Here is a 72,089-nt window from a genome sequence, read left to right on the forward strand (position 1 = left end):
TATAATTAGGAATTAGTTCTGGCCAACCACGAACGAGTAACAGTTATCAAGACCGCCCGGTTAGCCGTGCGGTCTAATGCACGGCTTTCCGGATTGGGAAGGAGCGCCTGGTCCCCGGCACGAATCCACGCGGCGGACTTGTGTCGAGGTCCGGTGAGATGGGCAGTCTGTGGAAGGTTTTTAGGCGGTTTTCCATATGACTTGGCGAATGCGGGCTGATTCCCCTTATTCCGCCTCACCTACACTATGTCGGCGATCCTCGGGCATGGGTGTGTGCGTTTGTCCTTAGGATAATTTAGGTTATGTAGTGTGTAATCTTAGGGACTGATGAGCTTAGCAGCTAAGTTCCATAAGATTTCACACACATTTGAACATATGTCGGCGATCGCTGCGCAAACAAGTTCTCCACGTACGTGTACACCACCATTACCCTACCACGCAAAAATAGGCGTTACATTCGTCTGGTGTGAGACGTTCCCTGGGAGGGGGGGGGGGGGGGGGGGGGCGTCCACCGGGGGCCGAACCGCACAATAACCTTGAAAGAGTGGTTCTGTGTGGGGCGGCGGAAGGGTGAAGTGGACTGCGGTAGTCGTCGTGGGGTTCTGGACCACTGCGGCTGCGGCGGGGACGGAGCCTCTCCGTCGTTTCTAGGCCCGTGGTTAACATACAATACAATGCAATATAACAGTTATCAAATGTTAAATGCAAACGGTTATTTTCATTGAAGAATTTTTTGAATTTTACAATTTGTGGTAGGTTATTCGGAAATCGCCTTGCTATCTACAGACGTATGTACGACTCTCAGGTATGATCTACTGCAGTGCAGCAGTGAACGGTTGCAGCCTATGTACCGTCGTAAGGTGAATAATATAAACTGCCGTCCCCTGTTTTCACATTAGTGAATATACATTGACGGGAAAAATCACAATACCAAAAAATAATTAATGCAGAGTAATGAAATTTCGGGAATACATTTTTTTGAGTAATCTGGGTAACATATTTAAGTGATTAACATTGCAAATCAACTTCGATTCCATAAGGAACCATTGTACACTGCGACTATAGTTTGCAAGGAAGGAGAGGCATACAGCAGTCAGCCGCAATCCCATTAGTTTTTATTATGCTTGCAAATCTAGGTTTCGGCTATACATACTCATCTTCAGTGCATTTTCGTTCAATTCAACAGACTCGCAGTAGTTCATGTCACCATATGTTCTTACAGGTGTATAGGCAGAAGAATGCTGGCCTCTTTCTAGGTAACACACGACAATCCGTCGCAGAGGCAGAACAAGCTTTCATCAGAAAACACAACAGACCTCCACCCTGCCATCCAATGAGCGCTCGTCTGAAACCGCTGAAGTCGCAAATGGTGGTGGTTTGGGGTCAGTGGAATGCACGCCACAAGGCGTTGGCTCGGAGCTGTCTGTGAAGTAACCTATTTGTAACAGTCCGTTGTGCCAGTGCGGTGCCAACTGCTGCTCAGATTGCTGCTGCAGGTGCAGTACAACGCTGAACACGATGGTACTTCGTCTCGGCAGTGCAACGTGGCCGTCCGGAGTCCGATCTTCTTGCGGCCGTACATCCAAGTGAGCACTTTAGCTACATTTCTTTCAAATCTTTCTGAAATATCGCAGAAGGAACATCCAGCTTTTCGTAGCCATACTACACGATCTCGTTCAAACTCAACGATGTGTTGATAATGGCGTCTTTGTCACCTTAAAAGCATTCTTAACTAACATGAGCTCACCATTTTCAATCTCAAAAGTAGCTAATAGCGCCGTGGTTATGCGACTGGCGCGAAATCTGAAGAGATGTCATCTTCCAGATACAGAAACACGCCAACCAACTTTCGTTTATGTCGCACAACTTCTTCTTAGTATTGAATTTCTTTTCCGTCGATGTAGAAAAGCACCACGCACGTTTCATTCCGCAATGCGTCACTTACAGCTGTAGGCAACGCTGCCGGATATCACGTAATGACCGAATCATCGAGGACAGTTTCAAAAACAAAAACATCTAGGTTTGAAAACCAGCAGCAAGTCTTGTAACTTAGATGGAGACATACGAGTACAGTGCCAGTCGCTTTCGCCATTTCAGTGTGTGGTCATACGCGTTAAGCAACCGGTACTTTCATGCTCGTTGATTGCGATTTGGACGCCAAAGGTGACACAGTCGTGCAACATCTCTCAGCAGATAGGTCGAAATGCAGTATATAGTGACCACCAATCAACAAGCAGGACAGAATTCCCGCCAGCAACAAAGTTCGATTGCGACGTACTTCAACCAGCGCCTCGGATGAATACCAGCCGACATCGGAAAGTATGTCAGTGTGAATTCTGATACTCAGGCTTGTACACGAAAAAGGAAAACGTGCCTGTGTGTACCTTCTAGTAACCCTACCACAACAAAGGTCAAAAATTAATTATGATTGTAGTGTTGCTCACGCTGCTAAATATTGCATTTTCGGGCAACAACAAAGTTATACACTCCTGGAAATGGAAAAAAGAACACATTGACACCGGTGTGTCAGACCCACCATACTTGCTCCGGACACTGCGAGAGGGCTGTACAAGCAATGATCACACGCACGGCACAGCGGACACACCAGGAACCGCGATGTTGGCCGTCGAATGGCGCTAGCTGCGCAGCAATTGTGCACCGCCGCCGTCAGTGTCAGCCAGTTTGCCGTGGCATACGGAGCTCCATCGCAGTCTTTAACACTGGTAGCGTGCCGCGATAGCTTGGACGTGAACCGTATGTGAAGTTGACGGACTTTGAGCGAGGGCGTATAGTGGGCATGCGGGAGGCCGGGTGGACGTACCGCCGAATTGCTCAACACGTGGGGCGTGAGGTCTCCACAGTACATCGATGTTGTCGCCAGTGGTCGGTGGAAGGTGCACGTGCCCGTCGACCTGGGACCGGACCGCAGCGACGCACGGATGCACGCCAAGACCGTAGGATCCTACGCAGTGCCGTTGGGGACCGCACCGCCACTTCCCAGCAAATTAGGGACACTGTTGCTCCTGGGGTATCGGCGAAGACCATTCGCAACCGTCTCCATGAAGCTGGGCTACGGTCCCGCACACCGTTAGGCCGTCTTCCGCTCACGCCCCAACATCGTGCAGCCCGCCTCCAGTGGTGTCGCGACAGGCGTGAATGGAGGGACGAATGGAGACGTGTCGTCTTCAGCGATGAGAGTCGCTTCTGCCTTGGTGCCAATGATGGTCGTATGCGTGTTTGGCGCCGTGCAGGTGAGCGCCACAATCAGGACTGCATACGACCGAGGCACACAGGGCCAACACCCGGCATCATGGTGTGGGGAGCGATCTCCTACACTGGCCGTACACCACTGGTGATCGTCGAGGGGACACTGAATAGTGCACGGTACATCCAAACCGTCATCGAACCCATCGTTCTACCATTCCTACACCGGCAAGGGAACTTGCTGTTCCAACAGGACAATGCACGTCCGCATGTATCCCGTGCCACCCAACGTGCTCTAGAAGGTGTAAGTCAACTACCCTGGCCAGCAAGATCTCCGGATCTGTCCCCCATTGAGCATGTTTCGGACTGGATGAAGCGTCGTCTCACGCGGTCTGCACGTCCAGCACGAACGCTGGTCCAACTGAGCCGCCAGGTGGAAATGGCATGGCAAGCCGTTCCACAGGACTACATCCAGCATCTCTACGATCGTCTCCATGGGAGAATAGCAGCCTGAATTGCTGCGAAAGGTGGATATACACTGTACTAGTGCCGACATTGTGCATGCTCTGTTGCCTGTGTCTATGTGCCTGTGGTTCTGTCAGTGTGATCATGTGATGTATCTGACCCCAGGAATGTGTCAATAAAGTTTCCCCTTCCTGGGACAATGAATTCACGGTGTTCTTATTTAAATTTCCAGGAGTGTATTATGTGGCAGGTGTCATTAGAGCGCAGTTATTAAAGCCATTTCTTGAAATAATGGATAAACAAGGCACTCATCTTTTCGTGTTTCCCACGCTGGTCTCGTTGTGAACTCATGGCTCAATCGTCGAAAATCTAGGTAGTGATGATTCCAAGCTCTGATGCAAAGAGGCCTAGGTGTTATTCGGCGATATTCAAAAGTTTTATAAATGTGTTTCATAAACCATTCTTGAAGATTAAACTTTTGCAAGTTAGGACAATGGTGATGTAAAAAAGTAATCAGCACTCCCAATTTAAGTTACACTTCTTTTTTATTACTTTTGTTGCAACATCACTTCACAATATAAAACGTACTTGAAAATATCTTCCTCACTGTTAAAGTTCACATTTCATAAACTGACTACAATTTGCGTCTTTTCAACATGACGACCAGGACTTGACTCTCTAATAACCGCTTACGCGCCCAAAAATCGGAGTTACAAGTACGTCAAAGATCATAGTCACAAAACAAAGAATACACATAAGAATAATATCATTGCAATATAAACATATCGACGTATCAAAGTACCTCTACATTAATGAAATCAAATCTGAATGTTGTCACAGAAATATGTTAACTATTTCACAGAAACACAGTAGAATATTGCTGGTATTGAGAGGTTGAGGTGAGGTGCCGTAATGGTTACGTAATTCAAGTACCATTACAACCTCTAGACTATGAATAATGATTTCCTTTGCGTGTTTGCCCATATGTATTTCTAGCTGTTTGTCGTTTCCGTTGTGACGCGTAACTGAGCCTAAGCGTCCGTTTTTAAAGCACCAACTGGCTCCTTTCATGATTCGAGGTCTGGAATACCATTGTTAGACGTTACTGTGTGCACCCTATTCCTAATAGAGTGTTAAGCCGTTGTGGCCATTTATTCTACCAAGGTTACAAGCCTCGCCTGTGTTTTACACATACGTTAAGGGGGCCTTAAGGATTCAAGTCATAAAGCAGTTTCTGCGACCTTCGGCATGTTCATGTAAGTACGTGAAGGAACATTAATAGCAGACCAAAAGGCAATTCAGAGCGTCATTTCCATATTGACATAGTATAGACCTCCTTAGCCAAACACCCGAGTCACTTTGTACTGTCCCTAATCACAGAGATCTGAAAAATTTTAGCTAGTCTTTCCTTCCTATACAGGCTGTTACAAAAAGGTACGGCCAAACTTTCAGAAAACATTCCTCACACACAAAGAAAGAAAATATGTTATGTGGACATGTGTCCTTAAACGCTTACTTTCCATGTTAGAGCTCATTTTATTACTTCTCTTCAAATCACATTAATCATGGAATGGAAACACACAGCAACAGAACGTACCAGCGTGACTTCAAACACTCTGTTACAGGAAATGTTCGAAATGTCCTCCGTTAGCGAGGATACATGCATCCACCCTCCGTCGCATGGAATCCCTGATGCGCTGATGCAGCCCTGGCGAATGGCGTATTGTATCACAGCCGTCCACAATACGGGCACGAAGAGTCTCGACATTTGGTACCGGGGTTGCGTAGACAAGAGCTTTCAAATGCCCCCATAAATGAAAGTCAAGAGGTTGAGGTCAGGAGAGCGTGGAGGCCATGGAATTGGTCCGCCTCTATCAATCCATCGGTCACCGACTCTGTTGTTGAGAAGCGTACGAACACTTCGACTGAAATGTGCAGGAGCTCCATCGTGCATGAACCAGATGTTGTGTCGTACTTGTAAAGGCACATGTTCTAGCAGCACAGGTAGAGTATCCCGTATGAAATCATGATAACGTGCTCCATTGAGCGTAGGTGGAAGAACATGGGGCCCAATCAAGACATCACCAACAATGCCTGCCCAAACGTTCACAGAAAATCTGTATTGATGACGTGATTGCACAATTGCGTGCTGATTCTCGCAGGCCCACACATGTTCATTGTAAATTTGATCACGTTGGAATGAAGCTTCATCCGTAAAGAGAACATTTGCACTGAAATGAGGATTGACACATTGTTGGATGAACCATTCACAGAAGTATACCCGTGGAGGCCAATCAGCTGCTGCTAGTGCCTGCACACGCTGTACATGGTACGGAAACAACTGGTTCCCTCGTAGCACTCTCCATACAGCGACGTGATCAACGTACTGATGTGCTTGATGCTAGTACTATAGAGCAATGAGTCTCATGTCAACACAAGCACTGAAGTCAACATTACTTTCCTCCAATTGGGCCAACTGGCGGTGAATCGAGGAAGTACAGTACTTACGGACGAAACTAAAATGAGCTCTAACATGGAAATTAAGCGTTTCGGACACAGGTCCACAATAATATCTTTCCTTTATTTGTGTGTGAGGAATGTTTCCTGAAAGTTTGGCCGTACCTTTTTGTAACACCCTGTATACTCGTTCTTCCATGTTACAAAGGTCGGCAGGCGCGCGGCTGTAGCGAACGGTACTCACCGGCGATGGTGCTGCCTTCTGGCGGCGGCTGGGCGCTGTCTTCTCCTTCGGCGGCCGAGGGCAGCGCGTCGGCACCTACTGCCTTCTCTCCGCACTCCGCTTCCCATTCCTCCTCTCCTGCAACAGGAGGCGGCCAAGAAGTGAGTCGGCCAGCGGCTAACTGCACGCTGTTCTCATTCCACACACACACACACACACACACACACACACACACACACACACACACACACCTCATGTTTGGCGGCAATTAGTTACTATTTTTACGAAGTTTCTAGGCCCTGTATGGCTTCTGCAAAAACCAACGCCTACGTACAATCAGTTGCAAACAAAACAATTGCTATTCGTTTACTACTCCGAGGGCACAATTCCAGAGATAATAGTAATACAGTCGTGTTAGTGTTGCACATAGTTGCGCGGGTAAAACTTTAAAACTGAGATTAATAAAATACCGTCTAAGAGTTGTGATGAACGTTCACAATTTGGTATTATATGATGTTTAATTCGTTGCGAGTGGTGTGAGTGCAAGGCCATTCAATTCAGCTGCAATTTTCATGAAAGTGCTGTGAAACGAAGCGGCCATTTTGATGCACTGTGTAAATTTCTGATATCTTGACCACACTTTTTTATTATTTCTAAAATCACCTTACGCATTTCGACATTCCTTCATTTTCAAAGGCAATTTTTTGTCACTCATATGAAATTGTTCGTTAGGTATACTGTATCTCAACATTCTCAATCACAAAACAAGTGCAAACGCGATTTTGGAAATAATAAAGAGTGTGGTCAAGACGTCAGAAGGTTATTAAAGTGCATTCAATTCAGATTTTTAAAAAATGGTTTTGTTCACATGATGCAAGTTATGTTGGCAGAAGAGCCAACACCGTGTTACTAGTGGAGGCCGAAATGCGCGCGTTTTAGCTCACGCAGGCTGGCGTGAGGAGGGAAGAACTATGCTGACGTGAGGTCTGGAACATGACAAGGAATTACAGTTCAGAAAGCGGATGTAATTAGTTTGATACTTAACTTTAATCCATTAATGATGAACGTCGCCCTTGACGGTACATGATTCACAATATTATCTGTTCAGAATACATTCATAGTAACTGAATATGGCGCCTTGCTAGGTCATAGCAAATGACGTAGCTGAAGGTTATGCTAAACTGTCGTCTCTGCAAGTGAGAGCGTATGTAGCCAGTGAACCATCGCTAGCAAAGTAGGCTGTACAACTGGGGAGAGTGCTAGGGAGTGTGGCGGCGCTCGGTCTACAATCACTGATAGTGGCGACACGCGGGTCCGACGTATACTAACGGACCGCGGCCGATTTATAGGCTACCACCTAGCAAGTGTGGTGTCTGACGGTGACACCACAGTGCATATTTCTTTAACTTAATGTTATTAATACTGTTCTCGGGCTTAGTCGAAAGCTCAAAGATAAAACCGTAAGATAAGATTACCTTTCATTTTATATATGTAAAAAATAAATTAGAGAAAAATACTATTTAAGTTTGAATAACAACTACACCGTTTTTGTTCAACTGATATTTGTTTGTTTCTAACTAGTTTTCGACTTATTGGACCATCTTCAGGTAGCAACTGACTACCGTCTGCAAGGGACTTTTAATTCTTAGGTAGCCAAACTTTATAAGCAAAGATATAATCCACTTGCATAAAATGTTGTGCATCAAACTTGTTTTTTAACGTCGAAATTACACTTTATGCAATGCACAATGTTAAGTGCAATTAATAATTAAAGTACATAATATTACAGTAACCAAAGTCTGCAAAGGCGTAGCACCTGAATATGAAGCTAAGTATTTCATCATAATGAACCCAGTGGCTCCTAAACCGCGTGATCTTCCTAAACTACACAAGGAAGATCCACATACAGACCTCTTCGGCCAACCTACATCACATCAGACTACAAAATTATGAAAGAATTAAATTTCTGTATCAAAACCGAGACAAAATTTAAATCTAAGTTTGGAATTATAAATTCAATTGACCTCGTTAGCAACGTTAAAGACCGCCCTATTCCACATAGTGCAAAACTAGTATCTTTTGATATTAGCAGCTTAATTACAAATATACCAGTAAAAAGAATGCCTCGATATTTTGACACAACTACTATACAGAGCAGATGTCATACCTGTACAAGTGGAAGACATAAAACTGGCCATCCAGACATCTTTACAACAAAATTAATCTAATTTGGAGGAACTCTATGCAAACAGCTACATGGTTTGGCAATGGGGTCTCCCCCCAGTCCTCTTTTAGCATAAATCTTCATGGATCATTTCGAAAACCAGTTTCTATACAATAATCCTCTCAATGACAATATCAAAAATTGGTACAGATATGTAGATGTAGTGTGTCTGTGGACTGGTACCAGAAGACAATTGAACACATTCCTAGAACATCTAAGGTCACAACACAAAAACATCCAGTTCGCCATGGAGATTAGTGACAAATCCATTAACTTCGTAGACTTCAACACAGATATCACAACAAATACACACAGTTTCTAAATTTACAGAAAACCCACAATGACAGATTCGGTAATACCCTCATGTTAACAACAGCCAATAACATACAAACATGCTGCCTTTCATTCCATAGTGCATCGCCTTACCGATGTCCAAACAGACTTTTCAGAAAGACACCATTAAATGTATTGCATCTAACAACGCCTATACTCCTGACTTAACTGACAACATTCCACACAAGAAACAAAGAAGAAAAATGTTTCCTTCCCTCTGCAGCAATAATCGTATCTAAAACCAAACTAGTATCCCATATTTAGGAAATCTGTCTTACAAATTAGCCAAAATTCTCAAATTCTGCAATTTTACGTAAGAAGCACTACAGCTCATATCTTATTCAACAGCAAGGACAAAACAGATTTATTACGTAACTGTGATATTTACAAAATTACATGCAGTGACTGCAAAAAACTGTGTATTGGTCAACAGGTAGGGGTGTAGCAATTAGGCTGATTGAACACGAACGCAGCTAGAGAGTACGTAAGTCATAAATCACCTTTACCGAAAGTATGTTGAAGGAACACACAGATATCAAGTCCACATAGAAGTACTACATATAGCCAACAAAGGAAAAAACTAAGTCTGTTAAATGCACTTGAGATAAGCGAATATTTAGATAAAAATCCCCAGCTGGTTCTAAACGATCTTTTATAGCTGAGCACATCCCCATTTTTAAGCTTCAATTGGTACAATCAAACTGCTGCATACCCACAAACCGTCATAATGTCAAGTACTGCTACATAAAATGAAAACAATAGAATGTCATCATATGACAAAATTGCAATAGAATTTCATATTCCTTATCTCTCAGACTTCAATATTATAACAAGTTTAACTTGTAATAGTGTAATATTATGTTTTTAATCACGTACTATGTTTAACATTGCCCACTGCATAAACTGTAATTTACAATGTAAAACATGTTTGTTGCACAACATCAGTGACTAGTATTCAGTTGGACATTTCTCAACCCATGTCACGACCTTAGAACCATGCAACCTGTAATACTGTGTATTTTGATTATAGTATTGAGTGTTGTTCATTGCGTAAAGTGCAATATGCAACGTTAAAAAACATGTTAGGTGCGCAATATGAATGAAGAGTGCTCAGTTAGACAGCCAGTGTCAACGCTCACAAACTTCAGGATTACAACCATATAACCTGCAACAATGTTTTTTTCCTGAATATGGCCCAATTAGACGAAAATTAGAAATAAATGTCTGTAGAACATAAACAGTGCACTTGCTATTCAACCCCAAACACAGAATTGTTCTACCACGAAGTAACGAAAGACTCGATTACTATTTCATTAAGTTACACTATTTCACTCGAGAAAGCTTTGATAACAATGGTGCATTAATTGCATTATATTATTATTTGAGGTCAGGCATTAGTGTTAATAATTTGGCTGATGGCCATTGAACGAGCAAATTCAACAACTAACAACTTGTCAGGCAGTGATTTATAAAGGCCTCCGATATGGACCCATTAGAGAGATGAGGTGCAGATAAAACAGCGAGCCTCATTCTGTAGAATCTTGCTTCTCGCCTGTTGCTACTTGAGTTCACAGTGGCGGTCAACACACGCACACGGATAGGTTCTGACCTGAAAAGCATTGACGACGAGGAGCTCAGGAACTAGCTGCGTTTAATAACATGGACTTCAGGGAGGGCTGAACATTACTCGTATGGTGGCCATCGCTTACGTCACAGAGGGACAACGTTTCTATCCTGAGCCAGTAGCATCTGTTCAAACAAACAGTAGCGCGCCAGATCACCAAAGCAATTTTTCCCCTCGCTTCCCGCGACAAGCACACAAGGTTGTCAGCGTGCAAATGGAATCGGTGCTAAATGTGTGGATGTGCCTCTTCAGACAAACATTGCTCACCGGCCTTACCGGCGGAAAGCGGAAGTAAGTGAACATCGTAATGTAGATGAGTGGTCTCACAAGGGAACCTCCCCGTCGCACCCCCCTCAGATTTAGTTATAAGTTGGCACAGTGGATAGGCCTTAAAAAACTGAACACAGATCAATCGAGATAACAGGAAGAAGTTGTGTGGAACTATGAAAAAATAAGCAAAATATACATACTGAGTGGTCCATGTTGAAGATAGGCAACATCAAGGACAATTTGAACTTAGCAGTGCCGTGGTCACGTGGTTAGCTTGAGCTACTACGGAGCGAAAGGTCCTTGGTTCAAGCCTTACCTCGATTGAAAAATTTAATTTTTTTATTTTCAATTTATGTCACACACTCTTATGTTTTCATCACTTTTTTGGGAGTGATTATCACATCCACAAGGAAACCTAACCAGGGCAAGGTAGAAGAATATTTTTACCCATTCGCCAAGTGTACAAGTTAGGTGGGTCGACAACATATTCCTGTCATGTGACGCACATGCCGTCACCAGTGTCGTATAGAATATATCAGACGTGTTTTCCTCTGGAGTAATCGGTTGACTATGGCCTTGCGATCAACTGTTTTCGGTTCCCATTGGAGAGGCACGTCCTTTCGTCTACTAATCGCATGGTTTTGCGGTGCGGTCGCAAAACACAGGCACTAAACTTATTACAGTGAACAGAGACGTCAGTGAACGAACGGACAGATCACAACTTTGCGAAAATAAAGAAAATAATTTTTTCGCTCGAGGGAAGACTTGAACCAAGGACCTCTTGTTCTCCATCTGCTCTCGCTAACCACGGGACCACGGCACTGCTCAACTTACAGTGCCCTTGATGTTGCCTATCTTGCAGATGGACTACTCAGTTTGTATATTTTGCTTATTTTTCCATAGTTCCACACAACTTCTTCCTGTTTTCTCGATCGATCTGTGTTCAGTTTTTCAAGCCCTATCCACTGTGCCAACTCATAACTAAATCTGAGGGGGGTGCGATGGGGAGGCTCCCTTGTCAGTACCGAAACCTGTTACTCTCCACGCAACATGAAGTCACTCCTGTACGTCAGAAGCGCTAAATGCCTGGTGCTCATAGGGTAACAACTTCGCGAATACCAAATCAGCGACAGCCTCTATTTATCAATGTATTCATCGATAAGATAAAAAAATCTTATAGACGTTGTCATTCAGAATATGCGACGGAACATTTTATGAACGATAACAACATCAGGCTTCTCGTAAGTGGTACTTTAATTCTCTTCCAGCCTAAATTATAAGTCCCATAAAAGTAATGCAGTGAAACGTAAGATCGGCTAACTTCAATAGAGAACGCTCAGTAAGAGAACTATTCATCAGTCAGTCTGATATATGGTTCAAATCTCAGCAGACTGCTCGCTTTAAAAATTATTTCGTAATAACGGAGGACCATCTTGATGGAAAATGAGGCGTTCCTATAGTAGTAAAAAATGCGAAGGAGCTTAAAAAAATCCCCCTCAATGCAAGAAACAATGAAATCGAATTAGTTGCTGTGCAAATACAATTTACCCACAAAACTTTTGTAGTAGTATCTGTGTACAAAGCTTCTCGCTATAGTATCGTGGAAGATGACTTGAGACTCCTCATAAGCCAGCTTTTGCCTTCATTTATAATAGGTCGATGCCTGAATTGCAGTCACGTTGCATGGGGAAGCTACATGACAGACAGGAACGGCAGTGCTTTGATCGATGTTATCGAAGACAATAACCTACTTATAGTCAATGACGTAGCTCGCACTATCTTGTCTACTCCCTTCCGTAGAAGTTCTGCAATAGATATAACGTTTTGCGCCTCCTGTTTCACCGAACTTTCTAACTGGTACGTTAAAACTGACTCATTGAGATCAAATTATCTCCCAATAGAATTATTCTTTAACGTAAACTTTGATATTAAACAAATTTTTATGCTAATAGTAAGCGGAAAATTTCAGAAACCAACTGGGACAAATATAAGGACACAGTCTGTAGAAAAATCGAAACTATAGAGAGTAACTTACAGGAAAAAGAAGCATTCCAAACTTTAACAAATGCTATGGAACCCGCAGCGGATATCAGCATTTAGAAGAAAAAAGCGTTTACTATTATGAAGCAGCTTTCCCCACCTTGGTGGAATCCCGAATGCTCTAGAGAAGTTGCAAAACGGCAACTTACTCTAAAAACCTATCTCCACAATTCTAACTTGGATAACTTCTTGGATGTGAGAAGAGTAAATGTGTAAACAAATTTCTGAGAAAAACAGAAAGGGAAACTGTATTAAATTTTGCTCTTCAGTCAGTATGACGAATATTCGGAATAAAATAACGGCTTTCAGAAACAGCCGTTTGCCATGTATGCTTCCTGCTACAACATCCTGGATAGAGGGATTTATAGACACGCTCGCTCTGCCCACGGTCCCATTCCAACATTATGCACCTTCAATTCAAGATGGCTGTCTCCATACCTTGCTGTTTTCATTCTCTAGAGAACAATTAAATGATGCCATTAAATCATCGTGTGACAACTGTTCCGGTATTGATTCCATACTTCATTCTATGCTTGAGAATCTGTCCATGGAATCAAAAGATTTACACTTGCTCATATTTAAGCAGTAATGAATGAAACAGGACCTATTGGAAACTTGGAAGATGCAGGTTCTGAAAATGTAAAAATCCAAAAATCACCTCTAACTATCGCTCATCACGTCGTCGTCTTGTGTAATAAAAACACTGGAGCGAATGGTTAAAATGAAATAGGAATAGTGGCTTCAAAAGTCTAATTTACTGCCTAGGTACGGCAAAGAACGTATAGATAATTTGAATTCGCTTGTTATGAAGATTACCTCAACTTTTCAAACGAAAAAAAGTTCGTCGCCAGTTTTCTTGACGTTAAAGGAGCTTATGATCACATGCGGATCCGGATCTTTTGAACAAACTGACGGATCTTTGTATTCCTTCGAGGATTATATGTGGCATCAGTTGCCAGGTCACTCATAGAGCAATCTATATCAGATTTGAACCAAACGTGCCCGGTATGTTTATTGTCTCTCAGGGCCTTTCCCAGGGAGCCGTTTCAAGCCCCCTCTTGAATACTCTGTATACTTATGATTTTGATTAATAATCACTCTCTCGAAAAAGATTTTACAATATGCAGACGATGTTTGTATTTATTCAACTGCAGTCTCGTATATTCAGGCTAACACGGAATTACCGCTATAGAACACACCGATTTTACAAATCGAACACAGCTCGCATTGTTGATCCCACCCTATGTGGAAAGTATACTTTACAGATAAAACCTCTTGTTCAATTCCTCGGAATGATGTTTGAGCCGGCCGCGGTTGCCGAGCGGCTCTAGGCACTTCAGTCCGGACCCGCGCGACTGCTACGGTCGCAGGATCGAATCCTGCCTCGGGCATGGATGTGTGTGATGTCCTTAGGTTAGTTAGGTTCAAGTAGTTCTAAGTTCTAGGGGACTGATGACCTCAGATGTTAAGTCCCATAGTGCTCAGAGCCATTTGAATTTTCATGTTTGATGGCTCTGAGCACTATGGGACTTAACATCTGTGGTCATCAGTCCCCTAGAACGTAGAACTACTTAAACCTAACTAACCTAAGGACAGCACACAACACCCAGCCATGACGAGGCAGAGAAAATCCCTGACCCCGCCGGGAATCGAACCCGGGAACTCGGGCGTGGGAAGCGAGAACGCTACCGCACGACCACGAGATGTGGGCTTTTGATGTTTGATTCTCGGCTCAGATGGACGCCTAACATACAATGTATTATTAATTAGCGCGAGAAAGGGTTAAATGTAATTTGCTCTCTCACCCGTGTATGGTGGGCAGCGCATCAAACTATTCTGTTTACAAAGTAACGAGGTATCATTCGATCTATACTAGACTACAGTTATATGCTGTACCACAATGCGCCTAACATATCTCTCCAAATTAGGTACTTTTCAGTTCAGAACCATTCGTATCTTCCATTAAGCCTTGCGTTCCATGCCTACAAATGCTCTTTTGGTGGAGGCAGCAGAGATGCCCTAAAGCATTAGATGTCAAGTGGTGTCAGATAAATTTTTCATCCGAGGAATGACTTTCATAGAAATAGCAGTCTATAAGAGATGAGTCTACATTTACCAATTACGGAATGCCTCCAACAGAAGAAACAAAATTCCGTCCATCTGCACAACCTTTGGCGGTTGGTATCCTTCATTCATTCTATACTATGTTCTTCGCATTTGGCTTTATCTGAATAAGACCTTGACACACCCAGCTGTCAGATTCCAGTCTATTATTATAATATGTCTAGCTGACTGGGTGTTAACGTGTACAGCAGATTTAATTGTCTTACTGTAGCAGTGGCCTGGTTACATATATATGTATACTGATGGATCCAAAATTCCACAAGAGAAGTATACTGAATGTGCTTTTCTACGCCCTCAGATCGAAATCAGTAAAGCCTGCAAATTGCCTAAAAGTGCCTCAGTTTTTACGGCGGAGACTGTGGCAATTTTGGAAGGAGTTAACTTTGTATCTTCAACTTCCTTCTTAAAGATGTTGATCGTGTCCGACTCCTACAATGTTCTTAAAAATATTCAACATCGAAGATGGAATAACACAAGCAACCGTTACATTTTGGATGTGGTAATGGAAAATATTCACTGTAAACGGAGAGGGCAGGCATTCTTTCCCCTGGTGGTGCAGGACCACGCTGGCGTCCTCTATAATGAGGAAGTTGACGTCTTAGCGAAGCAAGATGCATCTAGAGGAACTGCTTTCGATTTGAAACTACCGTATACAAATTACTTACGTGAAGAGCCACGAAAAACAGCAATGGTAAGAGGTGTGAAATGCGACTCAACACACGAAAGGTGGCTATTATGCGGCATTACAACCTCAAATTCCTACAAGGCCTTGATTGAGGAAGACGCATTGAGACCGATCTACTATTTCCACCATCGTTCGATTCCGTTTTAACCCTGCCTCGTTTCCTGTACGTCTGTATAGAACCGACGTTTACGATTCCCTTGCATGTGATTGTGGTCAGGAGTCAGAAGCTGATGTAAAACACGTATTGTTTTCGTGTTCCAAATCTGACAATGAACGATCGGAACTTTGATGAGTATGGGTTACCTACTCCCTCAGCCAGCGTCTTCTCTTTTGGTTTCTAAAAACATTCGCCTGTATAAAGTGATCGTTAGCTTTCTTAAGACTATAGGGAAAAATCTTTAAAACCCATATTTTCATTTACGTATCACTTATTATTAACTTTAAGAAGCACTATGAATTGATAGCGTAAATATGTCTTGTTTACCTATCATTCTATTTGTTAAACTTCTGTTGTGCGGAAAAAATGACGACTTCAGCTTTCAATTCTGTAAATATGCAATTATGTATTTTCCCTGTACAGTTATGAGTTCTATGAAAACATGTGTAGTTGATGGCCAAAAAGAGTACAGATACTGGAGGCGAAATAAAACGAGCAAACTAGCGAAATATACATGGGACACTTTAAAACAAAGGCAATAGAATCCGCCAAGGTGAGACCAACGCGTCGTGATAGGTATGTGGACGAAACATTGTAGTGTGGCTCTTTGGTGGGGAAAAGCTTCAAGAGTTCTTAGAACATTTAAACTCGTAACATTAAATTCTCAATGGAGTCTGAAAAAGAGGGTCGACCACATTTCCTCGGAGTGTTAATTACGAGAAGAACGAACGGATCCTTGGGTTGCAGTATACAGGAAATCTAGACGCACTGACCTCTTTCTGCACGCCTCGAGCCGTTACCCCCTGTCATAAAGAAATTCGGTGCTAAAGACTCTAGTCCATAAAAGTCGAACACTTTCACGTAAAGAGAGCCTCGTAGAAAAATTAGAACATTTAAGATTAGTGTTCCGAAGGAATGGACTGGTAGTAAGTTCCTATGGGACCAAACTGCTGAAGACATCAAAAAATTGTTCAAATGTGTGTGAAATCTTATGGGACTTAACTGCTAAGGTCATCAGTCCCTAAGCTTACACACTATTTAACCTACTTCATCCTAAGGACAAACACACACACCCACGCCCGAGGGAGGACTCTAACGTCCGCCGGGACCAGCCGCCCAGTCCATGACTGCAGCGCCCACAGACCGCTAGGCTAATCCCGCGCAGCGCTGAGGTCATCGGTCCCTAGGCTTACACACTACTTAATACAACTTAAACTAACCTACTGCTAAGGACAACACACATACACACACACATACACCTATGCCCGAAGGAGGACTCGAACCTCCGTGAGGAAGGGGGGGGGGGGGGGGGGGGGGGGAGACGCGTGAACCGTGGCAAGGCGCATCTGAGACCGCGCGACTAAGAAATGGATACTCACATCATCAAACTGAACGGGTGATGCAGTCAAACTCAAAAACGCCTGCGAATGAGGCCGAGACTGCGACAGAGGAAGAGACGCCAAAACTCTTTTGTGGACCTTAGTCTGGCCAATACCCGGAATAATCGGCAGACTGCTAAGGAAACATGGCAACCAGTGTATTTCGATCCCTTCAGCTAGGATAAAGAGTATTCTTTGTAATGTTAAAGACGATATAGATCACCGAAAGGCGTGGATGCATCACATTGTATGCGAATGTCTTACTTGGGACTGACTATTGGAACCGTCGAGGAGAGATGCAAGGAACATCAGCGCCTTAGTCAACTAAAACAACCAAGCACATCAGCTGTCGTCGAGCACTGCCTCAAACGTAAACATTAAACGAAATACGTGGTGCAAGCACCAAGTTTCTGAGACGCTTAATTAAGGAGTGTATCGAAATAGGGGTGTTAGAAAACCTAATAAAAGGGACGATGGTTTCAATTTAAATAACGCTTGGGCTCCGACACTCAATTTAGTAAAATGTCGCGGGCTATCATAACCATCAGAGTTGGAAAACGCTGTGAGAATTTGCGTTCCGCGGAATATCAGTGCGAGCCCTGAAGGAAAAAAGAGCATCGAAGGGCGTAGTGGGTATCGGGGGTCGAACTCGGCTGTAAACAGCGGCACGAGACCGACAACAGTTCAGTCTGGTTGGAGTCCAAGCAGCGAGTACACGTAACAGCAAGACTCGCGACACCTGAAGAGGACGGATGGGTCGGTTCTCGAAATACTGTGCATAAAATGGATGTAACAATTCAGGACTTCCATACGTAAGCACACTATTAAAATAAACGTCTCGAGGAGTGTTTCGCCTCAGCACTCAATTACAGTTCAGCTACGCCGAGCACGCACAAGTGCCGCAACATAACGAGGCATGGACTCAACCAATATCCGGAGTCGTGCAGGAGGAAACTGACCGTAAGAGTACGAGGAGGTGGAGCACAGCACGTTACAGAGCATCCCAGATATACTCAGTAACGTTAATGTCTGGAGAGTTCGGTGGCCAGCGGAAGTGTTTAAACTCAGAAGAATGTTCCTGGAACCACTCATACATATAGGTCACCTGCCAGAGCCGTATCTAGACGTATCAGGGGTCTCATATCACTCCAAATGTACACGCCCCACACCGTTACAGAGTCTCCACCACTTGAACAGTCCCCTGCTGACATGCAGAGTATATGAATTCATGAGGTTGTCTCCACACCCGTACGCGTCCATCCGCTCAATACAGTTTGAAACGAGACTCGTACCACCAGGCAACATGTTTCCTGTCATCAACAGTCTAATGTCTTTGTTGACAGGCACAGGCGAGGCGTAAAGCTTTGTGTCGTGCAGTCATCAAGGGTACACGAGTGGGCCTTTTGCTCCGAAAGCCAATATCGACGATGTTTCGGTGAATGGTTCGCTCGCTGACACTTACTGATGCTCCAGAATTGAAATGTCCAGCAATTTGCAGAAGGGTTGCACTTCTGTCACGTTGAACGATTCTCTTCAGTCGTCGTTGGTCCCGTTCTTGCAGGATCTTTTTCCGGCCGCAGTAATGTCGGATATTTTATGTTTTACCGGATTTCTGATATTCACGGTACACTCGCGAAATGGTCGTACGGGAAAATCCTTCCTTCGTCGATACTTCGGAGATGCTGTGTCCCATTGTTCGTGCGCCGACTATAACACCACGTTCAATATTACTTAAATGTCGATAACCTGCTACCGTGGCAGCAGCAACCGAACCAACAACCGCGCCAGACACTTGTTCTCTTATATAAGCGTTGCCGATTGCTGCGCCATATTCTGCCATATATAGATCAAACGGATATCAACTGCGTTTTTACAAATAGGAACCTCCATTTTATATTACATATTCGTGTAGTACGTAAGGAAATATTAATGTTCGCTTTGTAATAGATGGCGCTGTAATAATCACAAACGTGGAAGTACGTGGTATCACGTAACATTCCGCTAGTGTGGACGGTATTTGCTTCGTGATACATAACCCGTGTTAAAATGGACCGTTTATCAATTGCGGAAAAGGCCGATATCGTGTTGATGTATGGCTATTGTGATCAAAATGCCCAACGAGCGTGTGCTATGAATGCTGCTCGGTATCCTGGATGACATCATCCAAGAGTGCGGACCGTTCGCCGGATAGTTACGTTATTTAAGGAAACAGGAAGTGTCCAGCCACATATGAAACGTCAACCATGACCTGCAACAAATGATGATGCGCAAGCAAGTGTTTTAGCTGCTGCTGCGGCCAATCCACACATAAGTAGCAGACAAACTGCGCGAGAATCGGGAATCTCAAAAACGTCGGTGTTGAGAGGAATGTCGTTACAAGTATTGCCAAATGCATTGAGGTTGATGGACATCATTTTGAGCATTTATTGCATTAATGTGGTATTTACAGGTAATCACGCTGTAACAGCATGCGTTCTGGGAAATGATAAGTTTGCAAAGATACATGTATCACATTGGAACAACCGAAATAAAATGTTCAAACGTACCTACGTTCTGTATTATAATTTAAAAAACCTACCTCTTACCAACTGTTCGTCTAAAATTGTGAGCCATATGTTTGTGACTATTACAGCGCCATCTATCACAAAGCGAAAAAAGTGGTCCAACTAAAACATTCATATTTCTTTACGTACTACTCGAATGTGTAATAAAACATGGGGGTTCCTATTTGAAAAAACACGCAGTTGATATCCGTTTGACCTATGGCAGCGTCATCTAGCGGCCAACCATTGCGCCATCTGATTCTGATTTCCCCCTTCAAGCTAGACAAGTTTCGTTCTTTGTAGTTTTTTCGTTTGACGCTTATTTTGTGAGATATTTGGCCCGGTCACGATCAATGGACCACCATATATATATATATATATATATATATATATATATATATATATATATATATATACGCGCGAACACACTTACGTAAGTTAAGGGCGTCTGAAATTGGGTTTTCCATGATTACAGTTTGAACACTGACCAATAAGTAATTATTCGTTAAGAAACTGACCAAGGGGAAGAAGTGGGATGTCGGGTTTGACTTTAGTTCCGAATGGAATGAAACTTTAATAATTTAAAACCCTTTAAGTGATAAACGTATTCACAAAGTTTGACAAATACCGGGGTGGCGTTAGATGGCGTAATACCTTTCATTTCTGTCAATGTGCATGCAAAAACTCCACTTAATAAGAACCCTAGTTTTTGCAATAGCCAAAACTGAATCTTTTCCTGCTGCATTTTCGACATCAGCTATAGCGTTTCGCTTTGAAACATTGGCCACATTTGTAATGATAACACCAGTTTTCTTCAGTCTTCGGACATTTACATACCGAAGCTGTAAGAGTTGTTGCTCTTATCAACGACGTTGCGGTGATTCGCGGCACTGTAGGGTACAGAAACCCGTGCTACCTGTAGCCGCCATGTGGGCTGAGAGCGGCGCGACTGCAGAGGAACGGTGAGGCGAACGGGCTCGAGCCGACTGTCCCGGCGCAGACCGCAGGATCCCCTGCGCTCCTCGGAGGTTTTGCCGCCGGTGTGACAAGTCTTCGGCCCCAATAATCTCCAGCATTAGGCTGTCAAGAGAGCCCGCGGGGCGCAAATTAGTTTTTCCTCGACGGGATTAGGCTGCCAGGCAGCGGCGCGCAGAGATTCCGGCGGCGGCGGCGGAAAAGCGTCGGAAGGTAGGCGGTAGGCGGCGGGCAGGCGTGGCGGCCGTCTCCCAGGGCGTCGCCGCCTGCAGATAACGTCACAGGGGACGGCGGCCGGCTGCTAATTAGGCGGCGTGTTTAGCGAGTGTCTTTGCAGAGGCGCTGACAGAACTGTGTGACCTGTCATAAGCTGAGCGAGCAGAGTCTTCTGCAGCCTGCGACAGGTCGCGTGGAGGTCCCCGGATTAGCAGCGGTAGTAGCGACCAAGCAGTCTGCCTCCAACTGCGTGTCACGTATTTTGGTCACCGGCGGGCTGCGCTCTCTCGAATTTTGTCACATTTCTAAATGCGGCTGAGGGCTACAAACACGCGCCGTGGTTTCCTTCAGGCTGTTACGTCATATACACCACTGGCCATTAAAATTGCTACACCACGAAGATGACGTGCTACAGACGCGAAATTTAACCGACAGGAAGAAGATGCTGTGATATGCAAATGATTAGCTTTTCAGGGCATTCACACAAGGTTGGCGCCATTGATGACACGTACAACTTGCTGACATGAGGAAAGTTTCCAACCAATTTCTCATACACAAACAGCAGTTGACCGGCGTCGCCTGGTGAAACGTTGTTGTGATGCCTCGTGTGAGGAGGAGAAATGCGTACCATTACGTTTCCGACTTTGATAAAGGTCGGATTGTAGCCTATCACGATTGTGGATTATCGTATCGTGACATTGCTGCTCGCGTTGGTCGAGATCCAATGACTGTTAGCAGAATATGGAATCGGTGGGTTCAGGAGGGTAATACGGAACGCCGTGCTGGATTCCAACGGCCTCGTATCACTAGCACTCGAGATGACAGGCATCTTATCCGCATGGCCGTAAAGGATCGTGCAACCACGTCTCGACCCCTGAGTCAACAGATGGGCACGTTTGCAAGACGAAAACCATCTGCAAGAACAGTTCGAAGACGTTTGCAGCAGCATGGAATATCATCTCGGAGACCATGGCTACGGTTACCCTTGACGCTGCATCACAGACAAAAGCGCCTGCGATGGTGTACTCAACGACGAACCTGGGTGCACGAATGACAAAACGTCATTTTTTCGGATGAATCCAGGTTCTGATTACAGCATCATGATGTTCGCATCCGTGTTTGGCCACATTGCGGTGAACGCACATTGGAAGCGTGTATTCATCACCGCCATTTTGGCGTATCACCCGGCAGGATGGTATGGGGTGCCGTTGGTTACTCGTCTCGGTCACCTCTTGTTCGCATTGACGGCACTTTGAACAGTGGACGTTACATTTCAGATATGTTACGACCCGTGGCTCTACCCTTCATTCGATCCTTGCGAAACCCTACATTTCAGCAAGATAATGCACGACCGCATATTGCAGGTCTTGTACGGGCCTTTCTGGATACAGAAAATGTTCGACTGCCGCCCTGGCCAGCACATTCTCCAGATCTCTCACCAACTGAAAACGTCTGGTCAATGGTGGCCGAGCAACTGACTCGTCAAAATACGCCAGTCACTACTCTTGATGAACTGTGGTATCGTGTCGCAGCTGCGTGGACAGCCGTACCTGTACACGCCATCCAAGCTCTGTTTGACTCAACGCCCAGGCGTATCAAGGCTGTTATTACGGCCAGAGGTGGTTGTTCTGGGTACTGATTTCTCAGGATCTAAGCACCCAAATTGCGTGAAAATGTAATCACATGTCAGTTCTAGTATAATATACTTGCCCAATGAATACCCGTGTATATCTGCATTTCTTCTTGGTGTAGCAATTTTAATGCCCAATAATGTATTATTCGCTATCTCTCAGTTTAGTCCGCCATAGCGAACTGAAGACATGCCTAGGTGACAGCAGCGTTGTCTGTACGACCAAGAAGCAAGAAGGATGGAGAGGAAAAGAAGCGTTGTCGCACGCCTTTCGGCTATAGCTGTGGGCTCCAATTAAATACAGGCCAGCACTTGTCCCTGATAACATCCCCACGTGATATCCGAAATAAAAGAATGATTCAAGAGTGGGATTAAAATTCAAGGTGAATGGACATCGACGATAAGATTCGCTGAGGACATTACTATCCTCAGTGAAAGTGTAGAAAAATTACAGGATATGTCGAGTTGAATCAACAGTCTGACGAGTACACAATATGAATTGAGAGAAAATCTACGAAAGACGAAAGTAACGAAAAGTAGCACACATGAAAAAAAGCGAGAAACCTAATATCAGAATTGGGGGTCACGAAGCAGATGAAGTAAAGGAATTCCGCTACCTAGGCTGCAAAATAACTCATGACGGACGAAGCAAGGAAGACGTCAGAAGCAGAGTAGCGCTGGCGAAAAGGGCATTCCTAGCCAACAGAAGTCTACTAGTATCAAACATTGGTCTTAATCTGAGGAAGAAATTTCTGAGAATGTAAATTTGAAACTGAGACATGGACTTTAGGAAAACCGGGGCAGAAGAGAATCGAAGCATTTGAGATGTGGTCTTACCCAAGATGGTTGAAAATCAGGTGGACATACAATGTAAGGATTTAGGAGGTTCTCCGCAGAAATGGCGAGGAAAGGAATACTTGGAAAACAGTGACAATAAGAAGGGACAGGATGATAGCTCATCTGTTAAGAGATCAGGTAATAATTTCCATCGTATTAGAGAGAGCTGTAGAGGTCAAAAACTATAGAGGAAGACAGAGAGTGGAATACATCCTGCAAATAATTGAGGACGTTGGTTGCAGGTCCTACTCTGGAACGAAAAGGTTGGCACATGAGAGGAATTCGTGGCGGGCGGTACCAACCAGTAAGAAGGCTGATTACTCAGAAAAAAAATTATTCATTGAATAACCTGTTATCTCCGATACTGGGTCTGTAAAGAACCGAACTCCCACTTTCAAAATAGTTTCAAACGTCTGATTAAAAATGAGTTAAAGTGCTAAATATTTTAAAATAAGCATGTAAAAACTTTATTGGGTATGGAACAGTGGCGGATGTAGAAAAACCTCAAGGAGGTTTACTTCTACTATAATAAAAAAATAATCAAGTCACTGGCAAAGTTTACGAAAGTTTTATTTAAATTGATTATATACGTATACAAGACAATGCCATCTTATGATATAAAACAGTTACAATTGCGTTTCTCTTCCTTAAATGATGAATTCTATGCGCCTATTCTTCCTGGCAAATTGGTTAAGTACATCGTCAATAGGACAATCAATGCCAGGGTGAGTGTTCAGCACAGCTACGCCATTTAGTTGATCCTTCTCCATTGTCCACCACAGCCATGTCTTTGTACGCTGCAATGTTGAAAAACTTCTTTCTACTGTAGTAATAGATGCAGGTAGGCAAACAAATATTTTGTACAGCGTGTGCAAAGTAGGACAGTCACATCTAGGGCAAACAGACAACGGTTGCATGACAGAATCACGATCATTAAGGGCATTTATCCTCGATTGCTTCTATTGAAGAACCTCTCTCAATAGTCTCTTTTTCATCTCAAAGAGTGATTCTTCTTCAAAGAACGGTAGTTCAGTCAAGCACTGATTCAGTTTATGTACCAGATCATTACCGTCATGTTTCAGTAGTTGCGGGGGCAAAAGTATGTTGAATTTAATTGATAATGTGTTGTTGTTGTGGTCTTCAGTCCTGAGACTGGTTTGATGCAGCTCTCCATGCTACTCTATCCTGTGCAAGCTTCTTCATCTCCCAGTACCTACTGCAACCTACATCCTTCTGAATCTGCTTAGTGTATTCATCTCTTGGTCTCCCTCTACGATTTTTACCCTCCATGCTGCCCTCCAATGCTAAATTTGTGATCCCTTGATGCCTCAAAACATGCCCTACCAACCGATCCCATCTTCTTGTCAAGTTGTGCCACAAACTTCTCTTCTCCCCAATCCTATTCAATGCCTCCTCATTAGTTACGTGATCTACCCACCTTATCTTCAGCATTCTTCTGTAGCACCACATTTCGAAAGCTTCTATTCTCTTCTTGTCCAAACTAGTTATCGTCCATGTTTCACTTCCATACATGGCTACACTACATACAAATACTTTCAGAAACGACTTCCTGACACTTAAATCTATACTGGATGTTAACAAATTTCTCTTCTTCAGAAACGATTTCTTTGCCATTGCCAGTCTACATTTTATATCCTCTCTACTTCGACCATCATCAGTTATTTTACTCCCTAAATAGCAAAACTCCTTTACTACTTTAAGTGACTCATTTCCTAATCTAATTCCCTCAGCATCACCCGATTTAATTTTACTACATTCCATTATCCTCGTTTTGCTTTTGTTGATGTTCATCTTATATCCTCCTTTCAAGACACTGTCCATTCCGTTCAACTGCTCTTCCAAGTCCTTTGCTGTCTCTGACAGAATTACAATGCAATCGGCGAACCTCAAAGTTTTTACTTCTTCTCCATGAATTTTAATACCTACTCCGAATTTTTCTTTTGTTTCCTTTACTGCTTGCTCAATATACAGATTGAATAACATCGGGGAGAGGCTACAACCCTGTCTCACTCCTTTCCCAACCACTGCTTCCCTTTCATGCCCCTCGACTCTTATAACTGCCATCTGATTTCTGTACAAATTGTAAATAGCCTTTCGCTCCCTGTATTTTATACCTGCCACCTTCAGAATTTGAAAGAGAGTATTCCAGTCAACATTGTCAAAAGCTTTCTCTAAGTCTACAAATGCTAGAAACGTAGGTTTGCCTTTCCGTAATCTAGCTTCTAAGATAAGTCGTAGGGTCAGTATTGCCTCACGTGTTTCAATATTTCTACGGAATCCAAACTGATCTTCCCCGAGGTCCGCTTCTACCAGTTTTTCCATTCGTCTGTAAAGAATTCGCGTTAGTATTTTGTAGCTGTGACTTATTAAACTGATAGTTCGGTAATTTTCACATCTGTCAACACCTGCTGTCTTTGGGATTGGAATTATTATATTCTTCTTGAAGTCTGAGGGTATTTCGCCTGTCTCATACATCTTGCTCACCAGATGGTAGAGTTTTGTCATGACTGGCTCTCCCAAGGCCATCAGTAGTTCTAATGGAATGTTGTCTACTCCCGGGGCCTTGTTTCGACTCAGGTCTTTCAGTGCTCTGTCAAACTCTTCACGCAGTATCTTATCTCCCATTTCGTCTTCATCTACATCCTCTTCCATTTCCATAATATTGTCCTCAAGTACATCGCCCTTGTATAAACCCTCTATATACTCCTTCCACCTTTCTGCCTTCCCTTCTTTGCTTAGAACTGGATTGCCATCTGAGCTCTTGATATTCATACAAGTGGTTCTCTTCTCTCCAAAGGTCTCTTTAATTTTCCTGTCGGCAGTATCTATCTTACCCCTAGTGAGACAAGCCTCTACATCCTTACATTTGTCCTCCAGCCATCCCTGCTTAGCCATTTTGCACTTCCTGTCGATCTCATTTTTGAGACGTTTGTATTCCTTTTTGCCTGCTTCATTTACTGCATTTTTATATTTTCTCCTTTCATCAATTAAATTCAATATTTCTTCTGTTACCCAAGGATTTCTACTAGCCCTCGTCTTTTTACCTATTTGATCCTCTGCTACCTTTACTACTTCATCCCTCAAAGCTACCCATTCTTCTTCTACTGTATTTCTTTCCCCCACTCCTGCCAATTGTTCCCTTATGCTCTCCCTGAAACTCTCTACAACCTCTGGTTCTTTCTGTTTATCCAGGTCCCATCTCCTTAGATTCCCACCTTTTTGCAGGTTCTTCAGTTTCAATCTGCAGTTCATAACCAATAGATTGTGGTCAGAATCCACATCTGCCCCTGGAAATGTCTTACAGTTTAAAACCTGGTTCCTAAATCTCTGTCTTATCATTATATAATCTATCTGATACCTTTTAGTATCGCCAGGATTCTTCCAGGTATACACCTTCTTTTATGATTCTTGAACCAAGTGTTAGCTATGAGTAAGTTATGCTCTGTGCAAAATTCTACAAGGCGGCTTCCTCTTTCATTTCTTCCACCCAATCCATATTCACCTACTATGTTTCCTTCTCTCCCTTTTCCTACTGACGAATTCCAGTCACCCATGACTATTAAATTTTCGTCTCCCTTCACTACCTGAATAATTTCTTTTATCTCGTCATACATTGCATCTATTTCTTTATCATCTGCAGAGCTAGTTGGCATATAAACTTGTACAACTGTAGTAGGCATGGGCTTTGTGTCTATCTTGGCCACAATAATGCGTTCACTATGCTGTTTGTAGTAGCTAACCCGCACTCCTATTTATTTATTCATTATTAAACCTACTCCTGCATTACCCCTATTTGATTTTGTTTTTATAACCCTGTAATCACCTGACCAAAAGTCTTGTTCCTCCTGCCACCGAACTTCACTAATTCCCACTATATCTAACATTAACTTATCCATTTCCCTTTTTAAATTTTCTAACCTACCTGCCCGATTAAGGGATCTGACATTCCACGCTCCGATCCGTAGAACGGCAGTTTTCTTTCTCCTGATAACGGCGTCCTCTTGAGTAGTCCCCGCCCGGAGATCCGAATGGGGGACTATTTTACCTCCGGAACATTTTACCCAAGAGGACGCCATCATCATTTAATCATACAGTAAAGCTGCATGTCCTCGGGAAATTTACGGCTGTAGTTTCCCCTTGCTTTCAGCCGTTCGCAGTACCAGCACAGCAGGGCCGTTTTGGTTAATGTTACAAGGCCAGATCAGTCAATCATCCAGATTGTTGCCCCTGCAACTACTGAAAAGGCTGCTGCCCCTCTTCAGGAACCACATGTTTGTCTGGCCTCTCAACAGATACCCCTCCGTTGTGGTTGCACCTACGGTACGGCCATCTGTATCGCTGAGGCACTGAAGCCTCCCCACCAACGGCAAGGTCCATGGTTCATGGGGGGAGGTAATTGATAATGCCACGTAGGAAAGTACAACTACTCGATAACTCGATTCAGTCGAGTCGACTGATGAAAGAAACGAACGAACTGCGTGCAGGCTGACCGGCGCGGGCGCCCCGCGAGCCGCCCATATACTGTATATCCGCAATGGCGTACAATAATAACCGCTATCAGTCACAATAGTAGGTGGTTTCATTTAACACACGACCGGTTTCAGGTCTGAGCACATCTTCATGGGGTTTACATTCATTCAGATGTTTCAACACTGTTGGAGTTCACTGTTTGAATAAAAAGAAAATCATGTGATGATGACTACATAGACAAAACTAAAAGAATTATAAGTTAACTTCAGCAATGAGTGAGGTAACATGTAAATGAACGTAAACCACTTGAAGAGGGTCACAATCCCTAAGCCGATTGTGTGTAAAATAAAATCACTTTCTATTGCGACTGGTAGGGTTATTATTCTTCACCATACAGGCCTAAAGGATCAGCCAGGGAGTTCAGCTGGATCCACTGCGGAAGAAATTCACTGAAGCCTGTATTGTTGAAATCGCAGAACCACAATCGTGCTGTTTTTATTAGTTTCTGATCATTCACTCATAAACTGAGAACAAAAGTCTACAAAATGTTTGGGTGTGTGTTTAAAGTTCGTTGGAAGTTGCTAGGTATTCTCAGGTATTCTCATTATCATACACTGAATGAGTACAGTCTGTATAATTTTTGGCCTGTTTTAAGAAAAGCTGCTTTTCCACACATCTCAACAAATATGGCGCCATATCTCCTAAACTATGTGTCGTACAGGGCTACAATTTTCCAGTTACATTCAGTGCATATTGGCTGCAAAATGTGCTGCGAATAGAGTTAGCGGCAAAAAATTAATAAAATAAACGCCATTCATGATGCTGAAGTTTTACTATATGAACAGCGAAAATGTAGTAACTTTATTTTCTTTCATTGTTTTGGAATGATGTATGCGAGAAAAAGTTTCGAAAAGGTTTGAACTTATGTGTAAAGTGTATTGGAAGCCGCTAAGTTCTCTCATTCTCAAATGCTGGGTGAACGAATTGTGAGTAATTTGCGTGCTATGACTTAGACAGCCTCGAGACAAATACAAAGTTCCTAATTTTAATTGTTAACCTACTGTGTTAAACCTTCAAAGTAAGATGTAGATGTTATATTACACTGAACAACAAATTTGAAGTGAAAGTGTGCAAATTGAATGATTTTGAGTTAGTTATGTTTATTTCAGTATAAAATGATACAAAATCATCATCTTCATCAATATTTAGCTCTTGTTTTCTTAAAAAAAGTAATCTACATTTTTGTATAAATAACTCACTAACACAGAGAAAGCATCAATGTTTAGTATACCCCAACTGCATACCTAATAGCAGTGCAACCACTTTCAAGTCACCACAAATCTGCCATTGAGAGTCATTATACGTGATGGCTTCTAGTGAAATTTTCGTGTTTTGGTATGACTCTTTCATATGCACGCTATGCCCGATTGGAGCAGAAGGAAGCTCATTACCAATGTGTAAAATCACTGCTTTTAAGCTTAACTTTGACGAATCAATAAAGAGTCTCCACTCATCAGGGTTGTAATTAATTCTGAGAGCCTTCATTAGACACATGCCACAAGACTATCTTACATATTAAAAAAAAAAAGGAGTGAACTGTTGCTCTCTTCTGCGGTAGAATGAAACATTTACATTGCTTTCCAGAAAATTGCGCTGCTGCAATCTTCATGCTAAAATATCAGCCTTGGTTTTAGAGAGCTCCAAATCTCCAATGAGAACACCTAACTCATTTTGAGACAATTTTTGTGGATCATCAGTTGATGACATATCTGGAAGAAACTATGGATCTTGTGATGTACATGGTTCAGGACATTCAGAATACCCATCAGAAGTAATCTCGTACTCTGTCGGTGGTTCAGATATTGGCATTCCTTCCCCATGTAGACCTGGACGTATGGCAGATGGAATGTTAGGATGGATCACTGTCCGCTTCCTCTTCTTAGATATTCCCTTCTTGGTAGGAGGAACCGTACAAAAATAGCAGTCACTGGCATGGTTAGTTGCCTAACGCCAGATCATGGACATTGCAAAGGGCATTGAATGTCCTTTCCCATGCATCCAATTCCTGAGCTTGCTGGCACAAGTGTTGCAGATCACATGTGGAGCCAAGGGTTTATCCTGATCATCTATTTTGCACCCAAAATAACAATTGTAAGCTTTTCTGTCCAATGGAGTTACTTGCTGTTTTTGTGAAATAAATGTCAATTGTCCACACACATAGCAAAATGTGTCAACACAGTTAACACAAACTTGTGGCATTTTTGTTCACTTCAATAGCAGTCAACTTGAATAACTGGTAGTTAATCTGGAAACAAATGTGCAAAAATTATTACAAGCATTAATAAAGGCATTGAAGTTGAAGAGGAGGGAGACAAAAAGATCACTAAAATTGGTATCAAAATGTTTTGTATCCAAAATATTGCACACAAATAAGACCAGGGACAATAATAAAATCCATTGTTACTAGTTATTATGACTTTGACAAACCAATTACAATATTTGATTTTAAACTTAACATAAAGATCCATATATAACTGTCCCACCGTAATAAAACAGTGTAAAATGAAAACTAGAGCTAATTTTGAATTGTCTTTGTGATATTCGCGATCAGCACTTTAGAATTGATGGGAATCAGCTGCTTTCATTCGATTTACATTTTCATTGTTGCACAGTGTTATACCTCTTAATGAGACGACTCTAATAGTATTTCAGGTTTTTCTTAATTCGGCCGGTAATTATATGAAATATTGAAAATCAAATTTTTCTTGCTCATGGAAGCGGTTAGATATACGAATGAACCTATGTCTGACCGCTTTAATTTTTATGCTTCACGTTTTCGAAAAAAATTTAATCCATTTTTGAAACTAGCTCGGTTCATTCGCATATGAGGACTTGTTTATTCTGGCATCTTCTAGAACCAAATCCCACAGATAGGATAATTTTTCTCAAAATGTCATTGCCAGCCCTGACACATCTGTGCAATAAAACCAGCGCGATTTTCGCAATTTTGGTGTCTCTTTGTGTCGTTCATAATATCGCAGCCTCGACTGCCTAGTAACACATTCATCCACATCGTCAATGGGATAGTTATTGTATGCTTTTTTGCTTCTTCTTGTTTGGTGTAGATGCCTGAAGCGCACTCGGCTCGGCATCTTGTCCCCTTTCTGTAATTTGCACGCCGTCAACTGCTTAGCGATAATGTTTTGCTTGTAGATCCCTTCAGCTTTTCCTTCGGCATTGCCGCTTAGTTCTCCTTCTCGGCGTCAATAAATTTAATGACGTTAACAATACTAAGGCGTGAGTCAAAACTGAAACATTTTCTGGGACCACTTTCCTTGCGCTGTGAGGTAACGATGTTCATTACTCTATATAGGAACGTGGCCGTACCTAGTCAAGAGACCACGTTAGTTCGTGCTGCAGATGGGTCCACTGGTTGCTTTTCTGACTAAAACATAAACAGAATCCCAAAAAGGAATTGTTCTGCGTGCATAAAGGCTGAATCGTGCCCCATTTTACTGTCAGGATAAATAAAATCCTCTGTTTATTGAAAACAGAGGTCATATTTATACCGCCACTACCTGCCGATACCACTACGCTGCATTTCAAGACTTTTGGAACGATGTTTTATCACTGTATAGTATTTTTTATCCTGATTTAATTTCTGATTTTGATTTTTCTGCATCACGTCATATTTTTGTAGAAATCATGTCTAAATTTTTAAATAAAATACCATTTTTTCAGCACTTTATTTTTAATAGCATTAAAATTATTTATTTGTTTTGTAACCGTGTATAGAATGACTACATACTGCGTGATAGTAGATAATGATGTACACTATGTGATGAAAAGTATCCGGACCACTCCAAAAACATGTGTTTTTCATACTATGTGCATTGTGCTGCCACATATTGCCAGTTACTCCATATCAGCGATCTCAGTAGTCGTTATACATCGTGAGAGGGCAGAATGGGGCTCACCGCGGAACACAGGGACTTCGAACGTGGTCATGTGATTGGGTGTCACTTGCGTCATACATCTGTACGCGAGATTTCCACACTCCGAAACGTCCCTAGGTCCTCTGTTTCCGATGTGATAGTGAAGTGGAAACGTGAAGGGACACGTACAGCACAAAAGCGTACAGGCCGACCTCGTCTGTTGACTGACAGAGGCAGGCATCTATCTAGTCCAGTGGTTCAGAACAGGTGGTCCGCGGAGCCCCCGGGGTTCGCGAGCTATGCCAGAGGGGTCCGCAAGATGCTATTAGAATAAAAAAATATATTAAATATATTTCGTATAATAACAGATTTTTTTTGTTTTGGCCGCTTCCTGCATGAGCGAACGCTAACTTCTGCGTGTAGCCACTTCCTAGAGTGTAAAGAGATCGGCAGTGAGCATGAGCAACTTCTTATTCAAACGGAAGTAAGAGAGACGAAGTTCGTGGCTTCCTTCTTGACACAAAGTACGCGGATTTTCTGACTAACTTCTCTTGGCTTTGCTCAGTTGCGTACTTAGCTGATTTGTTTGAACACTTGACTGTGTTAAACTTGAGTTTACAAGGGAAAAAATGTAGACATGTTCAAAGTTGAGGATAAGATTAGTGCTATGGTCAAAAAGTCTCATATCTGGGCGGCAAGGATAGAAAACGAGTCACTAACTAACTTTTCTACTTTAAAACAATTCTTGGAGTCATCGGAGGAGCGTTTGCCTGACCAGATCAAGATCAATGTAGCCGAGCATTTACGCAGCCTATCCACCACTTTTAGAGAGTATTTCCTTGAACCTGACCCTGACGACAGATGGATTCGAAATCCCGTCAGCTGTGAAGAAATAGACAAAATCCAAGGCCTCATAGAAGAGGAGCAAGATCAACTTGTGGATCTGTCCAGCTGTGGTACGATGATAAACATTTTCATCGGTGATAAAATTACAGACTCCTGGGCATCAGCACGCAAGGACTACAGGAAACTTGGAGATAAGGCAATGAAAAACATCCTTCCATTTGCAACCACATGTCGGTTTGAGCAAGCATTTTCTTCCATTTGTTTCATGAAAAACAAATATAGGAATCAGCTCGACATGCGGTCTGATTTCAGAGCGAAAGTTTCAAGTTTGGAACCTAATACTTCAGAAATAATGGACTCAAAGGTCAGATTGAACTCATCTCATTAAGAACTGAAAATTAAAACTAACTGTATACTGATGAAGTACTCTATTGTAACAGTATTTTTTTCAAATAAATAATACCTTGTATGGAATTAGTGTTTTCTTATTTTACACATATGTCTACTCAATGCAATCTCTTTCAAGTGTAGAACACTTGAAAGACCAATACACTCAGTTTTAATTTTTTCCTGTCATTTTCAGTTCATACTCAATTTTTAATTTTTTAAGTGGTTTGTTATACTAAACACCCAGATTTGAAGACAACGATTTTGAGCAATAATCAAAAATTTAACAATAATGGCTAAATTGGCTCTGAGCACTATGGGACTTAACTTCTGAGGTCGTCAGTCCCCTAGAACTTAGAACTACTTAAACCTAACTAACCTAAGGACATCACATACATCCATGCCCGAGGCAGGATTCGAACCTGCGACCGTAGCGGTTGCGCGGTTCCAGACTGTAGCGCCTAGAACCACTTGGCCACTCTAGCCGGCTGGCGAAATTGAAAATTTTTAAGCTCAATATTTTTTTCAGTAATGAATATGTTAATGTTTTCTCTAAGTACCAAAAATAGAAAATGTATAAAAAGACTATTAATTTGGCTTTTTTAGGTACATGATATGACAAGGTACTAATCATGCTCGATGAGGGGGTCCTCGAGAAAATTTTGTTGGGAACCCCTGATCTAGACCATCACACAGGAATACCAAACCGCATCAGGACCCACTGCAAGTACTGTGACAGTTAGGCGGGAGGTGATAAAATTTGGATTTCATGGCCGAGCGGCTTCTCATAAGCAACACTTCATTTCGGTAAATGCCAAACGACGCTTGGTGTAAGGATCGTAAACATTGGACAACTGAACAGTGTGTGGAGTGACGAATCACGGTACACAATCTGACAATCCGATGGCAGGGTATGGGTATGACGAATGCCCGGTGAACGTCATCTGCCAGCGTGTTTAATGCCAACAGTAAAAATCGGAGCCGGCCGCGGTGGTCTCGCGGTTCTAGGCGCGCAGTCCGGAGCCGCGCGACTGCTACGGTCGCAGGTTCGAATCCTGCCTCGGGCATGGATGTGTGTGATGTCCTTAGGTTAGTTCGGTTTAAGTAGTTCTAAGTTCTAGGGGACTGATGACCACAGCAGGTAAGTCCCATAGTGCTCAGAGCCATTTGAACCATGGTGTTATGCTGTGGTCGTGTTTTTCATGGAGCAGCATTGCTCCCCTTGTTGTTTCGCGTGGCACTACCACAGAACAGGCCTACATTCATACTTTAACCACCTTCTTCCTTCCCACTGTTAAAGAGCAATTCGGGGTTGGCGATTGCAGCTTTCAGCACTATCGGGCACCTGTTCATAATGCACGGCCTGTGGCGGAGTGGTTACACGACAATAAAACCCCTGTAATGGACTGGCCTTCACAGAGTCCTGACTTGAATCCTGTAGAACACCTTTCGGATGTTTTGGAACGCCGACTTCGTACCAGGCCTCACCGACTGACACCGATACCTCTCCTCAGTGCAGCACTCCGTGAAGAATTGGCTGCCATTCCCCAAGAAACCTTCCAGTACCTGATTGAACGAATGCCTGCGAGAGTGGAAGTTGTCATCAAGGTTAAGCGCGGGCGTACACCATACTGAATTCCAGCATTACCTATGGAGGGAGCCACGAACTTGTAAGGCATTTTCAGCCAGGTGTCCGCATACTTTTGATCACATAGTGTATGTTCACTTGAAAATGCTAATAATTATACAGCACAACAGAACTACGGGATCACTTTTCAAAACCGCATAATCGACTCCCACTGCGACGCAGTAGTTTGAAACTCGACTCAAAGGCGCCTACTGCTGGAAAAGCGTAGAGCCCTGCAATGTGACCCTCGGGCTCGACAACGCTTCAAACAGCAAGGTGTTGACACATTTGAAAAAAGTCGGCTCTAAAGTTCGTATGGCGTGTAAGGTGGATTAATGGTGTCACAATGACACCAAATGTCACCAAAATATGTCCAACGCCAGCAGGGACGTGTCACACGATGGTAAAGTCGTCACTGTCCCTCTTACCCACATTTCATTCCCTCTCTTGACGCCTCTGCAGTGCAGGTCAGAACCGTGAAGCCCATCTTTGAAATCACACAGTTCTCTTATGAGAGGCCGAGGAAAACATTTCAGACACATCGTCGCTCAGAATCGATACGAAAAGGTCTCATTGGGGATGACAAAACGGGCATCAGTGAAACAACTCCTTTCCTTGGGTCGTAGATTCCCACACATTTCGCGTTCGAAAAGGACGGTGCGCAATTTGATGACAAACAACACGACTTTCTTGACCACCTTTGACACTGTTGACAACCCCTAACATTTTTACCTTTCTCTAAGGACGTTGTGGGGCTGCATGGCATTGAACTTGATCGTACCCAATTGGAGTACAGTGCGACCGCAATTTTTCCTCTAGTCTATAGGTTGGAACCACTAGGCTCCGTTCAAAACCATTCTACGAAATTTGAACGTGATCCAAAGTAGCAAATGCTGCTTATGAAGTTTCAGCCCTCCTGTTTCGCGTCCCGTGGCGAGATCACAGGGTGCTGGGACATTGGACATGCTGAATAAAACGGAAAATGGTCCCTCTAAGACCCTGAGACCCCATAGTTCAGCAAAAACCTCAGTGACACCCATCCATCCCTACTGAGGATTTTAAAAATGATTTTTTGTACAAGGTGTGTAGAGAAAGACTTTAAAGTAGTCCTAGGCGCCTGCAGGCAGGCAACCCCTTGACACCCCTCCAATACCCGGGGCTGTGACGACCTTCCCATCGTGTGACACTTATTAATCCACCTTACACGTCACGTGAATTTCAGAGCTCTGACCTTTTCTTCACACGTAACCTTGTTGTTCGAAGCATCGTCGAACCTGAGGGTGACGTCTTGGCGCACCAAACTTTTTTAGCATTATAAAGGTAGGTAACAGACACCTTTGAGCCAAATTTAAACTACTTCGTCGCAGTCTGAAACTTACGGGATTTGGAAAAATGATCCTTTGATTCTGTCGGGCAACACATGTATAACAATTTAATTTCACTTTACTGGTTTCACAGCACTGAGTACTTTCTGACATGGGGCGACACTTCTCTCCCTTGATTGCCTCCTTTCACCATTTCCATCTCTCCTTAGCATAAAACAGTAGTCACTCATCATACCACCTTCCCTCGTATCGCTTTTCCATCTCATTGATGTCATGCCTTTTTCTTCACTGACATCGTGAAGATTCACAGGGAAAAAAATCAGAAATTGAACGAAGAAAATGAAGCTTCTCACTCATGTTACATAATTCTTTCATGAAACTCTGCAGCATTATTTAATCATGGTTTTATAATTCCGATGTTTATTGTTGACAAAAAAATTGGCCATCTTTAAATGAAACCCAAGCCCTGTTTTCCCATCGAATTTATTGTACTTTCAATCTAATTGTCTTTTACTAATTTCCTTATCTGTGGTTCCACAAAAATCCCTTCTTACCAAGTGCAGGAAACAGTCACCATCTTTTGGAAGTATATTAGTGAACTGTTTCATAAATCTTAGCTTGATGTGCAGAGGAGGTAGCAGTACCTTGTCCTGTCTTTGCTTAGCAATTACTTAGCTACCACATACCTCACAGGTTACGTTTTGGTTATTCAACCACTTGCGTGAACTCAGTTCTAAAATACCACAATTCGACACTTAACAGCACAAATATAGCCTCACAACACTACAGCATGGTACCAATGAATTGTAGTTTCGCGCCAAAGGTGTCATCAGTTTGACCAACTACGCCATCTTATTGAAATAAAATTTCGCGTACTTCTCTATGCGGAACTTAGGCTTAAATCAAAAATAAGCTTACACGGTTTGTGAAGAACTGTATGTGGTAGAAAAAACTAATAAATAATCTGAAATCAGCCCAAAAATGTACTTCTGGAATAGCGAAAATTATGCAAACATCAAAAATCATATTGCATGGTGTCGTTCTTTACTTGAAAAGCTTTCCATCTTCAGATCATCTTCAAGGAACTTAAAAAATTACATTAATAAAAATTTGGCATCAAATAACATAAAAAATCATTCTACCTCAGGTTAATCTTAGTATACATTTTAGTGTGGAGACACTACTACTCACGTAGTAGTGTGTCTCCACTACGTGCTTATCTCTGTATAGTGGCTTGCGCAGTATGCACGTAGCTAATCGCCTACTTATTATAATAAGTGCGTCACTGCACTCAGAATAATAATATCTGTAGTAGGCTGGCTTGAAGAGAGATACTTTTCTTTCTGTACATTCATAGTGAACTGAACTTCAAAACTGCAGAACTTGTAATAAGAACAGAATCTCATACTCCATATTTCAAATAGAACAGATAACTTAATGTTCCTTCCGAGTTCCTAAGTGAAATGGTTCAAAAGGTTACATGATAAGTCAAAAGTATGCTACATATTACAAATTAATACCAAACTTGTCACAAACATGTACATGTATAAATACTGAAGTGCATAAGATAATTCTAAGGCAGCATAAAACAGTTTAGAAAACATTTACACAAATCGCATTACTGCCCTGAAGGTGTGCAGAAGTCAAATTTTAATTAAGACTCAAATTAGATGATACTCTCATAAACATATGTATCAACGCGTTCTACTAAGGAAATCATGAATGGAGAAGAAAAAGTTGCCCCCAATAAATCCCTACAGCTACGTTTTATGGCTGCTGGTTTGGAAGTACGGGATTATTCGTAAGTACTCCCAAGGTTTCACAAGACAACTGCGTGAAAACTGCAAGACATGCAGGAATATTACAGTATAGATGGCAAATTTCATTTAGGAGTATGTGTACTCAGAAGCAATAAGTATTCCCCGTTTCTTGAATAGTAATCTGTAAGACTTTCTTGAAACCACACTACAAAGAATGAAAAGGTTGAGATGTACGGTATTGTTGGCTGGGACACGCCTGATTGGAAAAGGTTTTCTTCCTCCGCGCACAACAGTGAATGAGAGTTGTGTCTTAACTGTAACTGTTGAGTAAAGGTGACTGAAATGGTTGTGTGTATAGTGTGGTGGCAAGTTTTTGTTAAATAACGAAGAGACAAGGAGAGGTTGAAAGTGAATTCCATCACAGAGCCTACTTCTTCCAATAGCATGATGGGGCCGCCAAACGTAACATTTCTATTCGCTGAACGGATCGGCAACAGTGTCTCACATGCACTCCCTCCATGAGACGCCACGCAGAGTTTTGGAATTTAAGCCTGGACATTGGCACAAGGGCTGGTGATCAGCAATCTTTCCTTAGCACTTGTCCTCCCTTTACGGGAGAGATACTAGTGGCGGAATTTCCTTGCACTCCAGATACTCGAACCCGCTGCGTCCGAGTCGAGCACCAGCACGCAGCATACATTAGGAGGCGGTCTACATCACAAATACACTGCTGGCCATTAAAATGACAACGTGATGAACGCGCCATGAAATGGCCTTTAATTGACGTGATGTGTACTATAGCCTTAGATGTACAGTCATGCTCAAAAGTATCCGAACGATCTGAATTGCATTTCGCCTGATTCTCATGCAACCCACATAACGCAGCTGTATAGCAGGTCCTCTAATCGCTCCTTGGTACAGTCGTTTGACTATTGAAAATGGTTCCAACAAGTCACCACTAGAAAACACTGCTCTGTATCGTAATAATTCAAGATGTAAAGAAATACCACGATACTACAAATATCAAGGAACACCTTATCACAGATAAGACTGTCCTTAAGGCTTGTAAGCTCACATTTATTACAATAAATGACATACCTGAACTGTTACCACTCTCATTATTACGTCAGATAGGTAATGCACGTAGTAAGTTCGTCGTATTCATGATTTCCTCTTCAAAGTAACATACCGTACTTATTGTTTAACACAAAATGAGATTAAAAATTTAAGTTATTCAAGAGCAGCTAGTTGAGAATATGTATGAACTTCAAATGACACGACGAACCGTCTCGTTCTGCATATGGATTCAAACCCAGGTCATGTAGACTAAGCAAAGATTTCGTGACTGACGGAAACTAACAGTCATTCCTGATTAGGCATACAGAGAGTGATATAACTCGATTTTAGACAGTATAAGTCAGCAAATATCAACTTTAAATCGCATATCGCAAACATTTTTAACGGACGCGAATTCCTACCCAGCATCTATTGTCCCTGTTAACGTACTACGAGAGGTCTTAAATACTGCTTCTTCACAAGTAACTTACTCGAATTGCTGTGAGGTAAAGCTTTGTGTTGGACAGGGATTCGAACCCAGAACCTAATCGGATAGATATCGACGCACAATCAACAGTGACATTTCGGATTTTCTCGGCAGTAGCTAGATGTTTTAACTGAAATGACGAGACGAAACATTAATTTTTTCCTTCCCAGGACTCCAACCTGGCACCTATCGCTGTTATACTCTAGAGAAAACGGACGTTAAATATGGGTTTGTTGCACCAGCACCGACATGTGAGCATGTTTGAACTAGAAATAATATGACGAAGAGTTCAGTGCTGATTGGGAATAGAGCACCACACTTATCGTTGTTGACTACACACAAAGAGACGTCAGCTACCGAATTTTTCTCCATCTCGGAATAACATTTTGAACTTACAGTGATCTCGCAAATAGTTGTGTGTCTCACTGGGAGTCAAAAACGCCACATATCGTTAGTGTTGACAACGAATGAAAATACATTAAAAATCACAATTATTATCCACCAGCAGATAGGTGTTCTCATGCTAGAGCTCTAGCATGAAAATGAAATCTCTAGTGCCGGGCCAGGATTCGAACCCATTCACGCGCAATATGTGGAGATGTTGTGGAATCTGCAGTTTTGAACAAACAACAAATTGTAGCCGAGCTGTATTGTCACGAAGGGCTCAAACTCCGCGTTAAGGACGGTCTGAGTTGCATTCCCAGTTCAGAACCAATTTTATCGACGTACAGAAGTTCAGATAAAAGATAGAATAAGTGTGCTGTGAGCCTACATAGCGTTTGTTTCGTCACTAGAAATAAATAACTAGTACAAGAAAGGTTACTGGTGACCGAGTTTCTACATGTCGCCATTCCAGACTTTATTGTGGTTCAACCTAACGTCTACTTGGTAGAGAAGGAATATCATTTTTAATGTTCATTTCAGACCACAATCCCATTATATCTTCTTCACTTGGTGTAGCCAGAAGAGAATGGAATCTGTCTCTCCCTATCTAAAATCATTGACGGAAGTTGGAATCGAACCCAGACCATAGATATACAAACATGTGGTCAGTCCAACAGACCACCAAACCATCTTCTTAGTGGCTCATTTTTCTATCGTAACGAGGTTGCGCCACACTGGTTGAGAATTCCTGGCTCCCTGTAGTAATTTGCAGCATGTTCAGTAAATTCATTTACTTGGTTGACCGAATCACCATGAACTAGCTGCCTCGGCTACCCAGTGCATACATTCGACTTTATTTTGTAATCACCGAAATAAAATCACGTAACTGCCACCTACACAGAACTGCCGACAGTGTAGGATGCAGAAATTTAAATAGGAAGTGTTTCTTTCCACTTGAGCTACTCTATTGCGCTATCGCTTTGTTGAAAACGTCGTGCAGTGCAAATGTGGCGTTTCAAAAATAAATTTTGTATTCCTAGAAACCCAAAATTTGCTTGTCAGCGGCGGGAAGACGAGTTACCTGTTGTGCAGCATTGTAAGTTTTTCACCATTGCACTATGAGCCGAAAATATTTTCTTGCGATTTCCTTATCGATGTTTGATCTGACTACTTGTAGCTCTTTCACAGAAGGGATAAAAACGGTACAGCCAGTGAGACTGGAACTGCGAACCATAACAGACGCTTTTTCACAGGTCAGCACGTTACCACAGACCTGGCGAAGAAGTACGTCTCTTAGCTTCCTCTTACGAGATCAATAGCGCCTATTACTCGTAAACCGCTATTTAAAGGACGAGCTTAGTTGCGATTTCCACGTGCAATGACTTTCCTGGGCTAAAAACCGTAAATTTACAATTTTTTGTTACACCTCAAGCGATAATAACTCAGATTATTCAATGGAAATGACAGGCAAAATCAAGTGAACATCGAGGCTTATTTCCGTGCACACCACGAAGTAACTCGTCGATCACAGAGTTGCCAAACATACGTTGCCTTGTTGCCACATCTCAGTTACAGTACCAGCAGGAAGAAGACGACGAACCGATGTGATCGTACAGCGGGCTGGGAAGTGAACATAGCTGGTGTCTCCAAGTCGCGGCTGCTACGGCCTGGAATACGTAATGCGTCTGATTCGTATTTCTGTAACTACGTTTAGGGACTGCAGCGTAGTTACTAATCATACTCAGAGCTGACTGCAAACTAAGCATCATAAATCAGTAACTCTCATAGTTGTTTTTATATTTCTTTCGTAAGTGTACTCAAAACTAAGAAACTCATTCACAGACGTTTTCGTGCCTCGCCGATAGTCGAGCACACCAAACAAATAAAAATAAAAAAAGAATGTGTGTGTGTGTGTGTTTGTGTGTGTGTGTGTGATAGAGAGAGAAAGAGAGAGAGAGAAAAATAAAAAATAATGAGAGAGAGAGAGTAAAAAATTGTTGTAAAGAAATTGAATCATGGTACGTAAAGAAATCTTTCATTAAAATGACACGTTCCACAACATTACGAAATGTCATATTCATGATCTATGAAACAAGAATTGATGTAATGCAATATAATCTAATCTAATCGTATCATACTAATGACTAGTCATGAACAGTCATGAATTACCAAAATTTTTGCCAATACCAGTAACCAAATCTAAACTTGAAAATAAAAGACGACAATTTTTGTAATAAACCAGGACTTCTATCAAGACCATTTCGTCCCTGTTAACTAACCGCGAAAGGTGTCTGATGTACCTCCATTCTGAAGTAACAAAGTGTGCATGCATTTAAAGATGAAATGCATGATGTGAAGTTCTGTGACGGAGATACGAACCCAACACGTAGTCAGATTGTTAACTAAGTAAAATCATGTGTGCGTGTGTGACCAGAAATAACGACACCTATTGCGATTGTCAGCAACACATGCACAGACATTAAAAATGCACGTCAGTTTTCACTAGCAGGCCGGTGTGCACGTGATAGGGCTTGAAATGAAATTATGAATATTTTTGTATTGGATCAGGATACGGACCCACATACTTACCTTTGGAGGAGGTCTAGAGAAGACTGCAGTCTTGAGAAAAGGAACGAAATGATTGAACTATACTGTTCCGACAGATTCAGATCCTCGAAAGAGGAGATACGAATTCGAATCACATCCCAGCACCAAATTTTTCAACGTCTCTAGTTCAATCAAGTACAAGTAAAATAAGAGCCCTGTTCCTTTAAATGTCCATCGGTTCATCAAATAAAATAAAATTTTCTAATGTAAGTAAGTTTACTGGCGACTGTATTTCTGTTTACTATGACTTCCGCTATGTCATTTCCCAACGTGAACCGGCTCTGCCCAGTTGGTAATGAAGGAACGTGATGTTTAATGCGGATTCTGAATTATAACGACTTTCTCTTGAGGTTACCAGGGGTAAAGTAAATCTGTTTGTGCCACTTAAAAGTAAATGCCTGAACCCACGCATTGCATCTGTGATTGTTCGTTCCACCAGACCATTGTGGCCACATTTCCCAGCCCCAGGAGTGTGCTTAGCTTACAAAATTAGTCACGGTGGAAAAAACGCAAGTCTATTAAATAGTTAAGTAGAAGCAAGCTTCTGACGCGGAGATTATGCTATTCCCATGTCAGCAGGATGTAAAGACTCTTCTAGGCATCATAGGCTCGATGTGAAGCCATTCTTAAATTTTCACAAATTCAGCAAATTTCTTAGTTCGAGAAAATCCACTGGGAAGTGTGAAGTTACCGGATAATTCGATTATTACCGTCATTATTTCTATTATTTTCTTCATACCGCTGCTGGAACACTGTACTTGAAGATCAGTTGATGCGTTTTGGATACTATATAAGTAGTTTCCCAAGACCAGGTTCTTTTCCTGTGTACGGAATCCTTAATTCTTTAAGATATTATGTGACAAGTTTCAGAATTATTGACGCTTTATGAAAGAAAATATACATACCCATCGATGACAAGGTCAGTCAGTTCGTCCATGGTAAAATCGGCGCTATTTTCAAGACACAGTTTCTCACTCACTATGAACGACACCGTGAAACTGACTGTGACAGTGCGCAACTGACTCTGCCTACTTCATATAACAATGCGTCTCAGTCCGTTACTACAATGCGTTATTCGCAAAAATAAATAATTTCAACAGTGAGTGACGTCGTCCTTCCAGAAGGACGTCAGGGTTATCTGGGTTAAATTGGATTTAAGGCTACAAAATTGCCCATATTTGAAGCTACCTACCCAGATAAAAAGTAAGTTGCTAGAGCCGCTGTTAGCAAATGTCTGCAGAGAGTTCCTAATTGCTACTGTGGAAATTTAGCATAGAGGCCCTATAGTAATCAAGAGGTTCATTTCCTTCATACTTATCACCCTGGCATGTGAGTCTTAAGTGAAGAACAAAAACAGAATTTTTTTCTGGAAACTCGCATCTCCATAAAATATATCATAAAAAGAAGCCCGCACACGATGGCCCCTACCACAGTTAGAACTAACGACTGATTGAGCCGTTCTGACACGAGACACGGGCGGTACCACCGGGCTACGGACACACTGCTACCTGTACGCCACTCTCATCATGGTATTTTTTTTTAGTCACCCCTGAAAAAAAGGTGAACTTATATTTACATAACATCAAATATTATAGTATATACTTATGTTAAATTAATAATAAAGTATCACAACCTAATAAAAACGCAAATGTTAGCAAAAAAGTTTGGAAGCGTCGATTCACGAACCACCGCCCAAATAGGTATTTCATACGGATCAGTGACAGTATTCACTTCACTTTTTTTAATACATTCCTAATGTGGTTTTACTTTATACCACAACAAAAATAAATGTATCTAGTACTGCATCGTGCTCTGAGAAAAAGAAAACAATATCTCGGCACGTTCCTACACCGAGGTAATGTATATGGGGAAAACGAAAAAAAAAAAAAGTGCGTCATACAGGATGCAGAAGGGTGTGTCGCTACTCTCCTTACGCTTCATCATCCAGGTACATCTTCACGTATATCATGTTATTCCACCGAGAATCGAACTTAGTCTTGTCAGCTCACTCAATGGGTATCTTCTCCTACCTGTTGATGATCCAGCTGCGTGGAGGGTCGCGTAGGGCACTCCCTAAGTAATTAGAAAAATACTGTCTGTATTTTGGGTTCCGCACGATCTTGCAATGACGTTCTTGTAGGTAGTTCCAAAAGTCGAATGCATCTTTAGGTCCATCGTGAAATAAGTAGTGTACCGCATGCGCACGGATCCACGTGACAGCGTTGGTCTTGGCGCGCGGGAAATACTGTTGATCCGGAAATAGTAGAAACCGAGGTGTAATGCGTTCCGGAGTTTGGCGCTCAAGGACCAAAAGGACCAAAGACGTGCAGCGTGAGTGGCCAGCATTACCGTGATCTTCGCCAACATGTCACACCCGCCCTACGGGAGAGAGACTCATTGAACTAGACAGTTTTCATGCAAGATGGGGCCCCACCGCACATCGCTCGTTAAGTTCACCTGCTTCTACGAAGCACATTTGGAAATGATCGATAGTTACCAAATGCTTGGCCGGCACGATCACTTGATCCTACCCCCTGTGATTTCCGGTTATGGGGCTACCTTAACGACAGGATTTCCCAGGTAAATATTCACACATGTGATGATCTGAAGTGCAGCATATCAAGAGAGGTAGCCAGCATATCTACAGACATGTTTCGTTCTGCTGTACAGAATGCAATCCTGCGTTTTCAGGCTCTTGTGGACACTGATGCCCACCATATTCAGCTCCTTTTATAGCCTAATGGTACATCTACATCTACAATTATACTCCGCAAGCCACCCAACGGTGTCTAGCGGAGGGCACTTTACGTGCCACTGTCATTACCTCCCTTTCCTGTTCCAGTCGCGTATGGTTCGCGGGAAGAACGACTGCCGGAAAGCCTCCGTGCACCCTCGAATCTCTCTAATTTTATATTCGTGATCTCCTCGGGAGGTATAAGTAGAGGGAAGCAATATATTCGATACCTCATCCAGAAACGCACCCTCTCGAAACCTGCACAGCAAGCTACACCGCGATGCAGAGCGCCTCTCTAGCAAAGTCTGCCACTTGAGTTTGCTAAACATCTCCGTAACGCTATCACGCTTACCAAACAACCCTGTGACGAAACGCGCCGCTCTTCTTTGGATCTTCTCTATCTCCTCCGTCAACCCGATCTGGTACGGATCCCACACTGATGGGCAATACTCAAGTATAGGTCGAACGAGTGTTTTGTAAGCCACCTCCTTTGTTGATGGACTACATTTTCTAAGGACTCTCCCAATGAATCTCAACTTGGTACCCGCCTTACCAACAATTAATTTTATATGATCATTCCACTTCAAATCGTTCCGCACACATACTCCCAGATATTTTACAGAAGTAACTGCTACCAGTGTTTGTTCCGCTATCATAAAATCATACAATAAAGGATCCTTCTTTCTATGTATTCGTAACATTTGTCAGTGTTAAGGGTCAGTTACCACTGCCTGCACCAAGTGCCTATCCGCTGCAGATCTTCCTGCATTTCGCTACAATTTTCTAATGCTGCAGCTTCTCCGTATACTACAGCATCATCCGCGAAAAGCCGCATGGAACTTCCGACACTATCTACTAGGTCATTTATGTATATTACACCGGTATGTAATGGTACGATGTACCGTAGCAGCACATTAAAAATGTTTCAGTTGAACTGATTCTCCGTTATTTCTCTTCCCCATCTCCTCGACGTTAATTCTACGAAGTTTGGTACTCGTACGGTAATTACTTCCCGTCTTATAACGAGTTAAATAGGGAAAGTTTAATTACAAGCACCCGCTATTGTCATCGGTATTACAATGGTTCAAAGTGAAAGTATTAGGCTATAGTAAATAAAAAACCTCTTACCGCGTACACTTTGCAGTACTTCGCCCCCGGGCGTTAGGCTACCGCAGTGGCGTCGAGCGAATGACGAACAACCGGTGGGCACGAAGTTTAAAAGGTGTTCTTTTTAGAAGGTCATAACAGCGTACTATCAGAATGTTTGCCCAAATTTTCTTCTGGAATCGATTGCTGGGGCTGATATCTCGCGGTGGCTACTTTTTACTCCTTAAAATTTGAGGTGGAGTTGGTGATATATCCTTGTGAGTTCGATTGTCATCGCGCACGCGCGGCTAGGGCCGTCAGTCGTCGCAGCTGGTGACCGGTGTAAGCGACCAGTACGACAGCATTGGGCGCGCGGCGCTCGACGCTCCGGAAACATGGGCTGCGGCGGCAACAACGGCTGGAGGGGTGACTGGCCGGGCAGGTCCCAGGGCGCGCCGGCCCCGGGGGAGCGCCCGCCGCTGCCTAATGGGGGCTCTCTCTAAACCTCCGCACACGGACGCCGATCTGGGCAACGGGCGTGCTTTGTTGCTCCTTCTCCCCTTCCGCCGTACTAAAATTTGAAATCACCCCCACTTTTAACATCTCTGCAATTTTAATAACAGTGATAATAAAGATGTGAAATTATAAAAATAACAATAAAAATATAAAATCTGTCAATGCAATAATACACTGTTGCATGAGTATTCGAACAGCATATAAAGCTACACTGATGCACCACAGAAACGGTATAGGCATCCGTCATCATTTCTTTAGATATGTAAACAGGCGCTGCTGTCGGCAACGTCTATATAAGTGTCTGGCGCAGTTGTTAGATCGGTTACTGCTGCTACAATGGCAGGTTATCAAGATTTAAGTGAGTTTGAACGTGGTTTTATAGTCGGCGCACGAGCAATGGGACACAGCATCTCCGAGGTAGCGATGAAGTGGGAATTTTCCCGTACGACCAATTCACGTGTGTACCGCGAATATCAGGGATCCGTAAAACATCAAATCTCCGACATCGTTGCGGCCGGAAAAAGATCCTGTAAGGGCGGGACCAACGACGACTAGAGAGAATCGTTCAACATGCCAGAACTGCAACCCTTCCGTAAATCGCTGCAGATTTCAGTGCAGGGCAATCAACAAGTGTCAGCGTGCGAACTATTCAACGAAACATCATCGATATGGGCTTTCGGGTGCCGAAGGCCCACTCGTCTACCCTTGATGACTGCACGACACAAAGCTTTAAGACTCGCCTGGGCTCGTCAACACCGACACTGGACTACTGATGATTGGGAACATGTTGCCTGGTCTGACAAGTCTTGTTTCAAATTGTATTGAGCGTATGGACGTGTACGGGTGTGGAGACAACCTCACGCATCCATGGACCCTGAATGTCAGCGGGCCGGCCGCTGTGGCCGAGCGCTTCTAGGCGCTTCAGTCCGGAACCGTGCTGCCGGTACGGTCGCAGGTTCGAATCCTGCCTCGGGCACGGATGTGTATGATGTCCTTAGGTTAGTTAGGTTTAAGTAGGTCTAAGTCTGGGGGACTGATGACCTCAGATGTTAAGTCCCATAGTGCTCAGAGCCATTTGAACCATTTTTGCATGTCAGCACGGGACTCTTGAAGCTGGTGGAGGCTCTATAACGGTGTGGAGCGTGTGCAGTAGGAATGATGTGGGACCCCTGATACGTCTAAATTTGACTCCGACAGGTGACACGTACGTAAACATCCTGTCTGGTCACCTGCATCCATTCATGTCCATTGCGCATTCCGTCTGACTTGGACAATTCTAGCAGAATTGCTACAGAGTGTCTCCAGGAACACTCTTCTGAGTTTAAACACTTCCGTTGGCGAAAAAACTCTCCACACATGAATATTATAGAGCATGTCTGGGTTGCCTTCCAACGTGCTGTTCAGAAGAGATCTTACGGATTTTGGGACAGTCAGTTCCCTCCTGCACTACCTCAGACATTAGTCGAGTCAATGCCACATCGTGCTGCGGCACTTCTGCGTGCTCGCGGGGGCCCTACACGATATTAGGCAGGTGCACCAGTTTCATCGGCTCTTGAGTTTAATAATAATAACAATAACAATAATTGTAATCATGTTGTTTCAAGGAGAGCATAAGGGAACAATTGAGAGGAATGGGGGAAAGAAATACAGTAGAAGAAGAATGTGTAGCTTTGAGGGATGATGTAGTGAAGGCAGCAGAGGATAAAGTAGGTAAAAAGACGAGGACTGCTAGAAATCCTTGGGTAACAGTAGAAATATTGAATTTAATTGATGAAAGGAGAAAATATAAAAATGCAGTAAATGAAGCAGGCAAAAAGGAATACAAACGTCTCAAAAAAGAGAGCGACAGGAAGTGCAAAATGGCTAAGCAGGGATGGCTAGAGGACAAATGTAAGGATGTAGAGGCTTGTCACACTAGGGGTAAGATAGATACTGCCTACAGGAAAATTAAAGAGACCTTTGGAGAAAAGAGAACCACTTGTATGAATATCAAGAGCTCAAATGGAAACCCAGTTCTAAGCAAAGAAGGGAAAGCAGAAAGGTGGAAGGAGTATATATAGGGTCTATACAAGGGCGATGTACTTGAGGACAATATTATGGAAACGGAAGAGGATGTAGATGAAGATGAAATGGGAGATATGATACCGTGTGAAGAGTTTGACAGAGCACTGAAAGACCTGAGTCGAAACAAGGCCCCGGGAGTAGACAACATTCCATTAGAACTACTGACAGCCTTGGGAGAGCCACTCCTGACAAAACTCTACCATCTGGTGAGCAAGATATACGAGACAGGCGAAATACCCTCAGACTTCAAGAAGAATATAATAATTCCAGTCCCAAAGAAAGCAGGTGTTGGCAGATGTGAGAATTACCGAACTATCAGTTTAATAAGTCACGGCCGCAAAATACTAACGCGAATTCTTTACAGACGAATGGAAAAACTAGTAGAAGCGGACCTCGGGGAAGATCAGTTTGGATTCCGTAGAAATATTGAAACACGTGAGGCAATACTGCCCCTACGACTTATCTTAGAAGCTAGATTACGGAAAGGCAAACCTACGTTTCTAGCATTTGTAGACTTAGAGAAAGCTTTTGACAATGTTGACTGGAATACTCTCATTCAAATTCTGAAGGTGGCAGGGGTAAAATATAAGGAGCGAATGGCTGTTCACAATTTGTACAGAAACCAGATGGCAGTTATAAGAGTCGAGGGACGCGAAAGGGAAGCAGTGGTTGGGAAGGGAGTGAGACAGGGTTGTCGCCTCTCCCCGATGTTATTCAATCTGTGTATTGAGCAAGCAGTGAAGGAAACAAAAGAAAAATTCGGAGTAGGTATTAAAATCCATGGAGAAGAAATAAAAACTTTGAGATTCGCCGATGACATTGTAATTCTGTCAGAGACAGCAAAGGACTTGGAAGAGCAGTTGAACGTAATGGATATTGTCTTGAAAGGAGTATATAAGATGAACATCAACAAAAGCAAAACAAGGATAATGGAATGTAGTCGAATTAAGTCGGGTGATGCTGAGGGAATTAAATTAGGAAATGAGACACTTAAAGTAGTAAAGAAGTTTTGCTATTTGGGGAGCAAAATAACTGATGATGGTCGAAGTAGAGAGGATATAAAAAGTAGACTGGCAATGGCAAGTAAAGCGTTTCTGAAGAAGAGAAATTTGTTAACATCGAGTATAGATTTAAGTGTCAGGAAGTCGTTTCTGAAAGTATTTGTATGGAGTGTAGCCATGTATGGAAGTGAAACATGGACGATAAACAGTTTGGAGAAGAAGAGAATAGAAGCTTTCGAAATGTGGTGCTACAGAAGAATGCTGAAGATTAGATTGGTAGATCACATAACTAATGAGAAGGTATTGAATAGAACTGGGGAGAAGAGAAATTTGTGGCACAACTTGACTAGAAGAAGGGATCGGTTGGCAGGACATGTTCTAAGGCATCAAGGGATCACCAATTTAGTATTGGAGGGCAGCGCGGAGGGTAAAAATCGTACAGGGAGACCAAGAGATGAATACACTAAGCAGATTCAGAAGGTTGCAGTAGTTACTTGGAGATGAAGAAGCTTGCACAGGGCAGAGTAGCATGAAGAGCTGCATGAAACCAGTCTCAGGACTCAAGACCACAACAACAATAACAATCATAATCATAGCAATTTGTTTACATCAGTGTTTAGCACTTCTCTTATCAAAACTTCTCAGAGATTGCATTTCAGAGAAATACATCATTTGAATAGGATTCGTCAGAAAATTTCAGATGTACATGTGTCATGCAACTGATTTCTTAATACAGAGTCATTCTTAACAACGTTTAAAGAAAACCGAAGCAACGTAGGTGACGCTAAGACACGTTATTTAATGTAGGACAGAAGACGCCGCAAATGGCGGGAAATACCTCAAAAGTGGATGAGAAATATTGAACATATCGCGTCACCAGGTGACATATCTCGCCAAACGTGCAGTGGTTGGACTTCAGCGTGAAGGGATGACTGAACATTGATACACCTTTTGTAAATGTGATTTTTTGTAAATGTAGAAGCTACAAATTATTGCCCTCACTATGACCAAGGAAAAGGCGTTCTTCTTTTGTATTTCCGTCCTTTAGTTCCTTTCCTCTGTTTTCAGACTTTATTTAATAAAGAAAATGTAGGTCATTTATTGGTAACGATTCAGTTCGGAAACTTATAGTCATTTAATTCTGACAGAATAGGATTGGTTTTTGTTGTACTGTCGTTCCAAATAAAATAGTGGAGATGGCGAGACCGGTAAGAAAAATAATAAATCTTACCTCAATGTAAACACATAATTGTCTAACTCAACGAAAAAAGTACTGCCTGCCAGACACAAGACTCGAACCCTGAGCCCCACGTGCTTAAGTAGCGGACATGGTCCCTGAGCCACACTGATTTGAAAGTTTGATGAGTGTTAGGATGACCAGGTGTGGCAGAACGATAGGCTCAACCACTGCAAGTGTGACGAGATACAGCAACTGTTGACGTCTCATATTCAACACTTCTATCCATTTTTGGGGTATTTCCCAACATCTGCGGCCCCATCTGTGTAATATTAAATTACTTATCTTAGCGTCATCTACGTCGCTTCGGAGGTTTTTAAACGTTAATAAGTATCACCATGTACACGAAAAATACAAGGTTAGTTTGCTAAACGGGGACAAACTTCAGGAAACAATCCCTGAGAGGATTAAGAGCAAAAAAGGTCAAGTGGAGATATGGTTAGAAATGTGTCCCAAGAGGTACACCCTCTTGAAGGTGAAGGTATTACGTCTTTGCCACGCACCCCGGTATGGGTACCAGGCACGTTGTCCGGCAGTACAGAGTAAGCCAAACGATCGTGTGGAGCATTCTCCACAACAACTACCACTATCTGTATCACTTACAACGCCTGTAGGCTTTATTACCTACGGGCATGCTGCCGCGGCGACGGTTTTGTCCCTGGTTCGTTGCACAGGCCAACACGGGGCTGGGATTTCTGTCATCCACCTTATTCACAGATGAGGCTACTTTCAGGAGGAACATTATTGCCAACCTTCACGACATCCGCATGTGGGATACGGAGAATGCCCACAGCGTGGTCCCAACGAACCGTCAGCAGCGGTTCAGCCTCCAAGTACCGGCGGAGATTGTTGACGACATTCTCACGGGAAAAGTCATCCTTCCATAACACCTCATAAACGAGATCTATTGCACTTTCTGCCTCCTCTACTGAAACACGTGCCTTCGGTACGACGAATGATAATGTGACTATTACATGATGGCGCTCGAGTTCCCCGCCCTCTTCAGTGTGGAGCTAAACCACAAGTACAGAGAGAACATTCCCACTTGCCTGGTGTGTACTCACGTGTGCTTTCAATCACTGAAACACAGTCTGTCAATGATTTTTCATCTCCATATTCAAGGCGGTATATCTCCATTGGAATGTATTTCCGGCCATATGTCTGTATGACCTTTTTTGCTCCTTATCCTCTTCGGGATTCTGCCCCAAATCATATTGTATAAACGCTTTTAGTATTTACTTTTATTTTTATTTTTTGTGGTGGGGTAGAGAGTGAACGGATGATGACCTCCTCCCCCTAGAATCAGCTCCATCCTTAGAGGTCAGTGTAGGTGCGGTTATCTGCAGTAATTTATTACTTTGTGATTAAAATTTAGTCTCAATGTTATGATTTTCGTCTGTCTGGATTATAAGTGATCGATAATAATAACAATAATAATAATTACTATTTTAGGTCGATATTATAAACATTTGGGAGAGAGTGCCATTACATTGCCTTCAAAACTTAGTGGCATGGAAAGACAAATACGTTGTTGTCATCTATACGGTAAACATAACATGACCTTCCTGGTTTTCGGCACAATTATAAGTGCATCTTTTTACCGTCCTGCCACAAGCGCCCTTAGGTCTGAACCATTCTTGTTTCGTTCACATCAACAGAAGTCACTTATAGAATTACCAAAGTTGTCATACGGCTACCCGAAGGCGCTTTTAGGATCCTCCATCCATTGGAATCTTCGCTTTGTGACCTGTCTCCCGTTTGCTTATCACATATGACACAAACAATTTCGGTATGATGTCAGTGAATCTACAAACGCTCCTCTTAAACATATTTATAAGTGCACAGTGCAACTGCTATTACATTAAGAAGTGTAGCAAATTTATAAAATTAAACATTAGGGTAAATTAAAGTACAATTGTTAAATGAACTTTATGACTAAATTTAAACAGTGTGCAATATGTGACAACATCTTACAGCATAATTTCATTCGATTTTCCAATGATGCGAAAAAATGGATTACGACTTACAGAACGTATGTTGTAGTAAAATTTTCTCATAATAAATCTCTACGTTGTTAGGGGATTCTCATGTCAGTAGACGAAAATTTAGGCCATGTGTGATCCTAACATGAAAACTGCGGCTTGTTAAAATGGTCTACAAAATTTTAAACTTGGGCATTCAGGTCCGCGTATTATGCAAATATTTGTGTTTATGAATGCTCAAACATGTTTAGACACCTTTGTGCCATAATTAGTGACTATTTTTCTTCAGTTCTATAAAATTCAAATACGTTTCTAGTACTAATTATTCTAACGCAATTTTTACATTGTTGGTTCTCTAGGAACCTCTTTAAGTTATTGCATAGCAGTAGTTTGTCATCTGCAACTGAATGACATTACTGTGACTGGCTGGCGAGTTAACAAATCACTTTATCTATAAACCTAATTTTCTTGCACGAAAATCTTAGGCGGCTGTATTTTGTGATTTCTTACAGGTATTTTCAGTTTACATCTCCATGCTCCTCTGTTGTGGAAGTGCACACACAAACACGATACACATTTTGAGAAATTTCACACGCAAATTACACTTCCTCACGCCTTTTTTTCTTTTTTTTCCACACTGCTCAACCAGTTCAGAACTTAAGGTCCTTAGTTAGTATGTGGCTAAGCAGAACACTACTCCTGTAAGTCTATACACTTATTTTAGAGTACACTGAAGTCTGGTGTGGGCCTGTGTATATGCTGGAAGAACGCCAAGAATAGTGAAACATTAGCCAACTTCAGAGTTTTCTTCACGTTCAGGAAATTACGTAATCGACCAGACGAAGTTCTGAAGCCATTTCAGTTTTTACGTTTGGGATATTCACCGTTCATGTTAATAGCCTCTAAGTTTTAAATATCATTTTATCATCACTGCGTATTATTTTCAGTGAGTTATTGTGGACCTTATGACTTTCTTTTATGGAGAGGAAATTCATAAAACGTATTTCTGCATTGTCATTTAGAAAAACTAAACCAAATTAAAAGTGAAAAACTATTTCACAATTGGTGATTTTCGAGAACGAAGTATTTACACATTCTTCTACTACACTGACCCTGGAGTAGTACTGCACGTAACTGATTATCCATGTTGCACACACGAGCAAGATACCCATAGCCAGATTTATACGTCTTGAATTTGATGTTCCATAAACAATAATCTGCCCTCCGATTGTCAATAAATATCAGTATAAAAATCAGTCTGTACATAAAAAATGTGCAGCCTGTAAACTGGATATGCAGGATGGTTATAAGTAATCTTTCATTGCCTGAGCCAGTGTAGACCGAAAACTATTTACCATTTGGGCACTCAACTTTATGAGAATAATGTTCAGACTGTGCTCTGCAAGATTTGCGTTATTAGTAGTGTTAGTGTCATGACTATCCGTTAGGCACCAGCACTGGTACGGCGACGCAGGATTGAAACACAAGCATCATTATGCTTCTACAACTGCAGTCAGTCAACATGGGTCTAGTCCAAGCGAGCAGGGCTTCATTCGTAAAGCTGTTTAATCAAAAGAACAACTACAGTGCTGCTGCTCTCCGCGGATATCGACGAATGAAAGGAATAGGGAGAAGTCCCCTTCAGCATCGGAGTTGAAGAACATGATTAGAAAGTTCGAATAAACAAGCGATTTGGGGATTGTTCCTGGGAGAGGCCGACGGCCAATTGCGCCACAAATTGCTGAAGAAGGTACTGTTGCCATAGCTGAGAATCCTAGATGTGCGATCTTCCAGCAGTGCACGACCTTTGTCACGACAGCTGAACATTCCATGGTCCACTGCTGTTTCGTGCAGCAGTAGAGCAGTGTAAGGCCCGTTTCCAGGGTAACATGGTAATGTCATCGTCTCATGCGACAATTAATTCTTTCAATGGTTTATTTGTTACTTCTCTTTGTAACATCCACGAGATAAATTTTAGCTACAGTGCGACGAGAGGAAATTATGCCTCTAACAGTTATAAACATTATCTATCCGACATATTGAAAAACAGTGAAATAAAACAAAACGATAATAAATATTAATTATTTATATAACATTTTATTATGTAATTGGATTTATCGATGTGTATCATACAAAGACAATGATAATTGTAAATTCCTTTTATGATATTCCTTTGTTTTTACCTTTTTTTCCTTGGCTTTTGTAGGTTGCGGACGCAAGACGCATATCAAACTGAGGTCTGTTAAGAAATTGTTATTATTTGTTAATTATTACTTGAGAATATTCATTATTATTATAAATATGAGTGAATAATTATTTGTAACTTTAAACCTCTCTCAATACGCTTTATTTGTGTTAATTATTTCTTTTCCGTTGCAAGGAGCGCGAGCCATTGATGATAGCAATTTGTATCGCATTTTTATGTGTGTTTCCTACGAATGTATCAAAGGTTTGCTTGGTGAAAATTAGTCTAAATAGTGCACAATATAAAAGTAAAGTTTAATAAGCATTAATTCAGATACTTATCCTGTTAAAAGGAAATTTACTCTAACAATAGAAAGTCTCTGTCAATTGTCTGCCATCATCTAAACAATTATATCAGCGGCAAATTCAAATTACGCAACTCTGCAGACATAAATGCCGAAGGTAATAAAAATGTGTACCGGTGGTCTCGAACTCATTTTAATGAAAATAATTCGAATCAGATGGGTTCTTTAAAAACAGTGCTCATAGCACGATCGATATGACAAACTTTTCTTACTGATGTATAGAGCCGAAATTAACTATGCACGAGTTGCGAAGGATATTGTTTCAGGTAACATACGTCAGTGTTGTGATATTCGGTGGTTTTAATGATCATTTTGCTGAAGATAACTGTTTCCATCATAATCAATAGTTGTTTAGAATCTGTTGTATGAACTGTGATTTAGTGACACTTACACAACTTACAGACAACACTTTAACACAACGTTTACTTGGATTTCTTTAGCAATTTGACCAAATCTTTAGCCGGGAGACAAAAAATTATTTTGTAATTACTCATTGTAATAAAGTAACATTACCATTTTCATTTAGAAATTAGTTAAATACCAAACAACTGAATAACACAGCGAACGCATCTTCCACAAGCCCTTACAGATGTTTCCACAATGTTTCATTGTTCTACAATCACTCGTCTTTCACGGGGGGCCCCTCTAAGTAGCGGAAGTTTAATTTAAGCACCCTGCACTACTAGACGTATCTCATAAGATGCAAATTGTTATATTAACAAATCGCTAAGAGAGTTGAAAGTAAACGAAATAGCTACTGGAAAAAGAAGTTGGTCTGACCAAGGTTTGAACTCGGACCGTGGATTGGTCGTCAGTTAGTATACCATCTAGCCACCAAAATACGGGGTTCCATATGACATAAATGAGTATGAGACGCAGCGCGCATGTACTAAAATGAATAAAGTCAGTGTTACGAGTCAGCTACTATTATCGTACGACAACTGCTAGGTAGTAAAAACAGTGGTTATTTATTCGTTCTTGTGCTAGCAACATACAAATTGCACACTGCAACAATGAAATGCTGGAGCAATAGCAGATTCAACGAAATGTGGTCCAATAGACATTGATGGCGTATCACAAAAACAAAACGTACTTCACATGGAAAGCAAAAATTTTTCGGTTTCCACAAACTACCTTTACGATACCCGATTTTCAGGTTAACTGTAAGTGTTCCCTGTTTCTTTTTCTCATTTTTCGGAAGTACTATAGACACATATCGCTATAATTTTTACATTTAATAGGAGAACAATTTGAAATTGCTGTTTACTGTCCTTCACATTATGCAAGCTGTATTAGTTACATTTATTATAACCTCCAGAAATCTAAATTTAGTTTAGAAAAATTGGTAGGAAACTGTAATGCGACAATCTTTGCCAAAGTTTCGACTTACACCACGATTCCTTCATTGACAAAATACGTAAAATAAACCGACAAAGGACAAGCAGAAGCGCGCCAGGACCTGCTACGTTTCTACCTGCAAATAGTTATGCTACGGAATTGGTATTGGGAGCGTTAAAATTCGTCTACAACGGCACCGCGCATTATATTTCAGCCACATAAAAAACAGGACAGGAAAAAACTTCGTGTCGTAAGCTCTCAGCCAATCAGTGCCAATGTCACCGTAGACCCTCTAGTTCCTGCCGGCCGCGGTGGCCGAGCGGTTCTAGGCGCTTCAGTCCGAAACCGCGTGACTGCTACGGTCGCAGGTTCGAATCCTGCTTCGGGCATGGATGTGTGTGATGTCCTTAGGTTAGTTAGGTTTAAGTAGTTTTAGGTTCTAGGGGACTGATGACCTCAGATGTTAAGTCCCATAGTGCTCAGAGCCATTTGAACCCTCTAGTCCCTGCTCATGTTCACTTGTTTTCATATTCGTCTGGCACCAAATCTAAACTTCGTTTACTTTTTCTCTCCCTGTGTGTGTTCGTGTGTGTGTGTGTGTGTGTGTGTGTGTGTGTGTGTGTGTGTGTGTGTGTTTTCTATTACCTGTTTGTGTCGGCTATTCTGTGTTAAATAGCGTGCATTTCCATAGGGTATAATCTGTCTTCCTTCTGCTATTGCACACTGCATGTGGAAATTTTCTACTATTGTAGATTTTTCGTGTACGCTGTGGCTGGATTATAGTCTTTTGAAATCTGTGTCTGTTTTCGTTGGTGGTGACTGCGAGCTGTTAAGTGGTCAACAGATTCGGCATGGGGGATATTGCTTTTGAGATTTCTGAAGAATCCTGAACATAGCAATGGAGAAAGGGTATGACAAGCACGTGCTACAGGAACTAAGCCATAAAATATGCGAAGAATCTGCGTAACAACAAGAACCTACGTGCAGGTAATGACTGCACACAGGACACAACGAAGCAAGAATCTGCACACAAAAAATGGTAATAATAAAATAGTTCAGGTAATAGGTAACATTTTAAAAAAACAGGAATACCAAATACGATACAGAACAGACAACGCAATCCAGAAAAAAACACAAAACACAGGAAACATTCCATAGACAAATTGAACGGATCAGGGATATACCGACTTATAATTTTTTGACATCATAGTAGAACCACAGAAAGATAATTACTATTTTAATATAAAGCAGTCCAATTCGCAATTAACTATTTAGTGTTGAATCCGGCAACCGGTTTCGATCTATAATACCATCTTCAGAACGGAGGCTTCAGATGACGTGAGGAGACGGTTCACAGAACCGCTTTGTTGTACTGTGTGGTACCTCTCATATGAAGATAGTCTTGTTGACAGTATCGGTTACCCGAATCGAGAATAATTAACTTATTGAGATTGGGGTAGTTTTTTGTTTAAATTTGACGACTTACATTCAACTGTTGTCAGTCAGCATACAGGGGGAAACAAGTAGGAACTTTAAAACGGGATACTATAATATCCCTAAAAAATAATATCAAAATCCGCTGACCAAGACACAACTAAAAGATTTAAATTTACTAAATTCCAGCCACAACCTATACCATAAACAACAGAATAGAAGAAAACTTCCACATACAGAATACGTTACGAGAAGGTAAACAGTTCATGAGTAGCTACACCACACTATGTAATGGCACACTATTTAACAAATTAAAGCAACTATACCAAATAGATTGCAAACCCAGATAGTAAAATTTAAACACTCACAAACACGCATATGCACAATAAAATTTAAAATCACACACACAAATAGACAGAGAGAGACAGATGAAGGGAGAAAGTAGAAGTTCAAGCACCATGCCAGATTGACATATGTTATATGCAGGCTTCACAGTGTCGTAATTTTAACGGCCAACAATGTATATCATCAGTCAAAAAAGTTTCAAGATAGGATTAATAAAAAGTAGACAAATCTTAGGACAATGGTTTTAATGCCTCAGGTGCTCTATATAGCCTCCCCTCACTTGAATACAATTGCGCTCACATTCAACTTACTGTTCGCAATGGCTTCAATGACGGTTATGACGTCAAATCGTCGATGCTGCATGTGAATTGCTGCTCCTTCTCGTTTTTATGGTAGATTCGTACTGATAACATATAGTCTCGTCACCAGTGATTAACTTTTTTCTGGAAAAGAATTATCCTCGTTTTACATTTCAATCAAGTCACAGCTTGTGTGTTCATGTCATTGTTCTGGTTCGGTAGATAAGGTATGTGATACAAACTATCCACCCACTTTTCTCTTCTTCAAAAAATTTGGAGCATGTTTCGAACACTTGATTTACATATAATGCTCCACTGTGATTTGAGACACTACAACGATGATACACTACCATCGCACATCTGCCACTTAACAGTAGGGCACTGAAGAGAGGGGGGGGGGGGGGAGGATGTTACAGAGTTACTAAATCATCGTACATTTTACTACTCCATATTTTATTCAAAGGAAGTCATATACCTCATCTCCAGTGATATATCACATACTAAATACGAGGGCAGTTCAATAAGTAATGCAACACATTTTTTTTCTGAAACAGGGGTTGTTTTATTCAGCATTGAAATACACCAGGTTATTCCCCAATATTTTAGCTACACAACACTATTTTTCAACGTAATCTCCATTCAATGCTACGGCCTTACGCCACCTTGAAATGAGGGCCTGTATGCCTGCACGGTACCATTCCACTGGTCGATGTTGGAGCCAACGTCGTACTGCATCAATAACTTCCTCATCATTCGCGTAGTGCCTCCCACGGATTGCGTCCTTCATTGGGCCAAACATATGGAAATCCGACGGTGCGAGATCGGGGCTGTAGGGTGCATGAGGAAGAACAGTCCACTGAAGTTTTGTGAGCTCCTCTCGGGTGCGAAGACTTGTGTGAGGTCTTGCGTTGTCATGAAGAAGGAGAAGTTCGTTCAGATTTTTGTGCCTACGAACACGCTGAAGTCGTTTCTTCAATTTCTGAAGAGTAGCACAATACACTTCAGAGTTGATCGTTTGACCATGGGGAAGGACATCGAACAGAATAACCCCTTCAGCGTCCCAGAAGACTGTAACCATGACTTTACCGGCTGAGGGTATGGCTTTAAACTTTTTCTTGGTAGGGGAGTGGGTGTGGCGCCACTCCATTGATTGCCGTTTTGTTTCAGGTTCGAAGTGATGAACCAATGTTTCATCGCCTGTAACAATCTTTGACAAGAAATTGTCACCCTCAGCCACATGACGAGCAAGCAATTCCGCACAGATGGTTCTCCTTTGCTCTTTATGGTGTTCGGTTAGACAACGAGGGACCCAGCGGGAATAAACCTTTGAATATCCCAACTGGTAAACAATTGTGACAGCACTACCAACAGAGATGTCAAGTTGAGCACTGAGTTGTTTGATGGTGATCCGTCGATCATCTCGAACGAGTGTGTTCGCACGCTCCGCCATTGCAGGAGTCACAGCTGTGCACGGCCGGCCCGCACGCGGGAGATCAGACAGTCTTGCTTGACCTTGCGGCGATGATGACACACGCTTTGCCCAACGACTCACCGTGCTTTTGTCCACTGCCAGATCACCGTAGACATTCTGCAAGCGCCTATGAATATCTGAGATGCCCTGGTTTTCCGCCAAAAGAAACTCGATCACTGCCCGTTGTTTGCAACGCACATCCGTTACAGACGCCATTTTAACAGCTCCGTACCGCGCTGCCACCTGTCGGAAGTCAATGAAACTATACGAGACGAGGCGGGAATGTTTGAAAATACTCCACAAGAAATTTCCGGTTTTTTCAACAAAAATTGGCCGAGAAAAAAAATGTGTTGCATTACTTATTGAACTGCCCTCGTAAATACACTCCTGGAAATGGAAAAAAGAACACATTGACACCGGTGTGTCAGACCCACCATACTTGCTCCGGACACTGCGAGAGGGCTGTACAAGCAATGATCAGACGCACGGCACAGCGGACACACCAGGAACCGCGATGTTGGCCGTCGAATGGCGCTAGCTGCGCAGCATTTGTGCACCCCCGCCGTCAGTGTCAGCCAGTTTGCCGTGGCATACGGAGCTCCATCGCAGTCTTTAACACTGGTAGCATGCCGCGACAGCGTGGACGTGAGCCGTATGTGCAGTTGACGGACTTTGAGCGAGGGCGTATAGTGGGCATGCGGGAGGCCGGGTGGACGTACCGCCGAATTGCTCAACACGTGGGGCGTGAGGTCTCCACAGTACATCGATGTTGTCGCCAGTGGTCGGCGGAAGGTGCACGTGCCCGTCGACCTGGGACCGGATCGCAGCGACGCACGGATGCACGCCAAGACCGTAGGATCCTACGCAGTGCCGTAGGGGACCGCACCGCCACTTCCCAGCAAATTAGGGACACTGTTGCTCCTGGGGTATCGGCGAGGACCATTCGCAACCGTCTCCATGAAGCTGGGCTACGGTCCCGCACACCGTTAGGCCGTCTTCCGCTCACGCCCCAACATCGTGCAGCCCGCCTCCAGTGGTGTCGCGACAGGCGTGAATGGAGGGACGAATGGAGACGTGTCGTCTTCAGCGATGAGAGTCGCTTCTGCCTTGGTGCCAATGATGGTCGTATGCGTGTTTGGCGCCGTGCAGGTGAGCGCCACAATCAGGACTGCATACGACCGAGGCACACAGGGCCAACACCCGGCATCATGGTGTGGGGAGCGATCTCCTACACTGGCCGTACACGACTGGTGATCGTCGAGGGGACACTGAATAGTGCACGGTACATCCAATCCGTCATCGAACCCATCGTTCTACCATTCCTACACCGGCAAGGGAACTTGCTGTTCCAACAGGACAATGCACGTCCGCATGTATCCCGTGCCACCCAACGTGCTCTAGAAGGTGTAAGTCAACTACCCTGGCCAGCAAGATCTCCGGATCTGTCCCCCATTGAGCATGTTTGGGACTGGATGAAGCGTCGTCTCACGCGGTCTGCACGTCCAGCACGAACGCTGGTCCAACTGAGGGGCCAGGTGGAAATGGCATGGCAAGCCGTTCCACAGGACTACATCCAGCATCTCTACGATCGTCTCCATGGGAGAATAGCAGCCTGCATTGCTGCGAAACGTGGATATACGCTGTACTAGTTGTGCATGCTCTGTTGCCTGTTTCTATGTGCCTGTGGTTCTGTCAGTGTGATCATGTGATGTATCTGACCCCAGGAATGTGTCAATAAAGTTTCCCCTTCCTGGGACAATGAATTCACGGTGTTCTTATTTCAATTTCCAGGAGTGTACAAAATGTTCTGCTTTACACCCTATACTGATAGCTGCAGTTTGCCGGAAACGGCCAATTGGTAACAACTTCAATCGTAAATTTTACGAGGTTTACTGATCTAGGGTTAATACTGCCTGCTCACAAATGACTGGTCGAATCCACATATGTTGTGTGGGATTGAGAGATTGCAGGGTACTCTCACTTCTGAATTGGTATCATGCCGCCTAATGTTATTAGGGAAGATGATCTTTATTACGATCTGACCTCATACATCATGATGAAATGGTGGGCAGTGGTTGACGCTCTTGGTTGTGTGCACTAGTGAAGGAAAAGCGGTAAGCTCCCTGTGTTCTGATTAACAGTGCCTTTGCCATTTTTACTAAAGTCCAGATTATAAAAGAAAGTAGCAAACCCGCCCAGGGTAGCCGAGAGCGCCTACGCGCTGCTTCCTGGACTCGGTACGAGTGCCTGTCCCGGATCGAATCCGCCCGGTGGATTAACGACGGGGGCCGTTGTGCCGGCCAGCCGGGATGTGGTTTTTAGGCGGTTTTCCACATCCAGCTAGGTGAATACTGGGCTGGTCCCCATGTTCCGCCTCAGTTACATGGCTCGCAGACATCTGAACACTTTCGCACTATTCCATGGATTACACTCGATGCAGACAGTTGGGGTACACTAATTCCATCCCGGGGGGTACGGGGTGGCGGCAGTAAGGGCATCCGGCCACCCCTTATACTTTAACATGCCAAATCCGATTAACAATGGCTGACCCTGAGTAAATGTGGAACAGTGCTCAAGCGATGGATAAAAGAAAGTAGCAAGCCTGCGGCATCACATTTTGATACCACCCTACAGGCATACAGCAGTTGGCAACGGAACTGCAAGTCTCCGTCCGACGACAATAGCAGTCGTCAGGAATCTGGCGGACCCAATGGAGTATGCGCACTGAGCCACACCTCCAGCAGGTCTGGACTACGAGCGCCCTCTGCCGCTGCAATACACGATGACAGGTGACTGCGACTGGCGCCACTTGCACTTGAAGCTTCTACAGTACGACACCTTCGTTAACGCTTCATCCTTGTTGACACTGAGATAGCTGGATCATGTTTCTTGCTATATTGCTTGTAACGAGTCTCGGTACGCTTATAGAAACGCAAGTTAACCAAATTTTCTGTTTGTTGCGTTAAAGCCGAGCGGTCTAAGGCGCTGCAGTCATGGACTGTGCGGCTCGTCCCGTCGGAGGTTCGAGTCCTCCCTCGGGCACGGTTGGGTGTGTTTGTCCTTAGGATAATTTAGGTTAAGTAGTGTGTAAGCTTAGAGATTGATGACCTTAGCAGTTGAGTCCCATAAGATTTCACACACTTTTTTGTTGTTGTGTTAACTTCGTCATTAATCATTTCTGCTCCTGTCCAACTTCCCTACGACACCAGCTGCAGCATCACTCTGTAGCCCACCTCTCCTTGCCATTGTGTACGAAGTCGTACAAAACATATTGTTTACAGTTATTAGTTCGAGTTGCCAATGTAGTTACTGCGCTGACGTCGCTGTTGAGATAGAAGTAAAGTCGGCGTGGGGACGTTTTGGACGGTCGGTGTAAAAGAACGACGGTATTCCATCACGCGAAAATCAGCAGTCGGAAGGGTACGGCGGTAGATGCAGTTTTGTCGGAGGCGCTATCGATTGCTGGCGGGGAGACGGAGGCGAGTGAAGCTGCGGCTGGTGGCCGGACCTCATTTGGCGGCGGTTGTCGCAGCAGGGCCGGGTTTTACGCCCTTGTTTTTACGGGTAGGGTGCGCCGCGCGTGAGTTAGGGCCGGCGGGGGCGGCGCCGCGCGCTCGTAAAGTGGCTGCGACGCGGCGCGGCGCGCACCCAAGGATTCCCGCGCGGCTTTTAACTGACGCGACGGCGTCGCCGACGCCGACGTCGCACACCGGAAGCGCAGCGTCTCCGGCCGCGCACACTTCGCCACTGGGTCACTGCGCACGGCGCCACCGCAAATCACACTTCTGCTCAGTGTTACTCCCTTAACTCCATCACCAGTAGCAGCAGCAGCAGCTTCAAGGATAATCCGTTTCTTGTTGGTTCCTGCTTAACCCTCTTAACGGCGGCGATAGGCGCCCGATGTTGCTGCACGCGCTGCGTAATCGTCCGCGCTTGCGTGTTTCGCTGTACAGGGTGTTGTGTTGGCAGAAGAGCCAACACCGTGTTACTAGAAGAGGCCGAAATGTACGCGTTTTAGCTCACGCAGGTTGGCGTGAGGAGGGAAGGACTCTATTGACGTGAGGTCTGGAACATGACAAGGAATGAGAATTCAGAAAGCGGACGTAATTAGTTTGGTACTTAACTTTAAACCATTAATGATGAACGTCGCCCTTGACGGTACATGAGTCACAATACAGGGTGATTCAAAAAGAATACCACAACTTTAGGAATTTAAAACTCTGCAACGACAAAAGGCAGAGCTAAGCACTATCTGTCGGCGAATTAAGGGAGCTATAAAGTTTCATTTAGTTGTACATTTCTTCGCTTGAGGCGCTGTTGACTAGGCGTCAGCGTCAGTTGATGCTAAGATGGCGACCGCTCAACAGAAAGCTTTTTGTGTTATTAAGTATGGCAGAAGTGAATCGACGACAGTTGTTCAGCGTGCACTGAGAATCCGCGGGAAACAACTCAGTATGAACGTGACTCGCCTAAGGTGAACGTTTTCTGTGCCATTTCAGCCAATAAAGTTTTTGGTCCCTTTTTCTTCGAAGGTGCTACTGTAACTGGACTACAGTATCTGGAGATGTTAGAGAATTGACTGTTCCCTCAGCTCGAACAAGAAGCACAACAATTCATATTTCAGCAAGATGGAGCGCCATCACATTGGCACTTATCTGTCCGTAACTACCTGAACGTCAACTACCCGAGGCGATGGATCGGCCGCCAGGCAGCCCGTGACAAAGCACTTCATCACTGGCCTCCAAGAAGCCCTGATCTTACCCCTTCCGATTTTTTCTTATGGGGGTATGTTAAGGATATGGTGTTTCGGCCACCTCTCCCAGCCACGATGATTTGAAACGAGAAATAACAGCAGCTATCCAAACTGTTACGCCTGATATGCTACAGAGAGTGTGGAACGAGTTGGAGTATCGGGTTGATATTGCTCGTGTGTCTGGAGGGGGCCACATTGAACATCTCTGAACTTGTTTTTGAGTGAAAAAAAAAAACCTTTTTAAATACCCTTTGTAATGATGTATAACAGAAGGTTATATTATGTTTCTTTCATTAAATACACATTTTTAAAGTTGTGGTATGCTTTTTGAATCACCCTGTATTATCTGTTAGTAACTGAATATGGCGCCTTGCTAGGTTGTAGCAAATGACGTAGCTGAAGGCTATGCTAAACTGTCGTCTCTGCAAATGAGAGCGTATGTATACAGTGAACCATCGCTAGCAAAGTCGGCTGTTCCCCTGGGGCGAGTGCTAGGCAGTCTCTCTAGACTAGACCTGCCGTGTGGCGGCGCTCGGTCTGCAATCACAGATAGTGGCGACACGCGGGTCCGACGTATACTAACGGACCGCGGCCGATTTAAAGGCTACCACCTAGCAAGTGTGGTGTCTGGCGGTGACACAACACAGGGCGTTCGCAAATTCCCGTTACATTTGTAGGAGGGACTGACAAGACAATCTTTTGAATTAGAACTCGTCTGGAAACCTCCGATTTCCCGGCTACAGCCGTTTGAAAAGATACTTCTTAGTTATGTATGTAACACGGTAGTCGTAGTGTGGGGTGATTAGATCGGATCGGCTGATGTCATAAGGCATGTATCCGATCTTTCTGACCTGGTTCGAGACTCATTCAGTTGTATGTGAGCGTTAGACCAGCACTGTTGAGCACACGTTTGCAGAATACACCTACATGATCCTTCTAAATGGCCAAGTTCACGGTAATGGAAAAGCTGCTCGTCGCCTTTATCTAAATCGTTCTCCACAATGTCCAACTCCATCGCATATTCTTTGCGCCACAATTAAGGGACGCCTTCGAGTTAGGGTTCCTTCACCCTGAACAGGCGTCAGTGTCCATGGAGAGGCAGCACAACCGAACTGGAAAAGGCCGTAATATAAACAACAGTTTTATGTGAAAATTAAGTTTCCTCATTGTTACTTTGGTTAATAATGAGTGGAATTGTAGAACAAGTGATGTGCTGGGCCACGACTAATAAATTACTTGTAAAAGTGGCGCGTTACCAACATGTTTACAAGTGGTTGTAGCACGGAAACAGTACATTTCCGGACATGAGTTCCAATTCAAAATATTATCTATCAGTCCACTCTACAAGTCCTAAAAGTTTGTAACAAGAATTTCCGAATACCATGCATACGGAAATAAAGTATGAGCGAACGGACGCATTACACGAGACTAAACGCGACGCAGTACAGTAGGGCAAGGAGGAATACAGTGCAACACGGGGCACAGTGCAACGTTTGAATTTGTGTGTAAGTTATCATGTTTGGGTAGCCTTGTGTTTAACCAGTTTACAGTCATTATTTGTGACCACTTTTGGACAGTGCACTGAGGAAGAGATTTAAATTCATCTTTGGAATGCAGTGAAAACAACTGTTTTTGAGATATGCGAGGTAAATTTATATCACAATATTCTCTCAATTTTCTATAGTCACCTACATCTACTGTAATTCTGAGTACTATCGCCAAAGTCATACACTGTAATAATGTGTAATACTGCATTGCGAAAATTACATACCGTTTTGCACTTTTTTCTGGAAACATGAGATAACATAACGCTGCCCTATGAGGCACAGTGTCTGTTACAGTGCTGTGAACAGTGCATATTCTGTCCTAGGTACAGGTGGGTCACAAGAGTACTCTTCTAATGTCCAACTGAGGAAGATGCATCATGGTAGTATTTACTTGTTTCTGATGTTATTAAAGTAGTGTCCCAACCTGTCTGAGCACATTACCCCTGAGTGTAATCAGATGTTAGCTAGTACCCTAACCCCTACATTCAGCTTAGTGCCTAACTAAATTTTAGAGTGCGAAACAATTTTCTTTGAACATTTTCATTTTTAAAACGACGAAAGATATTTAGTTATCTTAGTTTCATTAAACCACGAACTAATAAGCCAATGAGACAGTTGGTACTACTTATTTTTAATTATCTTTTTATAGACCGGTGAAACAATTCTTAATGCACGAGTGCTACCTGCAAATCATTTTCAGAAAAGAAAACTAACTACCCATACTAAGAGTACACGCTTGTTACAAAACATGCTTCCGCTGCACCAGTTTTCTCCCTAGTGACACTTGCGTCACTCACAGAATGTTCCCTTATTTAAAATCAACAAAATTAACTTTTGCGAGTTATACCTTAAATTTTGTACATTATACTTGTACCTAACTGCTGTGAATCACTTGACTGCTGTTCTTCTTACTTGTGAAAAGGCAGAAATTCGAACACCTTAAGCTGCCAATTCTCTGTTTCTGACCACCGTTAATAACAATATTATTATTATTAATAATAATAATAATAATAATAACAATGATCATACTCAGTGGGCCCCACAGCAGTATAGTAGCAATAACATAGTTACTGTTGTGTTCTGCTGTCAATTAGTTCGTTTGTTGTTGCGAAGCGAATAATGAAGGAATTTCAGGTCCATTGCGAAAACCACCTACAACTGGAAGACATTTTCGTGATATATTTAAGCATATTTGAAGTGTACGTCTCAGTTTTATTGCCATATATCATGACTGTCAACCTGGTCCCTGCCGCCCACTATAGGGCATTCCACTTCTCTTGGTGGACGGTAGGTGGTAGGGCTATTAAAATCATTAGGTTTTCATAAAATTTTGACGTCAAGTATTTGGTAAATAATTATTATTGTATACTTTAACTTGCTGTAACTCTACTTCATACATTTTATAAGCCAAAATTCCTCCCCTACTTTATAAATCACTATTTCTGTGGAACCTATGGGAGATAGAAAATTTTACCACTAACAGAATTACAGAAGTGGGAGGTAGGTAAGAAATGTTGACTACCCCTGCCATAGATGAATGTTAAAAAGTACAAAGTACTTGTGTAATGGCTGGACTATGGGAGGAGGATGCTGTTCATATATTTGTTTCACAAGCTGTAATCTCCACTGCAATGCGCAACGTGTTATTGCTAATATTTGAAAAAAATGTAATTGTTTGTAACTTATGTAATCAATATTACAGACTTACGAAATACTAATGATCTTTTAAGAACGATTTAGCTTTGTGACCGAAACAAAATTGAACCCTCTTGTTTTTACCCTTCAGAAAATTACCTTTCAGGGATAATTACCCGAGGTTGGGAACCACTGTTTAAGAGGTTGCAGTAATAGATTATGAAGCTCGCACAGGATAGAGCAGCATGAGGAACTGCATCAAACCAGTCTTTGGACTGAACACCAAAACAACAAAGAAATAAAACAAACCATTTTCCTGTTTGCTCAAAATAAAACAAGTCATTCTTTATTTTTTGGATCATTATTTTCAAACATGTTATTGTGTAATATGTAAACTGCATAAGACGCAAACTGTAAATCATGTGAATTTTATAATTTTGTACATAAAAATACGTATGCATTACAATACGAGCCACACCAACATGAACGCACACTGTAAATAAGTTCCCTTCGGGGAACCGAAGCTCGAATCACTCTTCCAACGCTCCTCTCTTGCTTATGGCGAGGGCCAATGGAGGAAGTAATTGTAGTAACAAACTCTACCGTTATACCTTATACACAAAGCACGTAGGTGTAATACATACATATCGTAGTAACCATAGTAGAATAGAATATGCTAATTCAGGTAGTCAAGCTCGAAGTGTTGACCGAAGATCACCTACTTGAAATAGCCAGGTAAACGGACCACTTTTATTATCTAAATCTTTCCTTTCGTCTATTATTTTCTTCTTAAGCAAATAGTAAAAGTTGTTTTCCTTTCCCAAAAAGTACTTTACGTATAAACAGCAAACGTTCCACCACAGCAACCACTTTGCAATGTTAATAAAGAAATAATAAATTTTACGTATCATCTCTTCGTCATCCTGAAACCGTCTTCAACGAATGGCTCCTTTTAACAGCCCAAATACGTGGAAGGCTGTTTTCCCAGCGACTAACCGTACTTCTGTCGTCCCTAAACTGCACACAAACGTTTGTGAATGTTCCCAACAGCCCAAATACGTCTAAGGGAGCAAGGTCAGGGCTGTAGGGTGGACGGGCTAACTCTTTTCAAATCTGTTTACTGATGTTTCCAAAGTCCTCAAACTTGTGTGAGGGTGAGCGTTATCACCTATGTTGTTATGGCGCCAAAGTTGCTGGGAGCACTTCTAGAGTTGGGTTAATATGTTTACATATGCTTCATATTTATGGTGCTGCCTCCTGGCATCACGAATGAACACATCAGTAAGTTGCCTCTTGTCATGCGTGACAGCCGTGGATGGCCTCCCCGATCGCTTCAATCTTGGAGCTCTAATGAACCGCCTTCTCGTAACGGCGTTACCCTCTTTTCCCAGCGACTAACCTTACTTCTGTCGTCCCTAAACTGCTCACGAACGTTTGTGAATGTTCCTAACAGTTTTTTTCCCCGCAGTAAGAAATTCAACTACGACGCGTTGCTTGTAATGTACGCTGAGGTGACAAGAGTCGTTGGATACCTCCTAATATCGTGTCGGACCTACTTCTTCCCGGTGTAGTGCAGCAACACGACGTGGCATGGACTACTCGTTGGAAGACCCCTGCAGAAATATCGAGCCATTCCGCCTATGTAGCTGCCCATAATTGCAAAAGAATTGCCGGTGCAGGATTTTGTGCGTGAACTCACCTCTCGATTACGTCCCATAAATCTTCGCTGGGACTCATGTCGGGCAACCTAGGTGGCCAAATCATTCTCTCGAATTGTCCAGAATATTCTTCAAACCAATTGCGAACAATTGTGGCAAGGAGCACTGGCGCATCCTATCTTTGCTTGGGAACATCAAGTCCAAGAATGATTGCAAATGATCTCCAAATAACTGAACATAACCATTGCCAGTCAATGAAGTAGTCCAGCGCATGCAAACACAGCCCACGCCATTATGGAGCCAACACCAGCTTGCACCGTGTCTTGTTGACGGGTCCATGGCTTCGTGGGTTCTGAAGCACACTCGAACCCTACCATCAGCTCTGAAATCGGGACTCATCTGACCAGGCAACGGTTTTCCAGTCGTCTAAGGCCCAACCGATATGGTCACGAGCGCAGGAGTGGCGCTGCAGGCGATGTCGTGCTGTTAGCGAAGGCACTCGCGTCGTTCGCCTGCTGCCACAGCCCATTAACGCCAAATTTTGTCGCACTGTCTGAACGGATACGTTCGTCGTACATCCCACATCGATTTCTGTGGTTATTTCACGCAGTGTTGTTTATCTGTTAGCTGATTTCGGTATTCAGGTGAAAAGTGCCGACCACAGCGTTGTCCGCTGGGGGAGGTAATGGTATGAAACTTAGCATTTCTCGACACACTCTTCATACTGAGGATTTCGGAATATTGAATTCCCTATAGTATATGAAATTTTCGCAATGCAGTATGACATATTACTATATGATTACATGACATTCCGAGATGGAAAGTCCCATGCGTCGACCTCGAACTACTACTCCGCGTTCAAAGTCTGTTAATTCCCGTTGCCGGCCGGAGTGGCCGAGCGGTTCTAGGCGCTACAGTCTGGAACCTCCCCACCGTTACGGTCGCAGGTTCGAATCCTGCCTCGGGCACATATGTGTGTGATGTCCTTGGGTTAGTTAGGTTTAAGTAGTTCTAAGTTCTAGGGGACTGATGACCTCAGAAGTTAAGTCCCATAGTGCTCAGAGCCATTTGAACCATTTAATTCCCGTTCTGCGGCCATAAGCACGTCGGAAGCGTTTTCACATCACTCACCTGAGTACAAATGATAACTCCGCCACTGCACTGCCCTTTTACACTGAAGAGCCAAAGAAACTGGTACCCCTGGCTAATATCGTGTAGGTCCCCTGCGAGCACGCAGAAGTGACACGGACACGACGTGGCATGGACTCGACTAATGCCTGAAGCAGTGATGAAGTTCATTGACACCGTGAATCCTGCAGGGCAGTCTATAAATCCGTAATAGTACGAGCGGGTAGAGATCTCTTCTGAACAGCTCGTTGCAAGCCATCTCAGATGTGCTTAATAATGTTCACGTCTGGGGAGTTTGGTGGCCAACGGAAGCGTTTAAAGTCCGAAGAGTGTTCCTGGAGCCACTCTGTAGCACTTCTAGACGTGTAGGGTGTCACATTAGCCTACTGGAATTGCCCGAGGCCGTCGGAATGCACAATGGACATGAATGAATGCAGGTCATCATACAGGATGCTGACGTACGTGCCACCTGTCAGAGTCGTATCTAGACGTTATCAGGGGCCCACATCGCTCCAACTGCACACGCCCCACACCATTACAGACCCTACACCAGCTTGACCAGTCCCCTACTGACATGCAGCGTCCATGGATTCATCAGGTCGTCTCCATGTGCGTAAAACGTTCATCAGCTCGATACAATCTGAAACGATATTCGTCCGACCAGTCAACATGTTTCCAGTCATCAACAGTCCAATGTCGGTGTTGACGGGCCCAGGCGAGAAGTAAAGTCATCAAGGGTACATGAGTGGGCCTTTGGTTCCGAAAGCCCATATCGATGATGTTTCGTTGAATGGTTCGTACTCTGACACTTGTTGATGGCCCAGCACTGAAATATCCAGCAATTTGCGGAAGGGTTGCACTTCTGTCATGTAGAACGATTCTCTTCAGTTTTCAATTCCATAAACTTTACGAACAGCCGTATACTTTAGGTTATTTCATTTTATTTCGAACGCAAACAGTTTCGGCAATTCTTTACGGTCGTCGTTGTCCGTTCTTGAAGGATCTTTCTCGGGCCGCAGCG

This window comes from Schistocerca serialis, chromosome 4, assembly GCF_023864345.2.
Source record: "Schistocerca serialis cubense isolate TAMUIC-IGC-003099 chromosome 4, iqSchSeri2.2, whole genome shotgun sequence".
NCBI classification, from domain to species: Eukaryota; Metazoa; Arthropoda; class Insecta; order Orthoptera; family Acrididae; genus Schistocerca; species Schistocerca serialis.